The sequence below is a fragment of the Dama dama genome, chromosome 6, assembly GCF_033118175.1.
Source record: "Dama dama isolate Ldn47 chromosome 6, ASM3311817v1, whole genome shotgun sequence".
Lineage (NCBI taxonomy): Eukaryota > Metazoa > Chordata > Mammalia > Artiodactyla > Cervidae > Dama > Dama dama.
In genome coordinates this window covers 12,096,956-12,148,883 of record NC_083686.1, presented here as the reverse complement: position 1 = coordinate 12,148,883, position 51,928 = coordinate 12,096,956, and the positions used below count along the sequence as shown (strand labels likewise).

At 45.3% G+C, this 51,928-nt stretch overlaps 1 protein-coding gene across 1 annotated transcript; it reads left to right on the top strand.

Moving 5' to 3' along the window:
• Positions 1-2,369: 2,369 nt before the first annotated feature.
• Positions 2,370-48,806, top strand: OTOP1 (otopetrin 1). Its single transcript, XM_061145160.1, has 6 exons — positions 2,370-2,733; positions 14,569-14,705; positions 29,351-29,409; positions 38,180-38,310; positions 42,222-43,153; positions 48,404-48,806. Exons 1-6 carry the CDS (start codon positions 2,370-2,372, stop codon positions 48,572-48,574), a joined length of 1,794 nt encoding a protein of 597 aa, XP_061001143.1. The 3' UTR covers positions 48,575-48,806.
• The last annotated feature ends 3,122 nt before the right edge of the window (positions 48,807-51,928 follow it).

Below are 51,928 nucleotides of genomic sequence, written 5' to 3'. Positions count from 1 at the left end.
GAATGGCTACCCACTCCAGTATTCTTGCCTGGAGAATTTCATGGACAGAGGAGTTGGGTGGGCTACCGTCCATGGTACTTCAACATCTTTTGTGGGGAGAGAATTCAATAGGTATCGATTGAGCCCCTACCATGTGCTGGGTACCACTGTTCTATGTGATGGAGATACAGCAGTGGATGAGACAGGCCATGCCTTCGCATAGAGCTTTTATTACAATGGGAGAGAGAGGCCCCAGAAATACACACATTCCAGGTAACTCGATACAAAGAAGGAAAACAAAGCAAGGTCAGGGGCTGGAGCACATTGGGGAGGACTCATTGGATCCCACTCCCCCCATTAGTCTGATGAGAAGATGACGCCTGGCTTACTTATTCAGTCATACAGCCTCCATCCACGTGTGCATTCACTAACTCCTTGGTTTATTTACTGACAGCCACTTGGCTTAGCTCTGGGGACACCCAGGTGAAGGGCACACTCTAAGCTTCGGACGGATGGACACGGTGCCTGATGGTCAGTCCCTGCCTTTTTGCACTCATTTCTGTGCATGTGCTCCAGCCTCTCTCTGCAACCCCCTCTCTTGCCCTCCCACGTCACCTGGCCAACTCCTACTTCTCCCAAGACTGTTCAGGTGCTGCCTCCTCTGGGAACCTCTCACCTGGCTTGGCAGACTCAGGGCTCCTCCAGCCCTCCCCATCCAGACAGACCTGGGACATGGGCTCCTGCAAGACAGGGCTGAGTTTCACGTGAGATTCTCTCCCCCTTACCAGACAGTTAAGTACTTGTCCCACGAGGGTGTCTCCACTAGAAGGTGAGTTCCATTACGATACTCTTTCAGAGCTGAATCCCCTACACTTAGAGCAGAGTCAGGCAACTAATTCAATGAAAGATAAATGAGTATCCACCACATAAGTGAATGAGCAAAGTGAAAACATGAATGATCGCGGAGTCCTCAGGTTGACTTCCAGCCCGGGGCTCCCTGCAGCCAGGACCCTCTGGCAATCAGAACCAGCCATGCAATTTGCTGGATCCACTGGAAAATGAAAATGTGGGTCCCCTGGTTCAAAATTAAGAATTTTAAAACTGCAAACAACAGAATGTTAAACCAAGGGCAAGAGGGTGTCTCCGGGGCGCCGAGCCCTCTGTTACTGCACTGTGGCTTGCTGTGAGCCCTGCCCGCCCTTCCTAGGTTCCATCCCCACCCCCCCGGCCAGCGGTCCTTCCCAGCTCCCTGCTCTAGGCGGATCTCAGACACGCCTGAAGACCTCCGGAGAGGGGCACCTGTCGGACAAAGTCTCCTTCGGGCGGTGGAGTAGGGGGTGGGGAGGGAACTGAGGGAGGGGTCTTGGGCCTCGCGTTCCAGGGAGGACCCCGGGGCAGCCCCCAGCCTCAGCTCGGCTCAGTCCAGAAGCAGCTCCCCATGCTTTTGGAGGAGGGAGAGAGATGATATTTTCCTGGGAAGTGGCTCCCGTCTTTATCCGCTTCTGGGCGTCTCCTGGCAGACACACAGGGACACCAGGCAGACGGACGAACAGAGACACGAGCAAAAAAGACACGTCATCCCCATAGTAATAGATGTAGGGACGGGCACTGCCGCCCCCTCTCATCCTCCCCGCCCCAACCAGGCACACCCAAAGACAGAGAGAGAGACCCCGCACAGAGAACACAGACAGAGACACGCAGGGACGAGGACAGGCAGACTCACGCACACGGATACCTGCCGGGTCACCTAGACTTCCGCGGGCCTCCACGCAGACGCGGCGGCACCGGAGCCGCGCACTCATCCTCGGGGCTCGCGGTTCCAGGGCTGCCACGCCCCCGTGCCCACCCTCTCCGGCCGGCTCTGGACGACCCCTCGCTCCCCCGCACCCCAGGTCCGGGAGCCGCCTGTCGCCCGAGCAGGGCTGGGTCAGCCGGCGTCGGCTGAGGGGACGACAGAGCAGCGCACAGCGGACGGGTTCGGACGCGCTGGGCTGGGGAGCTGGAGGACGGACGCGCGGCCGTCGGGGCAGGGCAGGAGCCCCGCCGAGGCATCGGGGGCGGGTGGGGGGGCCCGCGTGGGTCCAGGGTGCTGGGAAGGGTTGCCCCGGCCCTTGCGGAGGGAGGGGAACTGGGCAGTGTGCACTTAGAGCATAGCGGAGCTCGAAGAAGCCGGGGTCAGCGGGGTGGGGACGTGGTAAGTGGATTGGGTGAGCGCCTTGACCGAGGGCAGGGAGGCAGAAGGCGGGAGACCAGGTGTCCGCGGGTGATCAGGACAGGGGGGGCTGATCGGCCGAGGCCCCTCGGGGCTAGGGCAGGGGAGGACGGGGGCAGCGGGTGGGGCGCAGGTCGCAGCCGTCCCCGAGGAGAGACTAGGTGAGGGTCACTCAGTGATGCCGGAGGGCCAAGGGGCGCCTGCCGCTCTCCTGGCGGCTCCGAGCGACTCGGAAAGGGGTTTGTCCTGGCCCGCGGCCCTCCCCCCGTCACGGCGGGGCGCCGTCCGCGCCAGCTTCCCGCAGAAGCTGGCCGAGGCCCTGAGCAGCCAGTACGCGCTGAACGTGTTCGTGGCGGGGCTGCTGTTCCTGCTGGCCTGGGCCGTGCACGCCTCGGGCGTGGGGAAGAGGGACCTGCTCTGCTTCCTCACGGCGCTCATGCTGCTGCAGCTGCTGTGGATGGTGTGGTACGTGCGCCGCAGCGCCGCGCACCGCCGCCTCATCCGCCCCAAGGACGCGTACGCCGGCGCGCGCTGGCTCCGCGGTGAGTCCCGACGCCGCCAACAGGCGGGCGGGCGCGCGAGCGCGCCGCGAAACCAGCCTGCTCGCCCGCTAGCTGCAGACCCGCAGTATCTTCGCACCCTCGACCCCTTCCGCCTCCCTCCTTTAGCCTTTTCTGTCTCCGTCTTCCTGTCCATCTTTCTGCGCCCCCCAACCCCAACCTTCACTTCTTTTCTCTCTCCCTCCGCCTTCAGGCTCTTGACTTATATTCCGACGTTGGAACTACGGTTACACAAACCTATTCACATCTTTCTTTCCTTGTTTAAAGCCCTACCATGGTTCCACTGACCCCGTGACAGAGGCCACACTCCCTATCCTGGCGTTCAAGGCTCTCTCTCTGATCTGGTCCCAGGTGATTCTGGGACCTGTCCTCATTCTGTGCTCCAGTCTCAAAGGCTTTAAGTTCCCATCACGGTGTGTCGTTCCTTCAAAGATCTGGCTCCAACGCCACCTTCTCCACACACCTGGCAGGAATTACTCCTCACTCCCATGGGTCACCATGGCTCTACGTAGAGCTCTTTTGGCCCTTGTGAATTTCTGCCTTGTCTTATGACTAGTTGGATATGAGCCTGGTCATCCAAATGAGATTTGAGGTTTCTTAGGCTCAGGGACTGTGTCTAGTTCATCTTGCCTTTGGAAAAACTGCAGACCACTCCAGGGTGGCCCAAATTCCTGCTCTGAAAGTGGTTGTTTCAGGGAGGTTCATGGTTTTGTGACCCTACAAATGGCAGTGAATCCAGCGCCATAGCAAACAAACAGGCAAAAAGAATGGAATGTTGCTTTGAGGCTGTTGACTTAGGCTCAAAAATATCACACACAGGCTTTTGGCGTATGTTTCTCTGTAGTGGCAGAATCTTCCCTTGGTCGTTCCCTCACTTCCTTCCTCCTCCATCCTTCTGTCCTTCTTTCTTCCCTTCTTTTTCTTCTCCCCTCATCCAACCCTTCCCTTCCCCTCTCTTTCCCATCCACCCTCCTCCCTTCTTCCCTTTCTCTCTTCCTCCCCCACTCTCCCTCCTTCCGTCTTTTCTTTCTCCTACCCTCCCCTCCTCCTTCCTTCTTCTCTCCCTCCCCTGCCCTGCTCTTCCTCTCTCTTCCCTCCTCTTTCTTTCCCTCCTTCCAGGAAGACTCTTAGCATTGGGGTCCCAGTCAATGGGTAGGTGGTGCTGCCATGTCCCAAGACTAGGAAGACAGAGGGAGGAATAGGGTGGGAATGCAGAATCAGGGCTCCTCCTGTGGATGTGTTACATCTGAGATGTCCATTAGACATCAGGCAGAGATGGAATAAAAGAGGCAACGTCGAGAGAACATGTAGTAGGTGCTCAGTAAATGGAGTGGCTGTTTAGACACTCAGCAATTTGCTCCATGGTAACAGAACTTTTCAGGTGAGGCATGTGGATGATGGAAGTGGTGCTGACTCTGAGGGCATGGCTTGATAACTCAGCTCTGTTACCCTTGCCTTTCTGAGTCCCAGTTTCCTCATCAGTAAAATAAGAATCCTGTCTGCCTCTCAGGGAAGGAGCTGGGAGATGTTGCCTGAAAGCGGTTTGCAAAGCACTGTCTACCCCTGTAAATGAGCTGTGGTTTATCAAAGAAACAAGAGCTTAATCATCTCAAAAGTACACTAGGAAGCCACAGTGCCAAGGGAAGTACCTTTAGCTGAAGCAGAGACTGAGATTTTCCTTGGAATCCCAGCTGGAAAGACAGGTTTGACTTAGCTCTGCCCTGGGTCCTGTGTTGGTCTTGGAAGTCTGCAGCTCTGACAAAGAGCCAGCCTGTGGAATTCTGGACACTGAGGTTTTCCAGAGAAAGTTTTTGGGTCTTGGTATGGGCTGTGAAACATTTCTTTGAGCAGAAGACATTCTGTCTCACTTACTGTGTATGAGAAAGTGAAGACTTTTTTGGGAACAAAAATCATTGACTATCATAAAAAATCAGCAGGAAGGATGAATTATTCATCCAGATTCTCTATTTGCTGTGTAAAGAGACTGATTTCTTCTGGAAGAAGTGGCAGCAGCAGGACATCTCATGCCAACCCTGGTGCTCAGTGACAGGAAAACCCCATGAGTAGCTGTTTCATCCTGTTAATTACCAAGGTCCTGTTTCTCTTCTGTTTCTGGTCTCTCGAAAGACTGCAGTGGTGATGGGAAGTTTTTTTCCTGATTTCTGGCCTGTGTCAAGCCCACAAAATCACGACACTGTTATTAACACAAAATCATGTCAATGACGACAGTAGGACTAATAGCCACGTTTATTGAGTGCGTTCAGAATGCTGGTTAGAGGTATTGTCCCAGTTGTTTGTCACGGTGATGCTTTCTTTGTGTGTGTGAATAGTCACTCCCAAATCTACTCCTTTTATGAGATCAGATTTTTACCAAGTGCCCCCCCTCTTCTGCTTTCTTTCATTTCCTTTTTTTTTTTTTTTTAAAGCAAAGAGAGCTTAGGAGAAGAGTCGTTGGTTACTTCTCTGCCCTCTCCTGCACAATAATTGATTAGCTATAATCTTTACTTCTTTTTTTCTTCCTTTTTAAAAATTGAATTAGAGTTGGTTTGCAGTGTTGCACCAATCTCTGCAGTATGGCAGAGTGCCCCAGTTATACACATAGAGACGTTCTTACAAAGTGCTTTTATACTTAAAACGAGGTGCATTCGTGTACCCGGCACATTGCCTCTCCATCTGCTCTGAGCACTGTGGTCCTTATCTGTGGGGGCTGCAAGTAAAGCGAGCTGCATCTGTAAGACATGCCCAGGACAGATGGCTGTAGAGATAAAGGTCGGGACACAGCGATGGATTTCAGAAAGAGGCCGACTCCATGTGTGAGAAATTGAAGGTTGCAGAAAGAGTTGGTTCCAAGCACCTGTGTGAAGAGAGGCGTGGCCTGTCGGGGGTGGTGGCAGGGAACAGAGGAGGAGGGAGAGGCAAGGGATGAAGGCTCCAGGACCCAAGGATGCAACTGTCTCTGAACCCTGGGAGCCCCCAGTCTGGCAGTACAGACAGGACTCACAGAAACTCCTGGAGGATGCTTGGCAGGGTTGCAAAACCCAGCGTGCAGCCCTGTGGCAGTGTCTGTTGCGGCTAAGGAGGGGGCGGTCAGGGTGGGTCCCCGTGGGATTCCAGTCCACCCTGCTGACTTCCGGACGGATGCAGGAAGTTCATGAATGTGGCGCTGGGCTTCAGGTTGTCTCCCTCCTCAGGATGCATGCTCATCTCAATCTGATCACCTCACGCCTCTGCAGACACCCCTTGTTTCCCTGGGCTTCTGTTCCTGCCGCGGGTATAGTGAGCACGTGTCAGTGTGCCCAGCAATTCTTCTCCTGTTTCTTAAACAGTAGCCCACTTGAGACTTAGTCCACATAATCTACAATTCACCCGTTTAAAGAATCTGCCTGCAGTGCAGGAGACGTGGGTTTGATCCCTGGGCTGGGAAGATCCCCTGGAAAAGGGAATGCAACCCACTCCAGTATTATTATTATTGTCTGGATAATTCCATAGACAGAGGAGCCTGGCAGACTATAGTCCATGGGGTCGCAAAGAGACACAACTGAGTGACTGACACATACATAGACACACACAAAGCGCACAAACTGCTGCTGCTGCTGCTGAGTCACTTCAGTCGTGTCCGACTCTGTGCGACCCCATAGACGGCAGCCCACCAGGCTCCACTGTCCCTGGGATTCTCCAGGCAAGAACACTGGAGTGGGTTGCCATTTCTTTCTCCAATGCAGGAAAGTGAAAAATGAAAGTGAAGTTGCTCAGTCGTGTCCGACTCTGTGCGACCCCATAGAAGGCAGCCCACCAGGCTCCCATCCTTGGGATTCTCCAGGCAAGAACGCTGGAGTGGGTTGCCTTTTCCTTCTCCAAAGCATGAAAGTGAAAAGTGAAAGTGAAGTCGCTCAGTCATGTCTGACTCTTCGAGATCCTATGGACTGCAGCCCACCAGGCTCCTCCGTCCGTGGGATTTTCCAGGCAAGAGTGCTGGAGTGGGTTGCCAGTGCCTCCTCCGGCACAAGCTGATGGGTTGTGGGCTAGTCACGGATATATGCAACTATCACCATGGTCAGTTTTTAGAACGTTTTATCATCTCAAATAGAAGCATGTGCGCTTTAGCTCTTACCCCTCGATACCTCTTACCCCCTGAGAGCCTTTACCCGCTACCTACCCCAGGAACAGATAACCATGAATCTAGTTTCTATCTCTAGATTTGCCTGGCTTGGACATTTTAGACATTTTAGTGAATGGAATCACCTAGTAGCTCATGTTGGTGATCAGCTTCTTGCACTTATTGTAATATTTCCAGTCTCACAGTAGTTCTTGAGGTGGATATTATCACCTTCATCATCTGGACCAAGAAGCTGAAAGGGCATCATCCGGGGGAGAGTTGAGCCCCTGTCACTGGAAACATTCAGACAGAGCAAGAAAGAGAAGAGGGCTGCTCCTTGTGATATTAGAGGGTGACACTTCATGTGACTTCTGTCCTCTCCACCTAGCGGAGGGATCTTTGGAACATGCAGAGAGTAGCAGAGCCCACAGCATGGGGACACCTTTTGTAGTGGCTGGGCAGAAACTTTGATCTGGTTTGGTTCAACAGCCTGGACCGAGCTCTGAGGCACTGGTGGACTCTGGGGACAGCAGGATGCTCAGCTGTGGCCCCTGTATGGAGAGCTGCAAGAGGGGGCAAGGATGGTGCAGACAGTGAGGGGCCTCAGAGCACAAGGGCTAAGAGCTCCCTGCCCCACCCCCCTGCATGTAGCCTCACTTTTCTGCCTCAGTTTCCTCATTTGTTAAATGGGGAGGATGATGCCCCAATGGGGGGGCTTCCCTGGTGGCGCTCAGCAGTAAAGAATCTGCTGCAATGCAGGAGATTCGGGTTCGACCCCCTGGAAGAGAGCAGGGCAACCCACTCCAGTATTCTTGCCTGGAGAATCCCATCCCCTGGACAGAGCAGCCTGGAGGGCTACAGTCCATGGAGTTGCAAAGAATCAGACATGACCGAACATCTGAGCACGCATGCATATGTAGGGAGAATATGTAGGGTCTCAGGAAGCTACCTTGAATTTAAAAAAGGATAAAAGAATACACAGAATATAGAGAACTGATCATGACAGTGACACCCAGCAAAACTCGAGCTAGTGAAGATGCAGGGGTTTTGAGAAATTTCCCCAGGAAAGGGAACCGTGATCCCCTAGGCTCAGCCTGGGCTCACTGTGGGAGAGTTTTGCCTAACTGCATGCATTCTCTCACATTTGTTTTTTGGATGGGGTTTCTGCTCCAGTAGAAAATACAAACCTCATGTCAGGATCTCAGCCTTATGATGCAGCTGCCCAAAAAGCTGATGGTGGTTGGGCACTGATTGGAAAGGAAGTCAGGCTGCAAGTGGAGTGTCCCCCTTGGAGCATCACATGGGTGCTGCTAGGGGGTGGCACCAGGAGGAGTGAAAGGGGTGAACAGACGGTCCAGGAGAGAGAGGATGTGGAGATGGTAGGAAATGAGAGTCATTTTTCCAGGGAAGCCTTTCATGTTGCCTTCAGACCAGGTGGGTCTTCTGGGTTGTGTGTTCTTATAACACCTTGTTCACTTTCTTCCTAGCATTTCTTAAGCAGGAGATTGTGTCATTCAGTTTGTTGATCTAACCAGATGGTGAGCTCTTCAAAGCAGAGACCCTGTTTGAATGTGCTTCCCTTTATAACCTGAGCTCCTGGCACATGGCCTAACATGCGATGAGTGCCAGCTGATATTTACTGAATCATCAAATGGATGAATGGATAGTTGAATGGATGGATGAAGGAATGAGTGAATGATGGCAGAATTGCCAGGAAAGAGGATGGTGGTTCTGGGGTGCTGGCTGAAGTTCCGTGTGGGGAAGAGCATTCTAATCTAAGCAGCAGCTGGTGATGCAAAGGGTGAGCCTCCCAGCCCTGGGCACGTTCAGGTGGAGACCAGACAGGTGCTGGTCATGATGCAGTGGGAAGCATCCTTGCATGAGATGGGGGATGTAGACTAACTCTGCAGTACCTTCAAACCTCTAAGAGTCTATAGTTTAAGGTTCTAGACTCCTAGGAGGGATCTGGGCACCTAACATAGAGGAGGGGGTCTCCCTTATGCCAACACTAAACATTTTAGGATTATTCTCAAGTAATGTGACTGGGGAACCTTCTAATTCAATTGTGGATTCAGTTCCTCTATGTCCTGTCTTAGGTCTGCTAGATTTGTCTAGTTCTGAAATCTTTCCCTCTGTTTTTTTAAAGTAGCAGTTAAATACACAAAAATGGTTTTATTTGGGTTATTTGATTATTATGTCTTCCTCATACATGATGCTTTTTTTCCCACATGTAATGATAAAGATGGAGGAATTCTTCATCCTAAGTATTACAGTGACTCTTAAATCCCGTGTGGTCTGACATCAACATTGCTCTACCTCCCTTCTTTGAGTTTGCATTGCCTACTTCCTTTCTGTCCACCTCCCTATTTGCCACTGTTGTCACTCAGTTAAAAGTGTGTTTCATGTAAAGATCGTATAGTTAGGTTTTGGTTTTAATTCAGAATTCCCATCTTTGTTTACTAACTCATGGGAGACTTAGATCATTCTAATTGTAATGATTTATATTCTGGATTTTGTTGTTTCTGTTTTTCTTTAGGATGATTATAATGATTTATTTTACAAATTGTTGACTCATTTGCCTTTTACAGTGTTTGCTCTTTGGAGAACTTGAACGTTCTACTGTGTTTTTCCACTCTATTGACCACTAATTTCCCTTTCCTCGTTCTCATAACCAGACACATATCACTCCATTCTCACACATTGCTTCCCACTCCAAGACCCTCACTTTCCTCTCGATTCCAAAGAGATGAGACCTTTAGAATGCATTTGTTTCCCTCTTTTCCCCTAGTACCCGCCTCTTTACCATGAGAACTTTGCAAGGTTGTTCTGCTCCTCACTCAGTCCATCCCCAGCTTTAGTCTGTATCACAAGTCTATAAAGAGCATGTAAATTACACATTTCCAGACAGTTTATCTTCATCCATTTGGATATAACTTCTATCATCTTGTTCTTATTTCAATTAATCTGGACTATTCATCCATTCACTCATGCATCCATCCATAATCCATCCATCCCTCCTTCCATCATCCATCATCCACCATCTATCCATCGATCCATCCATCATCCACCCATTTACCCCCTCCCTCTCTTCCTTCTCTCTTTCCTTCCATTATACATCCATTTACCCCTTCAATCTGTTGCAAAGCTTATTGCTCATTGCTTCTCCCTTTCCTCTTTGTCTTCCCTCTCTAAGAGGGTTCCTGATTGTTTGGTTAAAGCTCTTTGTCAGGTGAGTTCTGTGGATAGTTTTCTCCCATCATTTTTTTTGTCAGTTCAGCTGTCACCTTCTCAGAGAATCCTTTTCTGACCACCATCGTCAACCTCATGCACTTGGCACTTCCTGACATTTCTTCTGTGTTTATCATTTATTTGCCTACTTTCCTGTCTTCCCCACTACAAGGTTAAGCTCACCAAGGACATCTTCTTTATTTTATTGATGTTTTTAAGTCCCGAGTACCTGGATCTTATTTGAACAACAAAGAGGTGTCAAACAATTATATTCGGCATATCTTCACATATCTTTCTGTCTTTTGCCTTGACCCATGGGCACCATCTTGCCTGGGAATAGGGTTTCTCAACTGCAGTCCTTTCTTTGCAGTGGACTCTAGCTACTCTTCCACTGGTTTCTGATTTCACACAATGCAGATGAGACGTCTGGTGCCAGCTCTCCCCTCTATATCTTCTGCACATCCCAATTTATGCAATGTTATATGCGTGTATTTTGTTTTTCCAGCGATCTTATTTGCTTACCTTTGAGCGCCTGGCAAAACGCCTCATGCCTAGTGTGTGTGTGCTCTGTTGCACAGTCATGTCCGATTCTTTTTGACCTCCTGGACCCCCTGACCCCGCCAGGCTTCTCTGTCCATGGAATTGCCTAGGCAAGAATACTGGAGTGGAGTGCCACTTCCTCTTCCAGGGGATCTTCCCCACCCAGGGCTTGAACCCATGTCTACCTGTGTCTCCTGCATTGGCAGGCAGATTCTTTACCACTGTACTGGGAAGCTCCTCATGTATAGTAAGAGTCCCTAAAACGTTTGTTGTAGAAAGAAATGGTTGGGAGGATGGATGAAAGAAGGAAGGGCTGCAGGAGGTGAGAAGGCATGTGGTGTTCTTATCACAACTCTTGAAATGTCAGTGGCAGAGATGTTCCAAGTCAATGGTTCTCCAGGTGGGTTCCCAGGCCAACAGCATTCAGTCTACCTGAGAACTTGTTAGAGATGCAAATTTGGGCCCCCTGCCCCAGACCTATTGAATCAGAAACTCTGGGGGTGGAACCCAATACTCTGCTTTAACAAGTCCTCCAGGTAATTCCAACCCAGGCTCAAGTTTGAGAACCATGGCTGTGGACCAGTCTCGGTTTATAGATGGGAAAACCAAGACCAGGAGCTTGGGAATGACCTGTCTGAACTCACACATTCTGTCCGTGACACAGCCAGGTCCCCAGAGTTACAGCCTCTGCCCTTGCCACCCAACCAGCCTGCCTCACTTCATCTGGTCATTTCTCTTTGTAATCAAAAGGAACCATGCATTTGTCAAACCATTTCAAAGCCCTGGTATTGAGTCTCCACTCCTGTGAAGTTTCTGATTTCACTAGGGGTTTTCCAGAATTTGGAAAAAAAAAAAAAAGTGACTTAGAGTTGTTTCTCCAAGGCTTTGAGCAGTGGAAAGGAGCCAGGCGATTGCATTACTCCTCACTGGAGGCCTCTTGGGCCGGAGTTGTAATGTTAGCTCCCTGTGATGGCCCAGGCCCTCCTCTCTCTCTTGCCATGATGCATGTCACACACGATCTGGTTTCCTGCTTTCATGGGAGAGAATGTATGAATGGTGATTGATGTTGGCCCCTAAGAGGGACTAGGGACTTTGGCCTTGATCAAATCCCCATGGTTATGATGCTTTTCTTGCTAATTTCTTCATTTGGTTACAAGTTCCTTTTTTAATGTATTTTGCATACTCCTTTCCAATCTTATTTATATGCCTGTTTTTGTTAGTTTTCATTTGTTGTCACCCATGCCGGATATACCATCAAAGAGTGTTTCCTTTCTCCATGTCACTAGCACAGCACTTTACATGCCACAACTATAGACACGTCCCTGTCATTCTTAAAGAGTAAACTTTCTATTTTAAAGAAGAGTTGCAAAGATAGTACAGCAAGTTCCTGTATACCTTATACCCCTTACTTTTATTCTTTAGTGAACAGGCTTTTAGGATCAAAGAACTGAGATATTTTGAGCAGAACAATGACGCTCTTAGTCTGATCATTTTGCGTGGGAAAAGCTTCTAGAGGACTTCTTTTGTTTTGCCCAAATTCTGTTGAATGTACATCATTTGTCAGACCCCAGAATATGCCTGAGGCCCGTACAATGGTAAACAAGGCATAATGTTTTCTTCTAGTTTTAGCTCCTGAGGCCAATAGTAGAATTTGCTTCATATATGTTAAAAATTTTTTTAAATTGTGATCAAATAAACATAGCATACAATTTACCAGCTTAATCATTTAAAGGTACAGTTCAGTGGTGTTAAGTACATTCATTTTTGTGAATTAACTGCAGTTAATGTTCAATACTCTTTCATCTTGTAAAACGAGAAGTCTGTATCATTAAATAACTCCTGATTTTCTCCTCCACCCTGCCCCTAGCAGGAACCGTTTTACTTTTTGTTTCTGTGAATGCAACTACTCCGAGGAGTAAGTGGAATCATGCAGCATTTGTCTTTTTGTGACTAGCTTATTTCACTTATGGACCCTGAGCTCCATGATGTTCTCACGGTTCGTCCAGGTGGTATCACGTGTCACAACGGCCTTCCTTTTCAAAGCTGAATCACGTTCCACTGAATGGACATGCCACATTTTGTTTATCTGTTCATCCAAGGATAGACGCTCAGGTTGCTTCCTGCTTTAGGCTCTTGTGAATGATGCGGCCGTGAACGTGGGTGACCACGTATCCCTTTGTGTCCCTGCTTTTGATCCTTTGGTATAAACCCAGAAGTGGAATTGCTAGACCAGGTGGAGTTATTGTTTTTAATTTTCTGAGCAACTGCCATACTGTTTTCCACAGGGGCTGCACCATTTTACCTTCCCATCACCAGTGTATAAGGATTCCGGTTTCTCCACATCTTTGTTATTATTTCCTGTCTTTCCTCCCTCACTCCCTCCTTTCCTGTCTTTCTTCCTTCCCTCCTCCCCTCCTCTCCCCTCCCCCTTCCCCCCTCCTTCCCCCCTGCCATCCTTTTTCTCTCTCTTCTTTTTTGGGTAATGGCCATCCTAATGCACGTGAGATGGTCTTTCACAGTGATTTTCATTTTCCTTTCCCTAGTGGCTAGTGCTGTTGAGTGTTTTTTCATGTGTTAAATATCCATTTACATATGTTCTTTGGAGAAATGTCTATTCTAGTCCTGTGCTTATTTTTTTAATTGCTTTTTTAAATAAAATGATTATATTATAGTTCTTCATAGAATTTGGATACTCTCACCTTATCAGATATGTGGTCTGTGAATATTTTCTTTCATTCTGTGGGTTGATAGAGTCCTCTGATGCCTAATTTTTTTTTTTTTTTTTCGTTTTAATGTGGGCTTCCCCTGTGACTCAGCTGGTAAAGAATCCACCTGCAATGTGGGAGACCCGGATTCAATCCCTGGGTTGGGAAGATCCCCTGGAGAAAGGAAAGGCTACCCACTCCAGTATTCTGGCCTGGAGAATTCCATGGACTCTATAGTGGTGGCAAAGAGTCAGACATAACTGAGTGACTAATGTAACTATTTTTTACTTTTGTGGCTTGTGCTTTTGGTGTCATATCCAATAAATCATTGCCAAACCCAATATTATAAGGATTTTTTCCTATGTTTTCTTCTAAGATTTTATAGTTTTAGGTTTTAGAATAAGTCTTTGATTCATTCCCTGGTGGCTCAGATGGTAAAGACTCTGCCTACAATGTAGGAAACCTGGGTTTGATCCCTGGGTTGGGAAGATCCCCTGGAGAAGGAAATGGCAACCCACTCCAGTATTTTTGCCTGGAAAATCCCATGGACAGAGCAGCCTGGCAGGCTATAGTCCATGGGGTCACAAAGAGTGGGACATGACTGAAAAACTAACATTTTTCATTTTGAGTTCATTTTTATATATGCTGTAAGGTGAGCATCCAGCTTCATTAAAAAAAAAATTTTATTCATTTGGGCTTCCTTGGTGGCTCAGATAGTAAAGAGTCTGCCTGCAATGTGGGAGACCCAGGTTCAGTCCCTGGGTTGGGAAGATCCCCTGGAGAAGGGAATGGCTTCCCACTTTAGTATTCTTGCCTGGAGAATTCCATGGACAAGGAGCCTGGTGGGCTAAGTACATGAAGTCGCAGTGTTGGACTGCACAATTGAACAACTCACACACACACACACACACACATACATTTATTTGGCTGCCCTGGGTCTTATTAGATGCGGCATGTGGGATCTAGTTCCCTGGTCAGGGATCAAACCCAGGCCCCCTGCTTTGGGAACACAGAGTCTTAGCCACTGGATCACCAGGGAAGTCCCCAGCTTCATTCTTTTGCATGTGGATACCCAGTTTCCCAGCATCAGTTTTTGAAACAAATGTCATTTTCCAGTTGAGCCATCTTGGCACCCTTGTCAACAATCATTTGAATGTATATATGAGGGCTTAATATAATGTATTTTGAAATGATGTCAGTGCATATTAACACATGTGTGTGTTTCTACCACCTCACCACCCCATTTAGGTAGTGTTACATTGTTTGCAGTCATCACCATCATCCTGGGATGCCTTAAAATTGGGTACTTCATTGGATTTTCTGAATGTTTATCAGCCACTGAAGGAGTTTTCCCTGTCACCCATGCGGTGCATACTCTGTTGCAGGTAAACCACACGATGTTTGCTTATGTTGCTTTGATGTCTGTCAAGTGTATCCCAGGGTGTCTAAGACGGTCTTCCGGCCACCTCCTCTGTACAGTGGGACTGTGTCCCTGTGGCCACTTTTGTGGGAATCTTAAGGGGCAGAACTTACACTGATAAAGAGTCAGGAAATTCAGCCAGGCTGGAGCCCATGGGAAAAGGCTTGGGGAATTTTACTTAACAGTTTTATTGAGATATAATTCACATCCCACACTGATTTAAATTGTACAGTTTGGTGGCTTGGTATATTCATAGGGCTGTGCAACCATACCCATAATCTTTAGAACATTTTCATCATCCTCCCAAAAAACTTCAGGCCATTACAGTCTCTGCTCTGAATCACTGAGACACTTTTTTTTTTTTTTTTGGGTGTGTTTGCTTACTTGTGGATTAAAATCTTTAGAAAAGTATGAGAATTTCTTTCTCTACCTTGGTCAACTTGGTGTGGCTAAGAAAGGAAGGACTTGATATGTAATTTAAATCTGTAGCTTAGAATCAGAAAAACCTCATGTTTGAAGAAGACCCAAGATGAGTCTCCAGCATCACTTCCATTCTTGGCCAAAATCCCTGGTGATGGCTATCAGAGTTGACATAACCGCAAAAGTAACAAGTAGTGTTTTTATTGGACTTTTGCATTTCACTTCGTGTAGTGCTTTCAACATCTCCACAAGCATGACTATTGGATCATCACACTAAGGACAGAGGGGACAAATGACTGGCCCAAAGTCACAACCAAGATGCCGTGATTATTTTTTTAAATTGCAGTGTAGTTGACTTACAATGTTGTGTTCATTTCTGCTGTGCAGCAAAATGATTCAGTTATATATATATACACACACACATTCTCTACACACACACACACACACACACACACATTCTTATGTTGTTGTTCAGTTTGTAAGTCAGGTCCAACTCTATGTGACCCCCTGCATTGCAGCATGCCAGGCTTCCCTGTCCTTCAGTCTCTCCCAGAGTTGCTCAAACCCATGTCCATCGAGTCGGTGATGCCATCCAACCATCTCATCCTCTGTCGCCCCCTTCTCCTCCTGCCCTCCATCTTTCCCAGCATTAGGATCTTTTCAAATGAGTTGGCTCTTTGCATCAGGTGGCCAAAGTATTGGAGCTTCAGCTTCACATTCTTATACATGTATACATTCTTTATACATACACAAACATTCTCAAATGGTTTGTCTCCACGGAAGTCACCCTGAAAAACCATGAGCTTGATCCAGGGATACTGTTATTGCTCAAAATGTTTCTGCATTCCCCATGGAGGAATGTCCTTTAGGACAAATCTCTCACTTCTGAGGGCCAATGATGCCATTTTTTAAATCTCCATCTTTTATTAAAAGTGGCCTCCACCTGCATCCAGGTGACTGACAGTCAGCTCTCGGTGACCTTATGATCTTGAGATCAAACACATCCTCACAAGTGAAGCTCTTTGAGAGGATGTGCCAGGCGAGCTTGGCAGAAGTTTGTCTTAATGGGAGCATCTCTGGAATGGGGCAGGCCCTCCCAGGGCGATTTGTTTGAAGGAGTCACCTTGAGTTTTGAGAATTATTATGGGGTGAATCATGCCCTCACATTCACATGTTGAAGCCCTAAAGTCCAGGACCTCAGCCAGTGATTGTTTGGAGACAGAATCTTGACAGAGGTAATTAAGGCTAAATGAGGCCACTTTGTTATTGTCATTTAGTCGCCAAGTTGTGTCCAACTCTTTGTGACCCCATGGACTGCAGCACGACAGGCTTCCCTGTCCCTCACCATCTCCTGGACTTTGCCCAAGTTCATGTCCAGTGAATGGGTGATGCCATCCAACCATCTCATCCTCTGTCACCCCCTTCTCCTCCTGTCTTCAATCTTTCCCAGTATCAGGGTCTTTTCCAATGAGTTGGCTCTTTGCATTAGGTGGCCAAAGTATTGGAGCTTCAGCTTCAGCTTCAGTCCTTCCAATGAATGTTCAGAGTTTATTTCCTTTAGGATGGACTGGTTTGTTCTTGTTGCAGTCCAAGGGACTCTCAAGAGTTTTCTCCAGCACCACAGTTTGAAAACATCAATTCTTCAGCACTCTCTCTTCCTTATGGTCCTTCCTGGATGTCACTAGGGTGGGCCCTAATCTTACGGGACTGGTGTCCTTGTGAGAAGAGGAGAGGAGGACACAGACTCGCAGTGTGAGGATACTGAAGGGAGGTGGCTGTCTGCAGGGAAGGAGAGAGGCCTCAGCAGGAACCAACATGCCAGTACCTTGATCTTGGACTGCTGGCTTCTAGACTTGGGGGAAACTTAATTTCGGCTATTTAAGCCAACTAATCTGTGGTGTTTTGTTCTGGAAGTGCCAGCAAATGAATGCAATTCATTCCAGGGGTGTGCAATTCATCCCATCCCACGAGGACAGCCTTCTAGAGATTCCAGTGACAATGTGGAAAGCCTTAGGGGACAAGAAAGAACTTCCTTCTGCCCTCCCACCTTCCCTTCCTCCCCCCTCTTTTCCTTCCTTCTTTCCTCCCTTCGTCCCCCACACAACAAGCCCTGTGTTCAGTACTCTGAGTCTAGGGGTGAAAAGCCATGGTCTGTTCTCTGTGGAGGAGTCAGTCAAGGGGGAGACAATCAACAAAACAGACACTGCCAGCACCAGGGCTCGATGCTTCGACAAAGTCACCCAGTAACAAGGGAGTGCCAGGGAGGCCTCTCACTAGTTTTGGGATGAGGGGTGTTTGTCAAGGAAAGAGGGGTGTGGTGTGTCAGACACCATAGCAGAGGACATTTGGGGGTATGCAGCCTCTCCACACGATGGGGAGGAGATGTGTGGGCTGTAGGGGGAGGCGAGCTAGGGCGATGGCCCTGGACTGGAGCTGTGGTTTAGTGTAGGGCTTACAAGCATGGACTCTGGCTTTGGTTCACACCAGCAGTGTGACCCTGAGGAAATGTCTTAACTTCTCTGGGCCTCACGGTCTCATCTGTGAAACACCTCCTTCATGGGGTTGTTGTGAGAATTAAAGGTGCAGTGTGTGTACCTAGCATGTTGCAGTGAGTGCTTGGTCAAGGCTGATGCCCACTTTGGAGCTTTGACTTTCCCACAAGGGCAGTGGGGAGCCATTGAAGGTTCTGGGCAGAGGAAAGACCTGGCCAGATGTGTGTTTTCAAAATATCACTCTGTTACTTGGTGGCTTGGGGATCTCTTCCTTCCTAATTTAAGACATTTTGTCAGTCAGTCAATTAATCAATTTTTCTATCCTTACCAGATTCTGACTGTGTGCATTTGCTACATTAGATGATGGAAGAATGAAAATCATTACTTTTTATTGTTACCATCTTTTTAAATTCCATATATATGTGTTAGTATACTGTATTGGTCTTTATCTTTCTGGCTTACTTCACTCTGCATAATGGGCTCCGGTTTCATCCATCTCATTAGAACTGATTCAAATGAATTCTTTTTAATGGCTGGGTAATATTCCATAGTGTATATGTACCACAGCTTCCTTATCCATTCGTCTGCTGATGGGCATCTAGGTTGCTTCCATGTCCTGGCAATTATAAACAGTGCTGCGATGAACCTTGGGGTACACATGTCTCTTTCAGATCTGGTTTCCTCAGTGTGTATGCCCAGAAGTGGGATTGCTGGGTCATATGGCAGTTCTAATTCCAGTTTTTTAAGGAATCTCCACACTGTTCTCCATAGTGGCTGTATTAGTTTGCATTCCCACCAACAGTGTAAGAGGGTTCCCTTTTCTCCACACCCTCTCCAGCATTTATTGCTTGTAGACTTTTGGATAGCAGCCATTCTGACTGGCATGTAATGATACCTCATTGAGGTTTTGATTTGCATTTCTCTGATAATGAGTGATGTTGAGCATCTTTTCATGTGTTTGTTAGCCATCTGTATGTCTTCCTTGGAGAAATGTCTCTTTAGATCTTTGGCCCATTTTTTGATTAGGTCATTTATTTTTCTGGAATTGAGCTGCAGGAGTTGCTTGTATATTTTTGAGATTAATCCTTTGTCTGTTTCTTCATTTGCTATTGTTTTCTCCCATTCTGAAGGCTGTTTTTTCACCTTGCTTATAGTTTCCTTTGTTGTGCAGAAGCTTTTAAGTTTCATTAGGTCCCATTTGTTTATTTTTGCTTTTATTTCCAATATTCTGGGAGGTGGGTCATAGAGGATCCTGCTGTGATTTATGTCGGAGAGTGTTTTGCCTATGCTCTCCTCTAGGATTTTATAGTTTCTGGTCTTACATTTAGATCTTTAATCCATTTTGAGTTTATTTTTGTGTATGGTGTTAGAAAGTGTTCTAGTTTCATTCTTTTACAAGTGGTTGACCAGTTTTCCCAGCACCACTTGTTAAAGAGGTTGTCTTTTTTCCATTGTATATTCTTGCCTCCTTTGTTGAAGATAAGGTGCCCATAGGTACGTGGATTTACCTCTGGGCTTTCTATTCTGTTCCATTGATCTATATTTCTGTCTTTGTGCCAGTACCATACTGTCTTGATGACTGTGGCTTTGTAGTAGAGCCTGAAGTCAGGCAGGTTGATTCCTCCAGTTCCATTCTTCTTTCTCAAGATTGCTTTGGCTATTTGAGGTTTTTTGTATTTCCATACAAATTGTGAAATTATTTGTTCTAGTTCTGTGAAGAATACCATTGGTAGCTTGATGGGAATTGCATTGAATCTATAGATTGCTTTGGGTAGTATAGTCATTTTCACAATATTGATTCTTCCAATCCATGAACACAGTATATTTCTCCATCTATTTGTGTCTTCTTTGATTTCTTTCATAAGTGTTTTATAGTTTTCTATGTATAGGTCTTTTGTTTCTTTAGGTAGATATACTCCTAAGTATTTTATTCATTTTGTTGCAATGGTGAATGGTATTGTTTCCTTAATTTCTCTTTCTGTTTTCTCATTGTTAGTGTATAGGAATGCAAGGGATTTCTGTGTGTTAATTTTATATCCTGCAACTTTACTATATTTGTTGATTAGCTCTAGTAATTTTCTGTAGAGTCTTTGGGGTTTTCTATGTAGAGGATCATGTCATCTGCAAACAGTGAGAGTTTCACGTCTTCTTTTCCTATCTGGATTCCTTTTATTTCTTTTTCTGTTCTGATTGTTGTGGCCAAAACTTCCAAAACTATGTTGAATAGTAGTGGTGAGAATGGGCACCCTTGTCTTGTTCCTGATTTTAAGGGAAATGCTTTCAGTTTTTCACCATTGAGGGTAAAGTTTGCTGTGGGTTTGTCATATATAGCTTTCATTATGTTGAGGTATATTCCTTCTATTCCTGCTTTCTGGAGAGTTTTAATCATAAATGGATGTTGAATTTTGTCAAAGGCTTTTTCTGCATCTATTGAGATAATCATATGGTTTTTACCTTTCAATTTGTTAATGTGGTGTATTACATTGATTGATTTGCAGATATCAAAGAATCCTTGCATTCTTGGGAAAAAGCCCACTTAGTTATGATGTATGATCTTTTTAATATGTTGTTGGATTCTGTTTGCTAGAATTTTGTTAAGGATTTTTGCATCTGTGTTCATCAGTGATATTGGCCTGTAGTTTTCTTCTTTGTGGCATCTTTATCTGGTTTTGGAATTAGGGTGACGGTGGCCTCATAGAATGAGTTTGGAAGTTTACCTTCTTCTGTAATTTTCTGGGAGAATTTGAGTAAGATAGGTGTTAGCTCTTCTCTAAATTTTTGGTAGAATTCAGCTGTGAAGCTATCTGGCCCTGGGCTTTTGTTTGCTGGAAGATTTCTGATTACAGTTTCAATTTCCATGCTTGTGATGGGTCTGTTAAGATCTTCTATTTCTTCTTGGTTCAGTTTTGGAAAGTTATATTTTTCTAGTAATTTGTCCATTTCTTCCAAGTTGTCCATTTTATTGGCACAGAGCTGCTGGTAGTAATCTCTTATGATCCTTTGTATTTCAGTGTTGTCTGTTGTGATCTCTCCATTTTCATTTCTAATTTTGTTGATTTGGTTCTTCTCCCTTTGGTTCTTAATGAGTCTTGGTAACAGTTTGTCAATTTTGTTTATCTTTTCAAAAAACCAGCTTTTAGCTTTGTTGATTTTTGCTATGGTCTCTTTAGTTTCTTTTGCATTTATTCCTGCCCTAATTTTTAAGATTTCTTTCCTTCTACTAGCCCTGGGTTCTTCATTTCTTCCTTCTCTAGTTGTTTTAGGTGTAGAGCTAGGTTATTTATTTGACTTTTTTCTGCTTTCTTGAGGTAAGCCTGTAATGCTATGAACCTTCCCCTTAGCACTGCTTTTACAGTGTCCCATAGGTTTTGCGTTGTTGTGTTTTCATTTTCATTCATTTCTATGCATATTTTGATTTCGTCTATGATTTGTTGGTTATTCAGAAGCATGTTATTTAGCCTCCATATGTTTGAATTTTTAATAATTTTTTTTCCTGCAATTGAGATCTAGTCTTACTGCATTGTGGTCAGAAAAGATGACTGGAATGATTTCAAGTTTTTTGAATTTACCAAGGCTAGATTTATGGCCCAGGATGTGATCTATTCTGGAGAAGGTTCCATGTGCACTTGAGAAAAAGGTGAAATTGATTGTTTTGGGGTGAAATGTCCTATAGATATCAATTAGGTCTAACTGGTCCATTGTGTCATTTAAAGTTTGTGTTTCCTTGTTAACTTTCTGTTTAGTTGATCTATCCATTGGTGTGAGTGGGGTATTAAAGTCTCCCACTATTATTGTGTTATTGTTAATTTCCCCTTTCATACTCGTTAGCATTTGCCTTACATAGTGCGGTGCTCCTATGTTGGGTGCATATATATTTATAATTGTTATATCTTCTTCTTGGATTGATCCTTTGATCATTATGTAGTGTCCTTCTTTGTCTCTTTTCACAGCCTTTATTTTAAAGTCTATTTTATCTGATATGAGTATTGCAACTCCTGCTTTCTTTTGGTCTCCGTTAGAATAAAATATTTTTTTCCAGCCCTTCACTTTCAGTCTGTATGTGTCCCTTGTTTTGAGATGGGTCTCTTGTAGACAGCATATATAGGGGTCTTGTTTTTTTATCCATTCAGCCAGTCTTTGTCTTTTGGTTGGGGCATTTAACCCATTTACATTTAAGGTAATTATTGATAGGTATGGTCCTGTTGCCATTTACTTTGTTGTTTTGGGTTCGCGTTTATATAAGCTTTCTGTGTTTCCTGTCTAGAGAAGATCCTTTAGCATTTGTTGAAGAGCTGGTTTGGTGGTGCTGAATTCTCTCAGCTTTTGCTTGTCTGTAAAGCTTTTGAATTCTCCTTCATATCTGAATGAGATCCTTGCTGGATACGGTAATCTGGGTTGTAGGTTATTCTCTTTCATTACTTTAAGTATGTCTTGCCATTCCCTTCTGGCCTGAAGAGTTTCTATTGATAGATCAGCTGTTATCCTTATGGGAATCTCTTTGTGTGTTATTTGTTGTTTCTCCCTTGCTGCTTTTAATATTTGTTCTTTGTGCTTGATCTTTGTTAATTTGATTAATATGTGTCTTGGGGTGTTTTGCCTTGGGTTTATCCTGTTTGGGACTCTCTGGGTTTCTTGGACCTGTGTAACTATTTCCTTACCCATTTTAGGGAAGTTTTCAGCTATTATCTCATGGCCTTTCTTTTTGTCTTCTTCTTCTGGGACTCCTATGATTCGAATGTTGGGGCGTTTCACATTGTCCCAGAGGTCCCTGAGGTTGTCCTCATTTCTTTTTATTCTTTTTTCCTCTCTGCTTCATTTATTTCCACCATTTTATCTTCTACCTCACTTATCCTATCTTCTGCCTCTGTTATTCTACTGTTGGTTCCCTCCAGAGTGTTTTTGATCTCATTTATTGCATTATTCATTTTTAATTGACTCTTTTTTATTTCTTCTAGGTCCATGTTAAACATTTCTTGCATCTTCTCAATCCTTGTCTCCAGGCTATTTATCTGTAACTCCATTTTGTTTTCAAGATTTTGGATCATTTTTATTATTATTATTCTAAATTCTTTTTCAGATGGATTCCCTATCTCCTCCTCTTTTGTTTGGCGTGGTGGGCATTTTTCATGTTCCTTTACCTGTTGGGTATTTCTCTGCCTTTTCATCTTGTTTAGATTGCTGTGTTTAGAGTGGCCTTTCTGTATTCTGGTGGTCTGTGGTTCCTTTTTATAGTGGAGGTTTCTCCCAGTGGGTGGGGTTTGTCAAGGTTTCTTGGTTAGGGAAGCTTGCGTTGGTGTTCTGCTGCGTGGAACTGGATTTCTTCTCTCTGGAGTGCAATGGAGTGTCCAGTATTGAGTTTTGAGATGGGTCTATGTGTTTGGTGTGACTTTGGGCAGCCTGTATGTTGACGCTCAGGGCTATGTTCCCGCGTTGCTGGAGAATTTGCATGGTATGTCTTTCTCTGGAACTTATTGGCTCTTGGGTGGTGGTTGGTTTCAGTGTAGGTATGGAGGCTTTTGGATGATCTCTTATTACTTAATGTTCCCTGTAGTCAGGAGTTCTCTGGTGTTCTCAGATTTTGGGCTTAAATCTCCTGCCTCTGGCTTTAGGTCTTATTCTTTCAGTAGCGTCAAGGCTTCTCCAACTATACAGCACTGATAATAAAACTTCTAGGTTAATGGTGAAAAGATTCTCCACAGTGAGGCACACCCAGAGAGGTTCACAGAGTTACATGAAGAAGAGGAGAGGGAGGAGGGAGATAGAGATGAGCAGGAGGAGAAAAGGGGGACTCAAGAGGAGAGAGACAGATCTACGCAGTACTCTGTTCCCTAAGTGTTCTCTGTAGCTCAGAACACCCACAGAGATTCACAGAATTGGATTGAGAAGAGAAGGGGAAGGGAGGAAATAGAGGTGATCTGGGGGAGAAAAAGGTGCGTCAAAAGGGGGAAAGTGTAATCATCACACTCCTGAGTAAAAATGGGTACTGAATATTGGATTCTTAAATGTCCAAAACTGATATCAAATACTGAAAAACAAAGATTAAAAATCTAGAGTAGAGGTTAGACTCTTAAAAATACAATATTAAAAACAAAAAGATTTAAGAAATAAATATGAAGTTTGCCTTAAAAATAGGGTCTTTTTTCTTGCAAGGTTATAGTGAAATGAAAGTGAAAATTAAGGAGGAATAGAGGAGTAATAGAGGACTTTCAAAGAAAGTAAAAGAAAAAAAAAGAAAAAATGTTTTAATTAAAAAAATAGTAAAAATATATGAGAATGAAAATGAAAATGAAGGAGAAATAGAGGACTTTAAAAGAAAATAAAAGAAAAAAAAGGAAAAAAGGAAAAAAATTTAATTAAAAAATAGTAAAAATATATGAAAATGAAAATTAAGGAGTAATAGAGGAGTAATAGGGAATTTTAAAAGAAAATAAAAGAAAAAAGTTTAAAAAAGAGAAAAAAATTTTTTTAATTAAAAAAAATAGTAAAAATAATCTAGGAGTTTCTCTGGAGCTGTTGTGGTCAGTGTGGGTTCGGCTCAGTTTCAGATAGCTCCTCGTTCAGCTTACGCTTCTCGATATCTACAGGCCCCTTCCGGTGTAGTCGGTGTTAACTACAGGGATTTTAATCTGTTGCACCGGTCCCTTCTGAAGCGGTTCCCTTTGTTTGTTTGGCTTCTGTTTGCCGGTCTCTTCAGAGCCTCATTTCCGCCCTGACACAAGCGGGTGGAGGTGGTCTCTTGTTCAGGTTCGCTTGTTCAGTGGTGCTGTGGGGAGAGAGGGGAGCTGCAGACAAATATCACTGGCGTGTGTGGGGAGCACTCGCAGTGTTCTGGCCACACTGGGTTTGTCCCCGCTCACAGCGCATGTGCTACACTGCTCAGGCTCCATGCTGCTCTATAGGGAGCGGGCCCTGAGTTGCGTGGGGTTCCAGTTTTTGGGCACTCCACAAAAGTGCAGACTCGGTTGGGCCTGCGTTTTGTGCCTTCCCCAGCCCTAGCAGCTCAGGCAGCCAGGAGCTTGTCCCGGGTGCAGCGCGCCTTCTCCCCTCCGTGGTCCCAGCCTCAGTTTCCGCGCGCGCCGGTTCCGTGCGCCTTGTGTCTCTTATGGGAAGCTGGTCTCTAGCTGCGACCCTCCCAGTGGATGTCAACCATCCAGAATCTCAGGAAATCTTTGGTTAGAAACTGGAAGCCTGTTTGTAGTTTGGTAGGGGATGCCGCCTCTGGGGCCGAGTTTGCCCCTTTCCCCTCCTCCCTGCCTCCTGCCTCCTTCCTCCTGCCTCTGGCAGGGGATGGGCCGGTCCGCCGCTGGCTAGCTCTTCTCTGGAATTGCTCAGTCTTTCGTTTCTAAGCAATGCCGCCCGCCACTTGCTGGTGGCGGGTGCGAGTGTCTGGGGTACTTTTCTGCTGGGAGTTGCTTTTAGGCATGTAATCTGTGGGTTTTATTTATTTTTCCTCCCAGTTAGGTTGCCTTCCGAGATTTGAAAACTTCCCCCAGACCCGCCGGTGAGACGGTTTCCTGGTGTGTGGAAACTTCCTCTATTACGACTCCCTTCCCAGGACAGGTCTCCGTCCCTGGCTCTTTTGTCTCTCTTTTTATCTTTTATATTTTGTCCTACCTCCTTTCGAAGACGATGGGCTGCTTTTCAGGGCGCCTGACGTCCTCTGCTAGCAGTCAGAAGTTGTTTTGTGACGTTTGCTCAGCGTTCAAATGTTCTTTTGATGAATTTGTAAGGGAGAAAGTGGTCTCCCCGTCCTATTCCTCTGCCATCTTAGCTCCTCCCCCCAATCATTACTTTTTAAAACAGACTTTCTATTTTTAAATTGTGGTAACATGTAACCATAACATTTGCTGCCTTAGCCATTTTTACCTATTTGGTTCAGCAGTGTTAAATATATTCACATTGTTGTGCAACCAGTCAACACAACTCTTTCATCTTGCAAAAAATGTCCCCTCAGATACTAACTTCTGATTTCTACCATTCCCAGTGCTGGGCAACTGCCATTCAACTTTCCAACTTATTCAGCTTTCAGTCTCTTTGGATCAGACAAGTAGAAATATAGGAGGCTTGTCCTTTTGTGACTGGCTTATTTTGCTTAGCATAATGCCCCCAAGATTTATCCATGTTGTAGATGTGTCAGAATTTTCTTCCCTTTTGAGGCTGAAAACTATTCCATTCTATGGATGAACCATATATATATATATTTTTCTGTTCATTCATTGATAGACCCTGGGGTTGCTTCCATCTTTTGGCCATTGTGAGTAATGCTTCTGTGAACGTATGTGTGCAAATATATTTTTGAGACTCTGCTTTAAAAACAAATTTATCTATTGGCTGCACTGTGTGGGCTTTCTCTAGTGGTGGTGAGTGGGAGCTACTCTCTCCTTGCGGTGTGTAGGCTTCTCACTGAAGTGGCTTCTCTAGTTGCAGAGTGCGGCCCTGGGGTATGCAGGCTTCAGTAGTTCTAGGCTTGTGGGCTCTAGAATTTGGGCTTGGTAGTTATGGTACCTAGTTGCTCCATGGCAGGTGGCATCCTCCCAGACCAGGGATCCAACCTGTATCACCTGCATGGGGCAGGTGGATTCCTAATCATTGGACCGCTAGCGAAGTCCCAAGACCTTGCTTTCAGTTTATTTGGATATGTACCTAGAAGTCGAACTGCTGGATTGTATGGTGATTTAAAAATATTTATTTAAAAAATGTAACATTACTGAAAAAAATTGAAAAAGAGTCTAAAAATTCTGTAAATCCTCAACGGGAATATTTGTTGCTGTTTTTATGTGTTCCCTCTCCTGGTACTCAAGTGTATACTCTTATCAAAGTTTTACATATAAGGTGCAGAATTTTCTGTGAACAATTTTTCACTTAAATCATAAACTTCTTTATTTTCCTATGTAGTCTATTTTTAAAAGTATTCTTGTTAAGATATTTATGTATTTACTGGCTGTGCTGGGTCTTAGTTGCTGCAAGGCTTCTCCCTCGTTGTGGAGAGTGGAGGCTACTCTCTAGTCGCAGTATTTGGGCTTCTCCCTGCAGTGGCTTCTCTTTTTGCAGAGCACAGGCCCTAGGCACACGGGCTTCTGGAGTTGTGGCCCTTGGGCTCGTAGTTGCGGTTTCCGGGCTCTAAAGCACAAGCTCAGTAGTTGCAGCGCTTGGGCTTAGTTGCTCCTTGGTATGTGGGATCTTCCTGGACCAGGGATCAAACCTGGGTCACCTGCATTGATAGGCAGACTTTCCACCGCTGAGCCACCAGCAAACCCCTGCTATATAGTCTTTATCAAAGCATCAGCTAGGTAGCCATCTAGCTTAGAATTCATAGACAAAAACTAATTTCCTTTAGCACTTCCCTGTTGTTGGGCTGAATGCCATCTTTACCAGGAGCCACTGCTCTCTGTTTTCCTGTTTTTTAAGTTGTTAGATGTTTCACGAATCATGCCTGACAGTGTTTTCCAGAGCAGGATAGTAAATCTTAGGTGAAATGATGTGGATGAGAGAGTATGTGTGGTGTATTTTTGAATGTATGTCGTCTGATTATCTTTTTATAGCACACACTTGCAAAATGGAGGCTGAGACAAATTTATGAACCGCCCAGCTGTGTCTGACATGTAGTAGGTGCTCAACGTGTGTGTGTGTCTAAAGTATGTAGTCAATCAGTCATGTCTGACTCTTTGTGACCCCATGGACTGTAGCCTGCCAGGCTCCTCTGTCCATGGGATTCTCCAGGCAAGAATACTAGAGTGGGTTGCCATTCCCTTCTTCAGGGGATCTTCTTGACCCAGTGATCAAACCCAGGTCTCCCGCACTTCAGGCAGATTCTTTACCATCTGATAATAAGGCCCCAAATGCTTTAGGAGCTCAGATTATGCATAGGACAGAGGAGTAAGTTGACAACAGAGAGCTTTTACTGGAAACATACCTACTGCAGGTGCTGTTCTAAGTAGACGTGGATTATCTTATTTCAATGCTCACAGCACCCTCCAAGGTAAGTTTCATTATCACCCCCATTTCACAGATGGGAAAACAGACTTGCCCAAGGCCAAGGGAGTTGGGATTTGCACATGGGTCCAATACAGCCTCCCCACATTTAGCCTGTATCCTGATTTGCTTCTAGCGACTGCGTGGCCAGGGGCCTGGGCAGCAGACATAATGTAGTACATATATGTATATAATCACCTACATAAGAATGAGTTCTGTTCTGAGAGCCCATTTGTAATTCAAATTTTTTTGTAAGTCCAACAAAGTTAGTCTAGTTACCCAACTATCACAGTTAGATATGTAGTACTGTGCTTTCGTCCATCAGTCATGTCCAGCTCTTTGCGACCCCATGGACTGTAGCCCGCCAGGCTCCTCTGTGCATGGGCTTTCCCAGGCAAGAATACTGGAGTCGGTTGCCATGCTCTCCTTCGGAGGATCTTCCCAACCCAGGGATCGAACCCAAATCTCCTGCATTGCAGGCGGATTCTTTACCAACTGAGCCACCAGGGAAGTCCATCTATATAGCACTGTACTGTAATAGGTTTATAATACTTGTTACATAAATAATACATAAAAAAACCCACAATGGTATAGCATTTAAAATCTTACAGCACAGTACCTTGGGGGGCTTCCCAGGTGGCGCTAGTGGTAAAGAATCCACCTGCCAGTGCAGGAGATGTAAGAGACGCAGGTTTGATCCCTGGGTTGGGAAGATCCCCTGGAGGAGGAAATGGCAACCCACTCCAGTATTCTTGCCTGGAAAAGTCCATAGAGGAACTTGGCGGGCTACTGTCCATAGGGTCACGAAGAGTCAGACACGACTGAGCAACTGAGTGCACAGCACACACATCTTGAAAAGTCAAGTATTATAGTACAGTTGCTAACATGCAGGGGCTGGCATTGAGCAGACAGGTGAGAAGAGTTACTGACTGGAGGAGAGAGACAGTAGAACTGAAGGATCGTCAGCAATAGGAGATGGAGGGGAAGCTGTGGTTTCACTCACACTTGACTCCTTGGAAAAGACCCTGATGCTGGGAAAGATTGACGGCAGGAGGAGAAGGGGACGACAGAGGATGAGATGGCTAGATGGCATCACGACTCGATGGACATGACTTTGAGCAAGCTCCAGGTGTTGGCAATGGACAGGGAAGCCTGGTGTGCTGCAGTCCATGGGGTTGCAGAGTTGGACATGACTGAGCGACGGAACTGACTGACTGAGATTGATAGAATGCATGCTTGCAGCTCTGAAAGTTTGAAACTTGAGGGTTCGTATATAGGGGACTTACTGCAGAGGGAAATAAAAGACCAACCTGAATCACTTCTGTTCTTCATTTAAAGCACTCAAAATTTGGTTTCTGGCCACTGATGTAGTAACAGTTCAGTCGATATTTCTTGAATGAAGCCCTGTAAGGATGGTAGAAACAGGTGAACAGGCATCATGGCAGGCAGGCTGCTGCTCCCCAAGACCCGCCCCACAACACGCAGGGTACCATTGTCTCCTAAACCTGGAGGCCTCCCTCCGATTCTCACGGCAGTGCCTCCGGAGCACTGTCTCCCATGAGAAATGGCACCATCACTGGAAATGACTTGCCATTTTTGGACAGGGTGGTCACTGACGTGCCCAACACTTTCCACATCCTTCCCTTAGGTTTTATAACTTCTCATGATGCAGATGTAGTGATGGCTTTCCCATTGATGCATCTTTATTTTCTTTGTTTCCATTTAGGTGTACTTTCTCTGGGGGCACTCAAAGGATATCATCCAGTCTTTCAAAACACTGGAAAGGTAAACATTGTGGGTAATCGCTTACATGCTGAATTTAATATTCGTTTAGAACAAACAAAGCTAATCACTGCCGTCTTCAGTCAGTCAGTTCAGTCGCTCAGTCGTGTCCAACGCTTTGCGACCCCATGAACCGCAGCTCGCCAGGCCTCCCTGTCCATCACCAACTCCCGGAGCTTACTCAAACTCGTGTCCATCGAGTAGGTGATGCCATCTAGCCATCTCATCCTCTGTCGTCCCCTTCTCCTCCTGCCCTCAATCCCTCCCAGCATCAGAGTCTTTTCCAATGAGTCAACTCTTCACATAAGGTGGCCAAAGTATTGGAGTTTCAACTTCAGCAGTCCTTCCAATGAACACCCAGGACTTATCTCCTTCAGGATGGACTGGTTGGATCTCCTTGCAGTCCAAGGGACTCTCAAGAGTCTTCTCCAACACCACAGTTCAAAAGCATCAATTCTTCGGCGCTCAGCTTTCTTCACAGTCCAACTCACACATCAGTACATGACCACTGGAAAAACCATAGCCTTGACTAGATGGACCTTTGTTGGCAAAGTAATGTCTCTGGTTTTTAATATGCTATCTAGGTTGGTCATAACTTCCCTTCCAAGGAGTAAGTGTCTTTTAGTTTCATGGCTGCAATCACCATCTGCAGTGATTTTGGAGCCCCCCAAAATAAAATCTGACACTGTTTCCACTGTTTCCCCATCTATTTCCCATGAAGTGATGGGACCAGATGCCATGATCTTAGTTTTCTGAATCTTGAGCTTTAAGCCAACTTTTTCACTCTCCTCTTTCACTTTCATCAAGAGGCTCTTTAGTTCCTCTTCACTTTCTGCCATAAGGGTGGTGTCATCTGCATATCTGAGGTTATTGATATTTCTCCTGGCAATCTTGATTCCAGCTTGTGATTCATCCAGCCCAGCGTTGCTCATGATGTACTCTGCATATAATTTAAATAAGCAGGGTGACAATATACAGCCTTGACGTACTCCTTTTCCTATTTGGAACCAGTCTGTTGTTCCCTGTCCAGTTCTAACTGTTGCTTCCTGACCTGCATAGAGGTTTCTCAAGAGGTGGGTCAGGTGGTCTGGTATTCCCATCTCTTTTAGAATTTTCCACAGTTTATTGTGATCCACACAGTCAAAGACTTTGGCATAGTCAATACTTGGGTTTAATATATGAGAACCACTCTCTTCTCCATTCTGACAAGCAAAGCCTTCAGTTGTGGCCTGGAGAGAGGACCCTCTGCCTTCAGCCTCTTCTGGGACAGCCCTAAAAGTATGGTGATGTGAGTTGAATTTTGCCTCTGCTGTCTTACAAACTCCCCCTTTGTGAGCCTCTGTTTTCCTCATCTGTAAAATGGGGATAATAGCATAGCCAGCCTCTGGGGACTGAATGCAGTAATTGATGTAGAGCTTGTTCCTGGCACAGAATCAGGACCCTGGGTATTGGGTCTATTATTATGTCTGCCCGTCTTTCTCTTGAGATGATTGTGAGGATCAAGGGAGAGAATCTGTAGGCTAAAGAGGTGAATTTCCTAAATGTAAGCTATGATTATCAGGCAAGAAAGCCTCTGTGCACACATGCAGAGGCATCAAGAGATCACAGTTTGCTTTCTGGAAAGATCCCTCATCATATAAACTGTCCATAAGGCACAGATAAACCCCCCAGTATCATTTGAAATGAAAACTGCTTTTAAGAAAGTGACTTACATATGACCACTGGTTGGAACTATTTTATTGAAGTAGAGGGCTTCCCTGATAGCTCAGTTGGTAAAGAATCCACCTGCAATGCAGGGGACCCTGTTTTGATTCCTGGGTCGGGAAGATCCGCTGGAGAAGGGATAGGCTACCCACTCTACTATTCTGGCCTGGAGAATTCCATGGACTAGAAATAACTGTCACCAACCTCATTATGCAAAAAGGATCAGCTCATCCAGCAGTGAGGCATCTATTGTGCTCCGACTGTGTGCCAAGCCTAATGCCAGGCACTAGTGGTGATATGCAGAGGTAATGGGTCAAGGTACCCAGGCATCTGAGCATCACTGCAGGAGTGTGTAGACTGTCTGTTCCCCTGTGCAGCCCCGATCAGTGGCCTTAGCAGTGATCTTTAACTCCTGTCTTAGTTGCCCCTTGTGTTCAGTTGCTCAGTTGTGTCCGACTTTTTGCAATCCTATGTAGCCCACCTACATCTCTTGCGTCTCCTGCAGTGGCAGGTGGATTCTTTACCACTGAGCCCCCAGGGAAGCCCCCAGACTACACTTGATCTTAGCCAAAAGTGAATTGCCCCTTAGGGCAGGACAAAGACTTCCCCATTCATCCTCGTGTTTCATCTGGGCTCTGTTAGGGTAACTATGGTAACTTTTCTTCTCTGCATCAAATGGAGGTGGCATCAGGTTCTAGCAGGTTAGGGGATCTACCTGGGTCTCCAGAGTGCAAATGGCCAGACAGGGATTTCTATCCAGTGTCTCCTGTTTTGTGTGCTGGGCAGTGATGGGTGTGTGTGTATTACCTGCTTCTTTTTCCATCAGTGAGGCTGGGTTCAGCTCACAGCTTGAGGAGAATGCTTGCTGATTTTGTTCTGGAGTGTGAGTTTCACTGTGTCTACTCCATAACATTCTTCTTAAAAAATGTAGTTTTGTTTCCTGGTAAAACTTGTAAGGACACAGTGGAATTTAAAAATCACCGTAATGCCACCATTATGGACTGAACGTCTGTGTCTCCCTCAAATTCATGTGTTGGAGCCCTAACCCCCAATGTGATGGGTATTTGGTGGTGGTGCCTTTGGGAAGTAATTAGGTGGTGAGTTCATGAGGGTACAGCCCTTCTTATGGGATTAGTATCCACATAGAAAAGAGACACGTGATTTGCATCCCCTTGCCCTGAGTGTACCCGTGAGGACACAGTGATAGGCAGCCCTCTGCAAGCCAAGAAGAGAGGCTTCACCAGAAACCAAGTCTGCTGGCACCTTGATCTTGGACGATGAGCTTCTAAAACTGTGAGAAATAAATGTCTGTTGTTTTGTTGCAGCAGCCAGAGCTTACCCAGACAGCTGCTACCCAGAGGTAGCTACTATTCATACTTTGGTCTATTTCCTTCCAGTCGTTTTTTCAGTGAAGAGATAGGTAATTTTTTTTCTTTTTACGATTGTGGTCCTGCTCTTCTTGCCTTTTCTTTTCATTTTGTTATTAACATTTCCTCTGACTTTTTCTACTCCATGATCTTTACTGATTGCATAATGTGCCATTGCTATAGTTGGTCAAATGATACAACCCTGCTGTATTTGTCTTGGGCTGCCGTGGTTGAGTACCACACGCTGGGCAGGGGAGGAGGAGCATAAACAACAGAAACATATCTTCTCACAGTTCTGGAGGCTCCAAATCCAAGGTCAAGGTACCTGCAGGTTGGTTTCTGGTGAGGCTCTCTTGCTGACTTGCAGGCACTGCCTTTTCACTTTGTCTTCACCTGGCCTTTCCTCTGGGCAGGGGGAGAGAGATCGCTGGTGTCTCTTCCTCTTCTTATAAGGATACCAGTCCTATTGGATCCGGCCCCCACCCTTATGACCTCATTAACCTTAATTACCTCCTTATATGGGCTTCTCAGGTGTCTCAGACAGTAAAGAATCTGCCTGCCATGCCAGAGAGCCAGGTTAAATTCCCGAATCGGGAAGATCCCCTGGAGAAGGGAATCGTTACCCACTCCAGTATTCTTGGCTGGAGAATTCCATGGACAGAGGAGTGGGCTAGAGTCCATGGGGTCACAAAGAGTCAGACACAGCTGAGCTACTGACACACACACACTTCCTTGTACACCATCTCCAATTACAGTCACATTGGGAGTTAGGGCTTCTACATATAAATTCTGAGGGTATCCAATCCAGTCCATAACACCTCTCACTGGACATTGAATTTGCCTGAAAGTTTTTGTCGTTATTATGAATAACTGTGATGAACATCTTCAGTTAAAAATACTTTTGAACATCTCTGATTCTTTTTTTAAAATGTATATTATTAAAGTATAGTTGATTTGTGGGCTTCCCAGGTGGTGCTAGCATAAAGAAACCACCTGTCAATGCAGGAGATATAACAGACTCAGGTTCGATCCCTGGGTTGGGAAGATCCCCTGGAGGAGGGTATGGCAACCCCAGTATTCTTGCCTGGAGAATCCCATGGACAGAGGAGCCTGGTGGGCTACCGTCCATAGGGTGGCAAAGAGTTGGGCACAACTGAAGTGATTTGCACACACACAGTTGATTGACAGTGTTGTGGTAATTTCTGCTCTACAGCACAATGATTCAGTTATGCTTGTGTATACATTCTTTTTCATGTTCTTTTCCATTATGGTTTATCACAGGATATTGAATATAGTTTCCTGTGCTATATAGTACAACCTTGTTGTTTATCCTCTGATTATTTGCTTGAGTTAAATTCCTGGAAGTAGGATTGTTGAGATAAAGGGTGAGATGTTCTCAAAAAGTGTATATTGGGCCACTTGTCCTACCACGAACTCCTGACTGAATAAAATGGGGTTTCCCATTCATAAAGCACTTTATTTTACACGTGTTACTTATGAGAGTGTCTCACGATAGCCCTGTCAGTTAGGGATAGTAGCTACAATCATGATCCTACTTAGCAGGTGAGGAAACCGAGAAAGGAAGTGAATGTCCAAGGTCAGGCAGCTCACCTGTGCATAGCTGGGCGGGACCTGGATGCTGACTTTAAATCCAACGCTATTTCCGCAGCATCACAGTGGCTCAGTGGCCATCTGAGTTTACTGGGTGAAATCTTTCTTTTTGATTAGTTGACATCATAATGTATTAGATATACTGGGGTTAACAAAAAAAATCATTAAAATTATTTTCACCTGTTCCTTTTTTACTGTTCTTTAAATGTGACTACTGAGAAATTTAAAAGTGTGTTTTTAATTGAAAATTAAATTTAAAGTAAAAATTAAATTAAAAAATTTTAAATTTAAATTAAAAATTGCCTCAGTGTCTTACATTATCTTCTTTGGGATAACGCTGCTCTAGGCCATGTACCCAGATACTTCCCACCGAGATTTTTCACCTAAAGGAATTCCAAAAGACTGGAACCTGGTTCTGCCTTGACCTTGTTTGTTGAGCGATTGGAGACGAGTCTCCCTGTCTTGGGCCTCTTTCCTAAACTGGATAGAATGTAGTTTGAACTAGATATTCTCATAGCTTGATTTAGCCTGTTATTTTTTTTTAAATAAGGCAAAGCGTTAACCATTTTTGAGTTACTCATCACCTTTTGGTTTTAGATTTTTTAAAAAAATTTTTATAAAAACTTTTTGTCATGCTGGGTGGCACATGGAACCTTAGTTCCTTGATTAGGTATCAAACTTGTGCCCTCTACAGTGGAAATGTGGAGTCTTAAGCACTGGCCAGCCACGGAAGTCCCCAGAATTAGAGGTTTCCAGAAAAATTGGAAGGTTTGATATTCCAAAATGTGCATGGCAGCAAAGAACTAGGGCTGAGTCGGAATTGTTCCCTCCAGATGGGAGCTGGCCACTCATTTAGCTATAGTCCCCACCGTAAGATGGAGTGCAGAGGAAAAAGAGAGCAACCCAAGCAGTCAGGCAAGAAAAGGGAAATTTATTAGAGGGAAATGAGAGGGTGACTGGCCCTTACGGAGAACCAGCGTCCTCCCTTTCTGATGGGGTCTTTCTTATATACCACCAATGAAAAAGTCTCTGAAGGGACGGTTAATTTTTAGCCTGTAGCTGAGTCCTGTCACATAGCCAGAGGTCTAGAATCCAGGGGTCTCGTAGCCTTGAGAAGGTAGGCACCAGCGGGGAAAACAGACTGTCATTTGGGCAATTTGGTCAGTCTCAAGGGTCACTGTGATTTTATTCTTTGTTTGTGAGGTCAACATAATGAGCCATTTCAACCGTGAGCCCCCATGTAGACCCTATCACCCACCACTCCCTAATGTGTCCCAGGCCTGCTTTATTCATTGACACTTCCTGCCACACCCTGGAGGTTTCAGAACTTCCCACCCTTGGACTTACCCTTTTTTTCTGGTCTTTTGAGCCAATACTCCACTATCCATGCTTTTAGTACCTACAGGGACTTTTCTACTAATCTGCTAATTCTTACAGGTTTGAGTGCTTTTCTTTTCTCAAGAGTGAAGTTTAGAGAAATAGCACTTCTGAAAACAGCTGGAAAGATAAACTGAGGTCAAAAAATGGCTCATGGAAGCTTTCTCTTTATTGTGGTCTGGGGTTACTGGATCCACATATGAGCAAGGCAGCCTGGCATGAGGAAATGATGTTTGCCGTTAGTTTGTAGGACAGTTTCCAGATCAACCAGCCGGAGGTTGTCAGCTCCTGGGGAACTTGCGTGGCAGAAAAATGCCTGCAGCCATGGGTGGCGTCGGTCTTACCTGCTTGGGTTCTGTGGAACTGGGATATGCAACGTCATTTGGACCAGGAAAGAGGAGAAGAAAGAGGAGCTGTGTGCATTATAAGTAAAAGAAAAGCCAGCCAGCCAGCCGGAGGCAAACAGCATTGTCTGCATTTGTCAAAGGCTCTATACACACAATGCCTCCCAGGTGCCCTGGGGGAAGTCTGGCCACAATCTGGAGCAAATGGACGAGCACAAGGGGCGGGCAGATGGGGAAACACCTGACTCAGACTGCCCACCCACGGCCTTCTCCACTTGCGCCTGGACATTGGGAAGCGGCCAAAGGAAGCAAGAGTTCAAATAAGGAAAGACTTGGCTTGCGAGTGTTCGTGGAAGCCCCAGAGGAATCATCTGGGTTAAAACTCAGAGAAGCAAGGTCAGGGATGAGGATCCAGCTGTACCATTTTTCCTGGAGGCAGATCATGGACAAGCATGCTCTTGGTTACGGGGGCTTGCATCCTCTGGGCCTCTGCTCTGCCACTGGGAAGTGGTCTGTTAGAAGTTTCAAGGAATGTCCTTGTCAAATCACCTGTATTTTCTGCACCTGCTTCATGCATGGCCCATTGTTAAGCACCCTAGAAGCGACCAGTGTGAACATGTTAAACTGGCAGCCATGCAGAGACTTTGGAGGCTCTGAAACAGACCGTGACTCCATTGGAACCATATTCCCCTAGATCCCTCCCCTGTCCTCGAGTCCAGAGTCATTCTTTTTCTTCTTCCTTAGGAGGCGGTGTGGCCAGAGGCAGGGCTAGAACTCTGCTCAGACTAGCGTAGCCTTGCGCTTACTAACTTTCAAACTCCACATGTGGCTATTTACTCTACTTGTGAAATAGTAGTGTAGTGCAATGTTAGTTGCTCAGTCATGTCTGTTTCTTTGCGACCCCATGGACTGTAGCTGGCCAGGCTCCTCTGTCCATGGGATTCTCCAGGCGAGAATACTGGAGTGGGTTGCCATGCCCTCCTCCAGGGGATCTTCCTGACCCAGAGATCACACCCGGGTCTACCATATTGCAGGCAGATTCTTTACCATGGGAATCAGTTCAGTTCAGTTCAGTTCAGTTGCTCAGTCGTGTCCGACTCTTTGCGACCCCATGAATTGCAGCACGCCAGGCCTCCCTGTCCATCACCAACTCTCCCAGAGTTTACTCAAACTCATGCCATTGAGTCGGTGATGCCATCCAGCCATCTCATCCTCTGTCGTCCCCTTCTCCTCCTGCCCCCAATCCCTCCCAGCATCAGGGTCTTTTCCAATGAGTCAACTCTTTGCATGAGGTGGCCAAATAATATGGCATAATTCCTAAACCTGGGCTTCCCTGGTAGCTCAGCTGGTCAAGAATTCACCTGCAATGCGGGAAACCTGGGTATGATCCCTGCGTTGGGAAGATCCCCTCAAGGAGAGCATGGCGACCCACTCCACTATTCTTGCCTGGAGAATCCCATGGACAGAGGAGCCTGGTGAGCTGCAGTCCATGGGGTTGCTAAGAGTCAGACATGACTGAGCAACTAACCACAGCAGCATTCCTAAACCTATCTGAAACTCCAGCTGCTAAACAGTGTTGTCACAGAATAGACTTTTTGAATATTTCTGCCTCCCTCAGTGGCTGAGGGTTTCATCCCATGTTGGTTGCTTCATGGTTACAAGATAGCTGCCACAACTCCAGCTTTCATGTCTACATTCAAAGCTGGGAAAAAGGGAGAGAAGGAGACTAAAGAGGCTTTTCTCATTCTGTTGTCTTCCATCAAGAAACCAAAAGCTTCACCTCACATTCTATTGGCCAAAATGGCCATGCTTCATTGTAAGGGAGGCCAGATATCAAGTCTGTGGTTTGTTTTGGTGTCTTTGAAGTAAATGGCAAGACAGGGGATTGATAATGACCACTGGGTTGGCAACCCAACCATAAGGATGTACCAAACTCTTCAGATGTCCAGTGTAGCCCTTTTATCTTTTCTTAAGTGTCCTCTTCCCTTCTGGAAGAAAGGGTTTGGGGTATGGTGGGGTTGGTTGCCTGCTTTTAGCAAATTTCCATCCCTGTATCCCTCTTTCAAGACCAAGGGCTTTTTTTTTTTTTTTTTGTCCTGTAAACAATGAATTGAGTCCTGGCAGGTTCAAGATTAAGGCAGAGTGCCAAGACTGGGGTTTTGGAAGGTTCCATGCAACTGCTTCTCCTAGCCAGACAGGGGACCCACCCAGAGCTTGAGTTGCCAGATGAAACCACAATCACTGCTGAGAAAGAGGGGTGTGTGTGTGTGTATGTGTGCACGTGTGTGCGTGCATAAAAAGTCTCCACCTCATCTCTTGGTCTCAGAGCTTCCCAGGGCTGCTCAAGCAGTGAGTCCTTGTGTTTTTCAGGTTTGGGGTGATCCACTCAGTGTTCACCAACCTGCTTCTGTGGGCTAACAGCATCCTGAATGAGTCAAAGCACCAACTTAATGAACACAAGGAACGACTCATCACCCTGGGCTTTGGGAACATAACTATAGGTGAGTGGTAAGAGTTGCCTGGCTGCTACCTTGGAACAGCTGGGAAATCTCAGAGATGGAGGGATGGGTCTCAAAGACCTGCAGGGTCCACCCAACTGAACATCGGCCAGACAATCCCCTGTTGTTGAAAATCTTTCAAAACCTTCTAGGTCTTTCATCCTGCCTCCATAAGTAGGGTGTGCTGAGCATAATTAAAGGGTTCTTCAGTGACTCGTCAGACCCAAGGGTCATCATTTTGACCACTGTTTCTCATGGTTCAGTTTGGTATGGAGGTGAATGTCTTTGTTTACAACTGCAGAAGGTTGGTGGTTGTTACCGTTTGTGTTTTTAATTAAACTTCTATGACCAGTTCTTTCTACTGCAAGTATAGCTTTGAAAGATCCATAGACATCTAATGGTATGTTCTGGTTAATTGGTTTTTGCTCATTTGAAGTTTTTGTTTAACTCTATTTGGTTTATAATTTTGGCCTATCTTTATTCTCCCTTGTACCTATTTGAGCTCCTGTCGTGTGAAGCTTTTCATTTTCTTCCAGAATTCTCTTTCGGAATCTATCTGTTGATTTGATCTTAGAGCACTGGAGTTGAGAAGAATGTGGCGTAGAGGAAGGTGCAATGTACGGGAGACTGAGGTCTCAGGTTTGGGTCCTATGCCCATCATGTTTTGGCTCTGTGACCTTTGGATGCCATTCAGCCACTCTGAGCCTCTCTTTTCTCATTCATAAAGTGAGGGGGCTTGAACCACATACTTTCTATGAGTCCTTCCAGTGTTAATGTACAGCACATCTATCCTCTCTGTACACACCCAGATCAGTCACAAAGAGAACTTTAAACCTGTTTCCTCACCAGTGGAGTGAAGATGACAAAATCAGGGGACACGCTATATTTCTTCACCACCCCCAACCAGCAGCCTACTCTTGGGAAGGTCATGCTCCTTGGGCCTCATTTCCTCACTGGAATCAGTAACAGTAACAGCAATGACAGCAATAACAACATGTTTTGGTAAGCATTCTCTGAGTGGCTGGCACATTAAACTCTTGTCCCCACACTTGGAGGTAGGCAACACTAACCTTATTAATATGGATGAAACGACTGGGCCACAGAGAAGTTAAGTGACTAACCCAAGATCCCACAGTGAGTAGATGATTGAGCCAGGTTTTGAATCATAGCAATGTGGCTCCAGAGACCTTGGTGAAGATGGGATTAGATTAATTTATAAAAAAGGAAACTTTGTCAACTCTAACATTCTGTTAATCTGAACCTTTTTCTTCTGAGTTCTTCCTTGTCTTTTGCATCATACAGTCTTAGGTTATAAGTGGTAGGGAAACTCCTTGTGTATTGAAGATTGTAGTGCTCTGCAAAAGTAAGGCAGATTACTCCTGGGTATGTATATATGTATGTATGTATGTATGTATATATATAGACACACACACACACATGCACACTCAGACAAAGCTATAATTCAAAAAGATACATGCAGCCCTATGTTCATAGCAGCACTGTTTACAATAGCCAAGACATGGAAGCAACCTAAATGTCCATTGACAGATGAATGGATAAAGAAGATGTGGTACATATATACAATGGACTATTACTCAGCCATAAAAAGAATGAAATAATGCCATTTATAGCAACATGGATGGACCTCGGGATTATCATACTAAGTGAAGTAAGTCAGCCAGAGAAAGATGAATATATATCACTTGTATGTGGAATCTAAAATATGACACAAATGAACTTATCAACTAAACAGGAACAGGTTCACAGACATAGAGAACAGGCTTCTTGTTGCCAGTGGGGAGGGGAATAGGGGAGGGAAGAACTGTGAGTTTGGGATTAGTAGATAAAAAAACAAGTGAGGGTAATTAATGCTACCATAAAGGCTTTTTTGCCTGATTTTGTATGTAGTATATGCATACCATAAATTAAAGCAATGGCAAAATGTAAAGAAAAAATTCCACAATAACACCTACAGCTAATGTAGCAGCTAAATGCTACAGCTAAATGCTGTTAACGTCTGGTTAGTTTTTGGTAGTGTGCTGTGTATTTATTTGTAGTTGAGATCATACGGTATATATTCAATCATTTTTTTCTATCACCTACAGTAAGAAATAGATTTTACATTGTAACCAAAATGCCCTTATGTCTACATGTGTGTTCCCATGAAAAATAATCATACTATATCAAAGATGCCCAAATTTCTATTGTATTTGATTCCATTCAGTTAATCCTATTTTATCCCATTGCAATTCCATTAAAAAATATTGGCTGCTATCCTTTAAACTGAGCTCACAACTGATTTCCGGGTTGTGGTATGCATTTTAAAATACTGGATATACAATTTGTTCTTACTTTCCCCCTCATTGTTATTGTAGCATAATTATTTTCTTATATCATTAAAACACACAATTGTTATTTTTTTAATCTTTAAAAATTTTTAAATTTATTTTTAATTGAAGGATAATTGCTTTACAGTTTTGAGTTGGTTTTTGCAATACATCAACATGAATCAGCCACAGGTATATGTATGTCCCCTCCCTCTTGAACCCCTCTCACCTTCCACCCCATCCCACTCCTCTAGGTTGTCACAGACACAATTATGATTTTTAATGGTTGCCTACTATTCCATTTCCTTCTCCAGGTGATCTTCCCAACCCAGAATCGAACCCTGGTCTCCTGCATTGCAGGTTTGATTCCTGGGTTGGGAAGATCTCCTGAAGAAGGAAATGGCAACCCACTCCAGTATTCTTGCCTGGAGAATCCTCTGGGCAGAGGAGCCTGGCAGGCTACAGTCCATGGGGTCACAAGAGTCAGACACGACTTAGCTACTAAACCACCACCACTATTCCATTATAAAGATGTATTATAGCATTCATCTAATTTTATAAATTCATCTAATTAATCCATTATAAAATCCATCTAATGCTTTCTAATTGTGCCACATTGAGTGTTTCTGTTTCTTTCTCAGAAACACACAACAAAATTTTACCTAATGCTTTGATTGTATTTTTGACTTGTTCCCTAGAATAGATTGGAATTATAGGCCAAAGACTTTATACCATCTTTAAGGCTTTTGTTGCATATTTCATTATTTACTTATAGCATTTCCCCTCCTTGTTATGAAATGGTCCTTTATACAATCAACAAGTTTCTTCCAGAATATGGGACTTGTCTCTTGCCACACTTGCTGGCTTCAGATATTCTCAAGAGGAAAATCTTTACTCATAAGAGGCATTTTCCCTCACAAGGTTGTTTTTAAAAAAGTAATTTTAAAATAATACATGTCAATCATATTCATACAGAAAGCTTAGAAAATACAGTGAAGCAAAATCTAAAGGAAAACTTACACAATAGGTCAATTATATCTCAATAAAACTGCAAGAAAGATACTTTGAGATGTTTCTTTTACTGAAAGAAAGAAAAGAGAAAAGTAAACCAAAGAAAAATCACCTGCTGTTTTTCCACCCAAGGATAACCATTGTTAACATTTTAGTTTGTGGCCTTCCAGACTTTTTCTATGTCTGTCTATCTCCCTGTCTCTCTCTGTCACCTTTATATCTATAATTTATAAAAACAGAGTCATGCTCTAGCCTCTTTGGCAAGCTGCTTTTGTTCAACAGTATCTTCTGAACATCTTTGTATGGTGGTAAGTAGATTTCTACAATACCATTTCCAATGGTTGGACAACATTCTGATGTCTGGAGAAGATCTAATTCATGTAATTAGTACTCTTGGGGACATTCACAGCTGTCAAGTTAGACAGGATATTCAACATGACAATAAGCCATGACATAAAGTTTTTCATTCAATGGGCAAACCCAAGCACGCATCCAGAGTGACAATATTTCTTTGTGGTTTTCCATGTCATCACATGAATGTACTAATCGCCCTCCCCTGTGATCTGCCTCCCCTAGTTTTAGATGACCACACGCCTCCGTGTAACTGCACGCCCCCGACCCTCTGCCCGGCCATCTCCCACGGGATGTACTACCTCTATCCTTTCAACATAGAGTATCAGATCCTGGCCTCCACAATGCTCTATGTCCTGTGGAAAAACATCGGGCGCAAAGTCGACAGTCACCAACATCAGAAGATGCAGTTCAGGTTGCACGGGGTCCTGCTGGGCTCGGCCCTGGGCCTGACCGCACTGGCCGCCACCATCGGGGTCGTGGTGGTGTATCTGATCCAGATCGGTCGTTCCAAAACCAAGAGCGAGGCGGCGCTCATCATGTTCTACCTGTATGCCATCATCTTGCTGATGCTTATGGGGGCGGCAGGGCTGGTTGGGATCCAGATTTATAGGCTAGATGAGCAGTCACTAGATGAATCCAAAAACCCGGCCCGCAAACTGGACGCGGACCTGCTGGTGGGTACCGCCTCTGGCTCCTGGTTCATCTCCTGGGGTTCCATCCTGGCCATCCTTTGCGCTGAGTCCCGGCCCCCATACACCTGGTACAACCTGCCCTACTCCATCCTGGCGGTTGTCGAGAAATACATCCAGAACCTCTTCATCATTGAGTCCATTCACCGAGAGCCAGGGAAGCTCTCTGAAGCCATCAGAACCCTGCGGGTGGTCACAGTCTACAATGGCAACGCCACGTCTCTGCCTTCTTCCTGCCTCAAGAACGGACCTACGGCCGGGGACGTAGCTCCCCAGGCCAGTGAGATGCCGCCTGTGGCCAATGGAAACACACATCTGAGAGAAGTCGGTGGTGGCCAAGAGAAAGAGGATAAGAGCTGGGAAGGGGCCCCAGGCCCAGCCTGCCACCCCTGTTTCCTGCAGGGCAATGCCCAGAGAAGAGTCTTGAGGAATATTGCAGCTTTTTTGTTCCTCTGCAATATTTCGGTAATCTGTATCATTGTTTTCTTTATTTTTTAAAAAATTGATAAATCTATTTTCCCTGCTGTTTTTGAATGAGGAGTGAAGGCAGCTTATAATCAAAATAATTTAAGTGTAAGGTTAAACTATTAGGCTGGAACATAGGCTTACATTCTGTCTATATAAATCCATGTACTGAGGATCTGTGTGCCAGGGGCTGGGGTGGGAACTAAAAATTAAAGGTGAGAGAACTCAGTCTCTTTCCTCATAAAGGTCATAGTGTTTGTGGGAGAAGGAGACAAGGGGAAAAATATAATGTAGTGAAGATGGCAAATGCTGGGACAGGACTATGTGCATGGTGGAATGGGAGTGTGGATTCAGGCAGGGACTTGAATGAGCAACGGATGCTTAAGGTGAGACACAGTCTCAACTAGGAGTGCTTTTGGCTGTAAGTAGTAGAAAGCTTGATAAGCAGTATTTTCTGTCTTACAGACAAGAATTCTGGAAGTTGGCTGCTCAGGGTTGGCCTGGCAACTGAACCCTATCATCAAGGGTCCAGGCACTGTTCACCTTTCTGCTTGACTGTGGCTGGTGTAGTGCTTGTTGCCACATGGTCATAGGATGGCTGCAGCAGCACCAGGCATCATGCCTGTGTTCAAGACAGAAGACAGAGGAAGGACTGGTGCCAGGCAATGTCTGTGATTGATGGGAGCACCCCTAACTGCCAGGGAGAATGGAGAACTGGATGCTTTGCTTTCTAGCCCCTGTGATGGAAGGTGAAAAGGTAGATGAAGATGTACAGACAGCCACTCAGTACTGCCTGTCTCAGCCTCTATGAATGGTTGAAGTCTGCCAACTGTGGTCAAGGCAAGGAAAAGCCTTGGGGGCAGAGGGCACATGATGTGCAAGGCACAGAGGCATAGGATACCATGGCCTATTTGGGGAGCACTAGCTGATTAGCATGACTTCCATCCGTGTGAAGCAGAGCAGGAAACAGGATGGAGTGTGTGGTTAGATGGATCTGGCTTAAGCAGAGCTTCATAAGCCTGCCTGAGTTCAGTCTTCATGCTGAGGGTGGTAGAGGACCTTCTCAGACCTTTGTATTTTGGAATGATGTCCTTGTACCAGTGTGCAGGAAGGATGGAGAGAGATAAGATCAAAGATCAGGGAAGCTGGAACAGAAGCCCCCACAGCGACCCAGAGAGAAAATGATGGGAACTTGAACCAGGGCAGTGCCAGTGGGGATGCGGAGAATTGTATAGGATTTATCTCACTTGGTGTGAGGTGAACCATGTCCAGGTTCATTTGACTTGAGTTCCTGGGTAGATGGTGATGTTATTTATGGAAGTTGAGGGTCTCTGGTCAGGGAGGAGGCTTGGGAGGGGGCTTAAGGGGAGGGTGAGCTTAGTACTGAACAAATTCAATGGTAAGATCTATCTAGATATTACTAACAGGCAGATTTTTTTTTTTAAATTTTCTATTGCTGTGTAATCAGTGACCCCAAATGCATGACAAAAGCAACAATCATTTTATTATATCTGATGACTCTGTGGGTTAGGAATGCTGGCAGGGCTTGGCGGGACATTTCTGTTCCTCACTGTATCAACTGAAGCTGGTGGTAGGGTTGGGAAGTCCACGATCTGGTGCCTTGGGTGGGGGAGGCCGAAAGGCTAGATTCAGCTGGGACTCTGGTTGCAGCATCTACGTGGGGGTTCTCCAGCACAGTGGTCTTGGGGGAGGTGAACTTCTTAGCCCCAGAGACAAGCTTCCAGTGGATTGGAAGTGCCAGACTTTTTTTTTTTTTTTTTGTAAATTAATTTATTTACTTTAATTGGAGGCTAATTATTTTACAATATTGTAGTGGTTTCGCCATACACTGACATGAATCAGCCATGGGTGTACACGTGTCCCCCGTCCTGAAACCCCCTCCCACCTCCCTCCCCATCCCATCCCTCAGGGTCGTCCCAGTGCACCGGCCTCAAGCACCCTGTCTCATCCATGGAACCTGGACTGGCGATCAGTCTTTTAAGGCCTGGTGTGGACATTGCATGGCACCATTTCTACCAGATTTTATGGGTCCAGCAGTGACAGCATCCATCCAGACTCGAGGGAAGGGGGCAGAGGTCTGCCTCCCAAGGGGATGAGTAGCAAGATTTGCAGCCAACTTCACAGCAGATGGAAAGGTCTGGATTTCAGGAAAGAGGCTTATAATCTCTTCTTCTCATTTTCCCTCCCACCCCCCTTCCCTTTCTTCCTCCCTTCCTGAAAATAGAGCTGTGGTTGCCTACTGAGGGACAGCACTGCTGTGAGTCACAAGGGTACTACGTGCCCCAGAGTGTTGGTCTTCCTCCTATGGGGCTTACAAACCAGATGGCAGGACTAGCAACAACAGTCAAGTAGGAAAAACGCCCATAGTGACGCGTACCCTGCAGAGAACTACGAAGGGAGGGTGCGTGTGGTGGTGCTTGGATGCCCGAGGTTGATCAGAAGGCCGGGCTGGTGGGAAAGGCTCTCTCAGGCTGTGGGATTAGGGCCCCGGGCTGAACAGCAGAAGGACCCATGGTGCTCCAGGTAGAGAAGGCAGCCAAGCAAAATCCTGAGTGGGAGGAGCTTGCCTCCTTCCAGAAGAGGAGGAAGTGCCTATGATCAGGTGGGTGGGTGGGGGGGCAATCTGGGCAGCAGGATTGGGGGCTGGTAAGGAATCATCTAACAGAGGGCTCTGCCATTCTGTGTAGGGGTGGATTATTTTTTAAAAATATGCTGTGAAGCCTTTGGGAGCTTAAACAGGAAAGGGACACCATCTCACATAAATAATTAATCTGGTGCTGAGTGGTGAATAGACTGTGGGCTGAGAGCATAAGCAGGGCGGGGGGCCCACTGATGGTCCAGCTGAGAGATGGGGGCGGCCTGGCGGGTGGAGTGGGGAGCGATGGGTGGATTGAGGATGCTGTTTCGGAGGCAGAGTCGTCAAGACTGACTGATGGATCAGATGGTAGGTGGGTGTTTTTCAGATCGAGTCAGAAGGCCAGGATGATACTGGAGCTTTGTTGAGCTCCTGGGAAGAAGGTGTTGCCGAGGAGACGGGGAAAAATGGGAATGTAATGTTGAGTTTGAGATATGTTGTAGACAGCTGAGTAGCCTGTGAGATATATGAGCCTGGACTTCCAAGGGTGGACCAGGCTGGTGATGTGGATTGGGAAGTTGTGGGCCCATAGCTGGTGTTTACAACCCAGGCTGGGTGAGATCACTGGGGTCACGGGGGTAGGGAAGAGAGGACCCAAGAATGAATGAGCCCTGGGACCAGCCAACATTGAGAGACAGCAGAGGAGGAGCCAGCTAAGGAGGCGAGAAGAATCAGCTGGCATGGGAGGAATACCTCTAAGGACCCAGAACCCAGAACCCAGGGCTAGAGTTATAAGCCTGAGAGGTTTCTTTGTGGAGATGTGAATGAAAGCCACTTGTATCAGTTACCCACTGCTGTGTAAGAAATGACCCCCAACTCAGCAGCTTAACACAACAGACATTTATCATTGCACAGCTATCCTGGGTCAGGAAGCTGAGCATGGCTTAGCTGGGTGACTCTGCTCAGGGTCCCTCACAGGCTGTAGTCAAACTGTCCACTGGGGCTGCAGTCATTTCCTGGCTTGGTTTTTTGGGGGAAAGGGGTCTGTTTCTAAACTCATGTATGCGACTTTGAGTTTATGTGACGCATATATGTGGACTCAGGTCCCGGTGAGTTGTTGGGCTGAGGGTTTGAGTTCCTTGCTGGCTGCGAGCCTGAGACTCACCTGCCCACAGTTCCTGGCTACGTGGCCTCTCCTTAGGGTGGCCCACGTGGGATCTGGCTTCTTCTTGTGGCTCACACGGCAGCTGGTTTCTTCTTGTGGTTCCAGTGGCAGCTGGCTTCCATTCTTGTGGGAGGGGGTGAGCAAGATGGACTCCAGAGTCCTTTTGTAACCTAACCTCAGAAGTGACATCCCATGACTTGTGTCATATTCTTTTGGATCAGTCCAACCCAAAGCTTTGGAGGGGGCTCCACGGAACGTGAATCCCAGGAGGTGGGACCCTTGTGGGGGGTCACCTGAGAGGCTACCTGCCACAGTGTGGGGATGAAGTTGCAGAAGTGTTAGTGTGAGAGAGAGAAGCAGGTCTAAGAGCCTGAGAATTTAAGCAGAGAAGCTGGAACAGGAAGGCTGAGAAGGGGAACCAAGGTATAGGTTCCATAAGCAACAAATACGATAGGTTATTGCTTCATGTTTTGCAGATTTAGGTGCCATCTTATTCTCATCTGAGCCCCCTGAGACAGATGTTAGTATTCCCATATTACAGATGAGGAAACCAAGGCTTGGAGTGGTTAAATCATAGTCTGTAAGTGGCAGGAACCCACGGCTGGCTCCAAGACAGTGCTTCTGCCCCTGGTCAGGGGGATGTGGGCAGGGCCTGGGCTATCTTTCTAGGCCAAGGACAAGCCAGAAAAAAGACCATCAGCCCAGACACACGGGCCCAGGATCTGCAAGCACCAATGGTGATATGTACAGAAAATGGGTGTGGGAAACAGCGAGTACCACTGTAGGAAAACACAGTGGGGCTGTGGGAAGACAGAGGAAGTTCCTGCCTGACCGGTTATATCAAGGAGGGCTTCCTGCAAGGGGAGATGTCTCCAGACTTGGAAGAAGGTAGGACTTAGCAGAAGAAGGAAGACAGGGAGTCCCTGATAGAGGAAGAGGTGGGAGCAAAGCCCTGAAGACTGGGGAAAGAAAGGCATATTTGGAGACTGCACAGTCCGGTGGGGCAGAGTGAAATGGGTGATAAGGGATGTGAAGACGTGGACAGGTGTCTAATTATTGAGATTTAGACTTTCTCCTGAAGGCATATGGAGCCCTGGTGAGTGACCCGCAGAGGAGTGACGAGGTCAGATGTGTGCTTTATAAAGATCATTCCTGCAGCCACATTGTGGGGGTCAGGGGGAGATGGATGGAAGGTGCCCCCTGGAGTGGGGGGTCTTAGGAGGCTTTGCAGCAGTCCAGGTGGGGAGACCAAGGACCAGGGACTAGACCAAGGTGAAGGCTGAGGATGGAGGGAAGCAGGTGAGTTTGAAGAGCGTTCATGCCGGACTGGGGCTCAGTGCTCTGGCCGGCTGCATGGAGTTGGGAGACAACGGGTGGGGGCTGCTTGGCCCTGGGTCGGGTGTGACTTAGTTTCCCTGGGTCCAGGTCAGCACCAGGGTTTGTGTGGGACCCTCGGCAGCTGCTGGGACCGTCTCCTCCTCTCTTGCAGCTCTGGATCCCGCCCGCCTTTGGCTGCCGCCCTGAGTACGACAACGGATTAGAGGAAATGGTCTTTGGCTTTGAACCCTGGATCATTGTGGTCAACCTGGCCATGCCCTTTTCTATTTTCTACCGAATGCACGCAGCTGCCTCCCTCTTCGAGGTCTATTGTAAGATATAATCTGTGTCCACATCAGAGACGGAGGGGAGCGCTAGCAAGAGAATTCAGTGGAGCCACCTGGGAATGGCGAGGTTGGGCAAATATTGCCTTACAGATGCGAGAAGGGCCCCCTTTGTCTGTGATAATTGCTTTTCCCATGAGCTGGAATTGTCCGTCACCCTGGATGAGTGTAAACAAGTTAGATCAAAATTGATGAGGTGGCTGAAATCTGCCCTTGGGTAGTTAAATCTAATCAAACCCAAATTTGATCTTCAAAATGACATCCTTTGTTTCCAAAGGAAACAGGTTGAAAAAAATATATCCAGTTTGTTTGTCATTAAAATCATTTTCTGTTATTGTGTTACAATATACAATCTTTTTCTGACCATCTGCATGGTCTAATCACCCTTAAATTTTACCCTTCTCAGAACTGTGAATGTAGCTACAAATACATTTATTTTATATTGTACTTTTGAAGATGTTTAATTTTAAAATATTTTATGTTTAATTTTTTGAACAAACTTATTTTATCATCTGGATGGGAAACTGTGTATAGATCAATATAAAGACATTTCTCGCCTGAAGTTTTGGCACATTTTCATTTGTAATCGTTCTGAAGTTGTTTAAAAAATACATCTTTACTGTCTTCCTCTCACTATAAAGATATATATGCCTATTTTAGAAAATTTGGATATTTCAGAATAGAGAGAGAAAAATCACCTAGGATATTTAATTAATAATAATTTTTCAAATTGACAATCATTTTTAATGTTTAATAGACATTTTCCCCAGTTTTATTGAGATGTAATTGACATACACTACTGTATTAAGGTATACATTAATGATTTGACTTACATACATCATAAAATGATTATCACAATAAGTTTAGTGAACACCTGCCATTTCGTATAGATACAAAGTTAAAGATAAGGATCTTGACAGTCATTTTTCTAACAACTTGATTGATATGTTTCTTTTAGTTGTTTGAAAGCAGAGGATTCTTTTTACTGCTGTTTTGTTATACTTGCTAGTGATGATGCAACATATTCAATTTTGTACGCGTTTCCCCTCACTTAACAATATAGCATTAATCTTCTCCCTGCATTGTTATATCTCTTTGTAGATAATCATTTTCCTGCTGTTGTAGTCTATCAAGCACTGTAATTAACTTCATTTTTATTACTGTTGGTTTTAGAGTGTTTATAACTTTTTGTTTTTATAAGTGGCTGTGCAAAAATCAACCATATATGTAAAACAGTTTTTATATTTAGGATTGCTTCTTTAAGATATATCCTTAAAATTGAGAAGCTTATCCAAAGGTTATAATTAGTTTAAAGCCTCTGAAGGAAATATTGACATTTGGGATGGTTTTGAATATGCTTTTTCTTAAGTCTTTTAAAGTCATAATAAAATCAGTTTACTTCCTGTAAATACTAATGTGAACATCTTTTCATCTGAGTGGTTTTTTTTTTTCTTTTTGGACAGCACGGACAGTGGGACATTAAGAAACACTCAAAATTTTGCATGACCAAAACACTTTATACTAATTTTAAAAAAACTAAGTAATGGGCAGAGATATTAAAAAACAAAGTAAAACATTATCTATTATACCTTCTATCTATAGCGGTGATTCTCTTTTTATTTTTTTTTCCATTTATTTTTATTAGTTGGAGGCTAATTACTTTACAATATTGCAGTGGTTTTTGCCATACATTGACATGAATCAGCCATGGATTTACATGTGCTCCGGTGGCTGATCTTGCCTTCCGGGGCAATTTGGGCAATGTCTGGAGACGTTTTTGTTCACCACTAGGGGCGACATGTCTTCCTCGTTCGCATACTGGTGAGTACCCGGGCATGTCCCAGGTGGCGCAGTGGTAAAGAGCCCACCTGCCAAGGCAGGAGACATAAGAAACTTGGGTTCAGTCCCTGGGTTGGGAAGATCCCCTGGAGGAGGGCTCCAGTATTCTTCAACTCACTCCAGTATTCTTGTCTAGAAAATTCCATGGACAGAGGAGCCTGGTGGGCTACAGTCCATGGGGTCGCAAAGGAGTCAGATCCGATTTAGCAACTGGACATCAACAACAACAGCACCAAGTCAGATAAATAGCACAAGTGACTAGGGGCTGTTTTGAGTGGCAAATTTCTAGTGCTACAGAAATTATAAAACTGATTCAAGCAGAGAACTGTCCAGATATTCTACTTCAGTCTCAGGAGTCTGGTACAGGGCTGTTGTAAACAAACAGCCCTAGCATAAATGGTACTTCTCATTCTGCAGTTGCTTTTGCATTCAACAACAGGAGGCATTACTGGCGACTAACGGGTAGAGGCCAGGAAGGAGGCTAAACATCTTCCAATGCATCAGACTGCCTCCATCACAACGAATTACCTGGCTCCAATTGTTAATAGTACCTGGGTTGAGAATTTGCAATCTAGAGGTAATTGCTGTTAATTTTTGGTACCTGGGTACCCATTGTTGCACACAGATTCACACATGCACTCACACAAGCACAAACAGTACTGTTTTTGTACGTGTTGTATTTGCATGTGACTTGCTTTTTAAATCTTAAGACACCAGGATGTTCCAGCAATCCCATGGCACTTATTCTCACACTATTGAGTGCATTAGAATCATTTAGGGGGTCTGTTAGGATTCCTGCCTCCTCAACGGAAGGTCAGCTTCCATTGGGCTGGAGTACCATCCTGGATGCATAAATAAGCATCTCAGGTGTTGCCGACCCTTTTCCAGAAGCATCTTAGGAGCCCAGGAACCTCAAGTTAAGACTCCTGAAGGGCGTTCCTAGACACCGTGTTCTCTTCTGTAACTTGACTTTAGACAGCTTCAAAGTACATTCCTTGGAGGGCTGTGCCATTGCTGATTTAGTCAAATGCTTATGTTGGACACTTAGAGACATTTATGTGGTTTGCTTGCTTGTTTGTTGGCTTTTATACATGACACCCTGGCAAGCGTCTTCTCCTGAGTCATTGGGCGTATTGGTAAATGATCCTGTGTGAGACGACTCTATGTGAATGCTGGTTTCTCCAAGGGATCCCATTTTGGTTGACATTAATTTCTCTCTGTTCTATCAGTATCCATCAGTACAGCCCCAGGGCCTCAGCCTGTGAGTTGTAAGCCCTGCCAAAGAGATACAGGGAATCACAGTAGTGCCAGAAACAACCAGTCCAGGCTTGGCAGTTTTGAAGTAGACACAGGGCACCATTAGTTCAGCTCAGTTCAGTTCAGTCGCTCAGTCGTGTCTGACTCTTTGTGACCCCATGGACTGTAGGACGCAAGGCCTCCCTGTCCATCACCAACTCCTGGAGTTCACTCAAACTTATGTCCATTGAGTCGGTGACTCTGACTCATCCTCTCAT

Coding starts and splice junctions, on each gene's coding strand:
- OTOP1 (XM_061145160.1), top strand. CDS start 2,370: ATGCCGGAGGGCCAAGGGGCGCCTGCCGCTCTCCTGGCGGCTCCGAGC. Junction 14,706..29,350: donor CGGTGCATACTCTGTTGCAG/GTAAACCACACG, acceptor GTTTCCATTTAG/GTGTACTTTCTCTGGGGGCA. Junction 43,154..48,403: donor TGTTCCTCTGCAATATTTCG/GTAATCTGTATC, acceptor CCTCTCTTGCAG/CTCTGGATCCCGCCCGCCTT.